Below are 70,712 nucleotides of genomic sequence, written 5' to 3'. Positions count from 1 at the left end.
TGTTAATTAAAGGAGAGGTTTCAAACTAGGTTGTGAATAAACTATGAATGACATGAATACTGTCTAATAATAAAAACAACAACATGTTTACTACACAGTAAACATGAACTAGCATCCCTCACTGCAGGCCTCTGGCCATTGGGCATTGACTTTCAGCTCCTGAATACTGAAAATACTGCCTGACATTTACTGGCCTTTTGGCTCAGAATAAGAAACAAACCAACCAACCAGTAAAATCACTCAGATTTTAAACCACACTAATTAATAAAATTAAACAGTCTCTGTAGTTAAAAAAAATTCCTCTAATACAGTGACTACCAAAAAAAAAGAACTTAAGGTATTAGAGTGAAAGTCCAAATCAAGTTACGCCAAGCTGAATCAACAGTAAAGTCTGTACTCACACTGGGTTGGAAGTCAAACTGCAATGGTCCACCATCATCTCAGGAAGAAAATCCAGCTTAAAGGAAGCCATTTTTACAGCACTTGACCAATCAGTAAGTCTCAAAGGAACACTGACAGAATCCACAAAAAAGCACTTGTTTACACTTAAACAGCCACAGCAACTATCCGTCTATACAACGCCTCTCAAGGTTCAGAAGTCGTGAGAAGTGACATGGGAACAGCTGAGAGAGAAAGGGAAATGTACACCTCATGGAGGCTGATCAGATCCCACAAAACTCAAATCAACATGGAGCAAAGAGAGACAACGTTGAGGCTCGGCACTGGGCAGGATGACAAACACAGGCCGTAGCTCTGGTCACTGGGCTGGGACTGAGGATTAGGACGGGCCCGACGGGCCACTAAAAGCTGCACCCCTGCTTCCACAAAGGAAAGTGCTGATGGAGGGGGACTTTTTTGTGAGTTTTTCTCTTAGCACAGCAGAAAGGAGTGCAGTGTCAGATAAATAAAGCGTCAGATTGATGCTGATAAGCGTGAGTGAGCGGCAGGAATGAATGGGGACGGGCAGCTCTCTGGTAATCCCCGAGCTGAAGCGCCCCTAGGACACAATCGTGTTCCGGCAACGGGCCACGAACGGTGCCCTGTCCCAGCATGGTGGGGGTGGCGGAAGAGAGGGAGGAACGGGCTGCTCGGGGTCATGCAACATGGGTCATGTTACAAGCTCGCAGTCAAAGGTGTCATGCAAAACAAGCCACAGGCAGACTGAGGTATACCATTTAGTCTTGTTTAGCACAAAAACGCCAATGGCCCAATTATAAGTATATAACAAATAAAATAACATTCAAAATTCCTTGATTGCCAAACAAAAAAACAATTACATGTTTGTAAAATGATTCGTTCAGAGAATAATGCATATAAATAATTTATGTAGGAATATATAAAAGAACATCCTTACAAAAATGTTTCAGCAATTAATCAGCATGTTATCATTTTTTTCTTCCTCAACAGTCAGTCTCAAGATATTCAAATAGGCCATGACATCATCGCTAGTCATGCAGTGACATCTGGTGGCCTGCTCACAGCAGATATGCTAACTATTTGGAAAAAAAGGAGAAATGACAAAACGTATTTTTTCTTCTCATTCCAGCTTCAAAGAGAAGCTGCTCAAAAGACTTGTTTGCCACTGAGGGAAAACCTGTAGATGGAGGGTATCCTCACACCCCTGGGGTAAAAGGATGTGGAGTGTATGAGTTCTTACCCGCCAAGGGCAGGTACTTCCACAGCAGGAAGGGAAAGCTCGCATTGAGGTTGCCCGATCTGCGCTGTGGTCAGGTAGAGGGCGTCAGCGTCGATGCTATCCATCCAGTGACTTTGTTAAATGCTACAGAAACACACCAAACATTACAGGACACACACATCAGACACACATACACAGGTAAACATAAACTGGAAAGGAAAAAGAAAAAGAGACGTCTTCTGACAGAATAGACAGCATGCAAACCTCATATCACAAAACTGCATGCACACAGAAAACACATATATAGGAGAGTGAGAAGACACGTCCTGGATGATCTGAACATGATCATGTAAATGACAGACTATAATCTATCTGAGAGGAAGCTGTTGTCACTTTCATTGGCGGTAATCAGTTTGTAGAGGCCCAAACACAAAAGTTGTCACATTAAAAAAAGGGGAAAATAGTCTTCAGGCTCAGACCAAACCAGATGTTCAGTTTAAAGTATATTTTCAATTTACTTTTAACAAAGAGAGTTACTGAAAAAGGAGAGCGTATGAATGCAACAGCACTGTGTAAAATACTACTCTGCTGAGAATCAAAATATAAAGTCTCACATATCCAACCAGTAGCAAAAATCAGATCTGTGGTCAAAGTAAATACAACTGATAAATCAGTAAAATAATATCAGTGTTTGTTTACCATAGAAATGTACAAGTGCATAGGATCACTACTATCATGGCGAAACAACCAGACCACAATAACAGAATTTTAATGTGTATGAACTATCTGAACAAAATAATTCACTAGAATGAATTAATCAGACATTCCAACGCTGCATATGAGCACATACACTACACAACTTTTAAAATATGAACATATTTTAAAACACTAGGCATCATACACTGGCCGACTTTGTATATAGTTACAGAGGAAATTACTGGGCATTGTGGGCAACATACTAAACGACTAAGGACAGAACAAACTTACACAGAAACACATGCCTTGTTTCTAGAAGATGCATGACAAATGAAAAAGCGTTCTAAATTCAGTTCAAAATATTAAACATGTTTGAGGTCCTACCAAAGTTTGAAGCTAAAAATTAAAAATAAAGATTTGGAGTCTGTGACTATCATACACTACACTGTTTTCTGTGAAATCTATCAACTCAAAACTGACAGGCATGTCAATGCCACCTCAGATGCGTGCTAGTCAGAATGGGTAACTCCTGTTAATTAATCGTTAGCATCCCTGAGACTGAATATGAATTTCACAAATAGAATGAACTTTTCCAGACTGTCAATCTGGGGGAAAATCTGGGCAAACGTTGTGGTTGATTCCAGCCTTTAAGAACAGAAAATTAAACATTTAGAGGGAAATAAAAACTTAATTCAAAGCAAAGGCTACAGTACTTCTGAACTACGGTCGGTAAGGCTTCCAAATTACAACTAGTAGCGCTGCAACTTAGGGAAAGCTGCCTGATTCTCAACTGATTCGACACTGACTGGACACATTAACAATTTATCTTCCCTTTGGTAAACTCCTGCCATGCACCTGTGATGTGGCTTCTGACCCTGTGAGCGAAGTGAGAATGCTCTAAGACCACAGGCCATACCATGTATTAATGACTGCCGAGTGACTGTGTGGCTTATTCATGGACTGTCTATGTAAGGCAGTGTTATAGGCCTTTGGGGTGGAGGTCAGAGCATATGGTCTGCCCAGTTCACCTAACAACAAACTCACTCTCGAACACCAGCACAGACAGAGAGCACTGTGGACAAATGGAGTAATACCGAAGCATCTGGAACGACCCAGCAGCTGAGAATACAACACACACACAGCTGACTGATCACAGAAAGTGGTATAAAGGGACAATTAAAAACCTACCATCAGTATAGGACACTACCTCCATCCTGTTACTTTATGTATGACTACAAAAATAACAACTTGTACAGATTACATCCTGATCAGAGCACCCCATTCCACCACATCCCACCACATCCCACCAAAGATACTCTATTGGCTTGAGATCTGGTGACTGTGGGGGCCACAGTGAGTAGAGTGAACTCATTGTCATGTTCAAGAAACCAGTTTGAAATGATTCGAGCTTTGTGACATGGTGCATTATCCTCCTGGAAGTAGCCATCAGAGGATGGGTTCATGGTGGCCATAAAGTGATGGACATGGTCAGAAGCAACGCTCAGGTAGGCCGTGGAATTTAAACAGGAAAACATTTCCCACACCATTACACCACCGCCACCAGCCTGCACAGTGGTAACAAGGCATGATGGATCCACGTTCTCATTCCATTTATGCCAAATTTTGTCTCTACCATCTGAATTTCTCAACAGAAATCGAGACTCAGACCAGGCAACATTTTTTCAGTCTTTAAATGTCCAATTTTGCTGAGCTCTTGCAAATTGTAGTTTCTCTTTCCTATTTGTAGTGGAGATGAGTGGTACCCGGTGGGGTCTTCTGCTGTTGTAGCCCATCCGCCTCAAGGTTGTGTGTGGCTTCAAAAATGCTTTGCTGCATACCTCGGTTGTAATGAGTGGTTATTTCAGTCAAAGTTTAGTCTTCTATCAGCTTGAATCAGTCGGCCCATTCTCCTCTGACCTCTAGCATCAACAAGGCATTTTCGCCCACAGGACTGCCGCATACTGGAAGTTTTTTTTCGCTTTTCACACCAACAACCATGCCACGCTCAGAATTGCTTAAATCACCTTTCTTTCCCATTCTGACATTCAGTTTGGAGTTGAGGAGATTTTCTTGACCAGGACCACACCCCTAAATGCATTGAACCAACTAACATGTGATTGTTTGATTAGATAATTGCATTAATGAGAAATTGAACGGGTGTTCCTAATAAACCTTTAGGTGAGTGTAAGTAACCAACCTGTCTACTTTCTGCTTTGACCTAAAACTTGGACTCTATGTAATCTTTTAGAGTATGAATATCATACAGTTATAACAAGGTGTTGTGATATGTACATTGTGATATTTCGATATCAGGTTTTTAGCAGGGTTGGAGCTGAACTCTGCAGTACAGTGGCCCTCCAGGACCGAAGTTGCCCATTCCTGATCTAGAGGGTCCAACTGGACAGACCAACAAAAACATTAAAACGCAACAACGCCATCATCGCGTCTCGTGTGCCACGACGCAAACCTGAAATTTGAATGCACTGTTTTTGGATTATAAATCAAATTTTTATTTGAAATCGGACAAATATTCACATTTCAATTTGACAGCCCTAGTTTAAATGTATAGGAATAATTATTTAGGTCTTTAAATGGCATTCATTAAGCACATTAGCAGGAGCATAAACAGGAATGTTCCCGACAGGTGCTGCTGACGTTGTCATGATTTAACAGCTGCCATGGTGCAGCAACTGTCAAACACGAATTTACCACAGCGAAATCTGACAGAAGTCAAAGCTAATGAGCTTTTTGCCAGAAAGCATTAGTATGTAAAGTACAAAACTAAACTGAAGACTTTCAGTGGCTCAGTACAAGTATTTTAGTCCCCTCATGAGTCTCTTAAAGGTAACACAGTAGATGATTGATGGCTCCTTTAAAGAGCCTGCACTCTGACACACTTCCCTTCCCCCTGTAATGGAGACATAAACCCCCCTGACTTTGCGCTAAGCACTCAAACTCACGCCTACCATTGCACTCTAGACTCTCCAGATGAACGCTCTTCTGAAAACCCTCGGCATTTATGTAAATACACACTCAAATATGAGCAGAGTCTGATGGAATTGTCAGCCCTCAGTGGAAGATAATGGAGGTGTTGCCATGCAGGACAAAAATCCAACCGCAAAGAACAGCCCACCATAGCAGCATCAACTCACAAGCATCTGTGCGTGTGTGTGTGCACGCACTAATAAATAACCAAGGAAACTGTTTGTCTTCAATTCAGAGCACTAAGCACCAAGGAACAGGGAGTTCATTTCATGCAATTTTGCTTCATGCAGCTCTCTAATAGCGTGACAGAAATTGACAGAAATGGAGGTGCAAAATCCTAAATGACAATGGACCTCCACATGTGTGACTAACACATCATTTAAGCTGGCATAAACGGACAATAATTATCCAAACGCTAGCAGAAAAATTTCCAAAAACAGAGACAGACTGCAGAGTAAGAGTTTACACAAATGACACTGGTGGCTCTCATTAAAGTTCAATACTCAAGGAACTACAAGCACTGAATGTCCAAATAGTCTGAGGAACACAGGCCACAACAGCTCATTTCTATCAGAGACTTGAATAGAAAAAGAAGTTCAAAGATCAGTATAATTCGTTTTGTTTTACACAGTGAAGTTCTCAAAAGGCTTGCGATCAGGCTTGAAAATAATGAGGTTCCATCTTGTGCCAAAAATTAGTTGGCTTCTTTGTGCTTTATATTACACATTGTCTAGTCACTGCCTACTTGTTAAGATAAATTAGTATATGCATGTTCTGTTTATGTCATTGTTCTGTCGTTGTCTTCTGTCGTCCTTACTGTACTCTTGTTCTGTCATCTTTATTGTCTATGGAAGGCGGTTTAAAAAAAGGGTTTTACACTAAATATATATTTTATATATAAACAAAAAACAAAATACAAAGTATTTTCTGCCAGCAAAGTAAAGAATGCAAAATAATTGCATTCATTCATGTGCGTGGAAAAACATAGCACATTAAAATGATTTCATGCATTTAACGCACCCGCCATAGACTTACAGTCATCTTATATTTCATACAGTAGATTGGTGACAAACATGAAGCAAGGCAAAAAATTCAAGATATTGGTGCAAAAATGTCCATGTTGAGTTGTCTTATCATATGATCAAGTTCACAAAAGGGCTGTTTTTGTACAGACAGAAAAAGACTACAGTAACGATATCAGAACAAGACTATATAAACAGAAAACATGTCAAAATACACTAATTGTAATAAATATTGTAGACATGGACACATAGTATACGTACTGTACACTCACCAAATGGATTATTAGGAGCACCAGTTCAATTTCTCATTAATGCAATTATCTAATCAACCAATTACACGGCAGTTGCTTTAATGCATTTAGGGGTGTGGTCCTGGTCAAGACAATCTCCTGAACACCAAACTGAATGCCAGAATAGGAAAGAAAGGTAATTTAAGCAATTTTGAGCGTGGCATGGTTGTTGGTGCCAGACAGGCCGGTCTGAGTATTTCACAATCTGCTCAGTCACTGGGATTTTCACGCACAACCATTACTAGGGTTTACAAAGAATGGTGTGAAAAGGGAAAAACATCCAGTATGCAGAAGTCATGTGGGTGAAAATGCCTTGTTGATGCTAGAGGTCAGAGGAGAATGGGCCGACTGTTTCAAGCTCATAGAAGAGCAACTTAGACTGAAATAACCACTCGTTACAACCGAGGTATGCAGCAAAGCATTTGTGAAGCCACGCACAACCTTGAGGCGGATGGGCTACAACAGCAGAAGACCCCACCGGGTACCACTCACCTCCAATACAAATAGGAAAAAGAGGCTACAATTTGCAAGAGCTCACCAAAATTGGACAGTTTGACAAATTGGATATTGCCTGATCTGATGAGTCTCGATTTCTGCTGAGACATTCAGATGGTAGAATGACAGAATGACAACATGGATCCATCATGCCTTGTTACCGCTGTGCAGGCTGGTTTTGGTGGTGTAATAGTGTAGGCCCCTTGCCATGGCCTACCTGAGCATTGTTTCTGACCACGTCCATCCCTTTTTGGCTACCATGAACCCATCCTCTGATGGCTACTTCCAGCAGGATAAGGCACCAGGTCACAAAGCTCGAATCATTTCAAATTGGTTTCTTGAACATGACAATGAGTTCACTCTACTCACTGTGGCCCCCACAGTCACCAGATCTCAACCCAATAGAGTATCTTTGGGATGTGGTGGAACAGGAGCTTCATGCTCTGGATGTGCATCAAACACAGTGTTGGTAGGGTGTTCCTAATAATCCTTTAAGTGAGTGTATAATGCACAAAGCAGGCTACTCATTTCTGGCACAAATGGAACCTCATAGAAAAACTGAAAATCAACTAATTTGCGACCTCTCAAACTAATCTGTTGGCTGAATATTTGTGTGCGCTGTCTGATGATTCTAGTCAAATCATATTCTTCCAAGCGCCAGTCATTTGGAACATGAATACCTACCTTCCCCAGATTCACACATGACATTGTGAAGTCTCACTTAACAAATAGACCATTGTAATACATCCTAACACAAAAGTGAGAACCACTTACCCTCTCTGTGGCCTTGCTTTTCTTAAACGTTGCTCCCGTCAACCTGCAAAAAGAACATTGTATGGTTAGACAGGCATTTTATTAGTGAACATTGGTGATGATTCCCAGGATTTGCGGACTTGTTGTCCTTTACCTCCATTACCATGCTTATTTACGGTCTTTGTATATCATAAATACTTCCTCTATTAGAGTTGGGTTTTCCCCTTAATAATTCTGTGAGAAAGACAGATCTTTCAAGAGAGGCAATGCTGCACAATTTGCCAATGCCAGAATAAAGACTAACCAGGTCGGTTACAACTGGCCTTATGGAAAGAAGCCAAATGAAATGGAAAGGCAGAATACAAGTACAGCCTATTGCCCCTCTACATTAAGATAATAATAATACACATTTTAGTGCAACATTTTTACTTTATTCTCACAATGCTAGCTGTGTATTTTTTCTGACGGGTTATGTGCTGCCTATGAGGGTGTATTATATACACTAACTGTATATTACAATGTATTAGTTGGAGGAAGATTCATATTCATTACAACATTATGGCTAAATTATCCCGTTAACAATCTCAGCCAGGTTAAAGAAATCAAGTTCATTATCAAACAGCAGAATTAGATAAACACACCAAAGTTCCCATTACAAGAAATCACATCAAGCAGAATGGACCTCCTTGCTCTTTAGGCGGTCACGTGTATTCAATAGCATGTTATAAGCCTATGTTGTCCTTTCCCTGGAAAGCTTCCACCTACAAGGCTCCTGTTCTAGACATAACTCATTTCTATACCAAACTTCAACTGAAGGTCACAACACTGTTAACATAATAAAGCATTCCCAAAAGAACACAGTCCAGTCCACATTAGATTACCACTGCATTAAACACAGACTAGTTCTGACATAGGACTATTCAGATTCCTTAACTCATGTTCCAAAAGCTTTAAGGTCTCTTCTAAGATATTATTGTTTTAAAAAATATAATGGCAAGCGTCCCACCTGTGGGACGGTGACAGTTAAGTGGTTTAAATGCATTATTCCTATATAATGGGTTGGCTTGGAAGTAAAAGGACAATAGTCCATTGTGAAGCTCTTATCAAATGATAGTGATAGTTCACGTGACAGTCCTGAACAGCAGCAGCTTTCTGTTCAGTGGGCCTATGTGCTCAAAACCAGCAGGCCACAAATGAATGCTTCTCACTGCATTTAACTCCACACATTGTGTTGACCTACTTTGTGGACATAAGCAGCAACATGAGCAAGATTCAAATTAAATTAGATACATAGACACTGGATGTGATGATCTCAGAAGTACTTCTGCATGTTGTATTTATATTTTATTAGCACGTTAGCTATGAAACAAGCCCCTAAAAGGACTATACTATCAGGTAGAGTAATTCGCAGCAAGTACTAGGAGGGTCGCTAGCTTAACTTGCTGTGATCGATACTACAAGCGATTAAACCACACAGATGCATGTTATTTGCAAAATGAGCTTTTTGCAAATGGAGAATATGACAGACTGTGATAAAACTTAACACTGCAACTATTTGCTACGTTCATTTGAATTTAGCCGCGGAGTGACCATGCGTTTTCCAACAGAATCTCTAACGTTAGTTAATTTCCAGACCGATCGCAGTGAAAAAATACGTCCGATGTTAAGACCGCGTGTACAACATAGGGGACGAGCTCTGTGAGAGTTCTGCTCATCACCTGCATCGTTTTAATTGCGTTGCATCATTGTTACACTTCTCAGAGATGCAGAAGAGCTCGGACAGCGCGCCGAAGTTACACATGTTTAGATAACTCTTGACGCAACCGTGCATGTACTACTGACCAAAGCAGCAACTTTAACCGAAATGAGCCCTATAGTATGGGCGCGCGGTGGTCGATCTGCTCTTACATAATGACGCATGTTAACGCGTGCTAGCGACCGTAAACAACCACCAGTTAGCTCGCGCAGCTACAAGCGTGAACAATCAACACTTACCCTCGATGCCCCCTTTCTCAAACTGAGGGAACTGAGTAGGTATGGTGTGCTGACAAAGGTGAATGCTTGTTTAGTGGGATTTGGGAATTAGTTCGTTTTCTCAGATTACGTCTTCCCACGACAACCTACTTTCTGGGTGAAACAGGGACGGTGCAAAATGGCTGTCTTTCCTGCATGCACCATCACATTTATTAAAAGGGGATTGGGGTGGAGCCTCTGTCAAAATATAGAGGGCAAATATGTACTTTTGGAGACAAAACGTTGATAGACGTGAGTATAACAACAATTTATGTTAGTCTTTAAAGACATATTACCATATAAATACTTAAAACAGAAGTAAGAAGGAATTGTTTGAAATACGCCCCCCTTCTTAAAGAGACAGATACACGTTGCTCTCACGTGGTCGCTGAAGTCAATAAAAACCCAAAAGGCCTGCGCATGTGATATGGAGATAAACATGCATGTAACTGTAACTGGTTAACGTTGTCCTTTCAATATCTGTGCAGTCTGGTATTATTATTATTTTATTATAGAATGCGTAATATAATCGATTCACAATGCCAAATAAGCACAAATACATTGTATCCTCAATGTAAATGTACATTAACCACGTCTGCAGGCACATATCCATGTCCGCCTTCTTTATCCATGCAATTTGCATGCTAGTGGACTTTTAACCAGAAATTCTGTTGTAGCATTTTTTAAACGAATCGATTAATCAACATGATAAACTATACATGTATCAATATATTGTTTAATTATTATTATTATTATTATTATTATTAATGTGTTATTGGTCCGGTTATCAGTTTCTAGCAGTCGATAGAAAACACTATCAAATCCCGTCTGCTGACTGTATCCAGCCAATTAAACTCCAAAACAGTAGAGGGCGATGTCGAGAATGTGTGACAGGCGTCGAAGAAAAAAACTTCAAATGCGTCTCAGTAGCAGTAGGCGTGCAGTAGGAGTAGTTGATCTAGAATGACATTTCTGTGACTCGTTTTGTTCGTTCGTTCGTTTACACTCGGAACGATGTCCAGTGTTTTAGCAAGGATTTTATTTTATCCCACACTCGCTTACAATGTCGTCATGGAAAAGGTCACCTCCAGACAATGGTTTAATCGCGTAGATCAGACTGTCATTCTTGGTGCTCTCCCATTCAGGTCAATGACAGAAGAGGTAAGATTAGACTTTTACTGTATTTTTGAATTACAGATATAACGTTAATTGTAATGTTCATTGCACATTTATAATTTGCCTCATATCGTAGTCCTTTTTAAGGCTTCAACTTATCCATCTTGTCTAATTTGGCTTTAGCTGGTCCAAAAAGAGAAAATCAGAGGAGTCATTACCATGAATGAACAATATGAAACAAAATATTTCTGCAATTCAGCTGAGGTAAGTGTCTCTCCTAACTCTTTTACTCATTCCCAACTATAATCACAGATGGCAATGTGCATGCTTAATATTAAAAACAGGAGTGGCGAGCTGTTGGTGTTGAGCAGATCAGACTGGACACAGTGGACCTGACAGGTGTCCCCAGCCTAGAGCACATCCACAAGGGTGTGGACTTCACTTTGAGACATCGACAGCAAGGCAGTAGTGTCTATATTCACTGCAAGGCCGGCCGTTCACGCAGTGCAACTATTGCAGCTGCATACCTCATCAGGGTGGGTATCAGTCTGTCTGCCTGTCCTACATCGTGAACAATAGTAAAACCAGCAGCATCAATACAAACAGCTCTGTGTCATAGGTCACCACTGTAAAAAATATTTGTCATTGTGTGGTTGCACATTTCTTTAGCACATATAATCTGCATTTGATGTTAGTTCAGTTCAGTTTAGTTCAGTTCAGATACCTTTATTAGTCCCCAAGGGGGCAATTCAGTTTTACAGCCAACCCATCCATAATAGTTAAAATACATTAACACACAATGAATAAAAGGAAAAGAAGAAATAAATATTCACATCCACATATTTACTCACTAGTATACCAACCAGTGTCACACACACACACACACACACACATTCACCTTCCATTGACTAAACAGAGCAGTGGAAAGCAAGAACCAATTTCCGTTTAGCAGTCTTATGGCAGAAGGAATGATTGAGTTGGCATAGTTAGTTTTCCGTTTTGGCACATAATACCGCCGACCTGACTGCATAATAACAAATTCTTCATTGAGTGCATGATCTGGTCTCTAATATGTAAAAAAATTGCTCCATTACTGTCCTTTGTCTCATCAGTTATAAATTAGCCTACATTATTCACAGTTGAGTTGTTTGCCTCAATGTCTATGGTAATTATGGCCCTGTGTTTAACCTTTATTCTCCTTTCACAGCTACACCGTTGGAGTCCAGAGGAGGCCTGTAAGATGCTGGCCTCAGTCCGGCCTCATGTGCTGATCCGCTCAGCCCAGCTGGAGGTGCTGCAGGAGTACTATAAGCAAGTCTGTGCTTCTGAGTCCAGCTAGAAGATACAGTGTACAAATGCCAACATTTATGCTGATTCTCAGTTGTTTTGTCCTTGCTGGAGTGCATACTTTTATATATATTTGTATAAGATTTTGTGTACTATACATAAAAAAGACTTTAAGCCATGATGTCATGTCAATCTGGATCAGCTATATTGTGAATATATTTTGTTTATAATTCTGTCACCTCAGGGGCCTGTACCATGATGGTAGTTGAACAAAACTCTGGGTTGCATGATTAGTTTCGAGTTGACAAAACCAAACCAATCCAACCAGGCTTTGTTGGTTGGTACCATGATGCTGATCATCAACTTTCTTTGTCAATTCAGGCTTTGATCTTGAGTTTAGGAGTTTATGTGTGACATAAGTAGCGAACAGCCAAACACATGCTGAGAAAGAGTGAAACTCATTCAAAACTCATTGAAATTAATTTCTCGCGAGAGAAGTAGCGCAATTCACTTATTAAATAAAAGTGTTAAAATATTAAGAATTTAAACAGATTTACACAGCAAGAAGAAAATAGCTGTCTATGAAAGAGGACAACTAAAAGAAAATCTTACTATTGTATATCAATTCAAGTAAAAGCTGTGAAGTTAGTTTAAACAGTTGATAAAGAGATAGATAAAATCGAACATTTAAGCTCACATGTCATTTTATAGCTTCATTTATTGATTCTAAAGGGTATTTATATTACCTTTATATACGTATTCATTTAAAATCTGAGTAAACATAATTGATTAACTGAAATTGTACATGTGAGATTGTATAATAATTACAGAAATAATTTCTAAATCATACAAATTTATTTACTAAAAGCCATGATTTTGTCTTTTAAAATAATTTGCTGTGTAGTGACCTTTAATTTGGAGTGAAAACAGGTGGAGTGACTTTATCACGTCAGACATGTGTCACTTTGCTCATAGCTGATTGGTCCAAGTTCGGTTTGCAACCTCTTACCTGGAACATAACCTGTCCCAGACCAGGTTAGCCGTGGAGTTTAAGTTGCTATGGCGATGAACACTGCTAAAAGCCAAACCACTTTCATGGTACCTAAAACTCAGGGTTGGCACAAACTGAATTGAAACATAGCTGGCTAGCCACCTAAACTGGCTTCATGGTATAGGGCCCAGATGTTTAGACAGTAAATTTCCAAATTGCATTTATTTTTGTTTGAGTTTGTGATTTAATTTTTTTGATAATATTAGAACCTTGCAAACCTCCAACTACAAGGGGATCACACTTCTCAGCTTCCCTGGGAAAGTCAATGCCAGGGTACTGGAGAGGAGAATACGGCCGATAGTGGAACCTCAGATTGAGGAGGAGCAGTGCGGTTTTAGTCCGGGCCGTGGAACACTGGACCAGCTCTATACCCTCTGGGGTGCTGGAGGGTTCATGGGAGTTTGCCCAACCAATCCACATGTGTTTTGTGGATTTGGAGAAGGCATTCGACTGTGTCCCTCCCGGTGGCCTGTGGAGTGTGCTCCGGGAGTATGGGGTCCAGGGTCCTTTACTGAGGGCTGTCTTGTCCCTGTATGACCGAAGCAGGAGCTTGGTTGGCATTGCCGGCAGTAAGTCAGACTTCTTCCCGGTGCATATTGGACTCCGGCAGGGCTGCCCTTTGTCGCCGGTTCTGTTCATAATTTTTATGGACAGAATTTCTAGGCACACCCAGGTGCCGGAGGGTGTCTGGTTTGGGGATTACGCGATTTCGTCTCTGCTCTTTGCGGATGATGTTGTCCTACTGGCCCCTTCACACCAGGACCTTCAGCATGCACTGAGACGGTTTGCAACCGAGTGTGAAGCGGCTGGGATGAAAATCAGCACTTCCAAATCCGAGGCCATGGTCCTCAGTCGGAAAAGGGTGGCAGGCCCAATTCAGTTTGGAGGAGAGATTCTTCCTCAAGTGGAGAAGTTTAAATATCTTGGGGTTTTGTTCACGAGTGAGGGAAGGATGGAACGGGAGATGGCTCGGGCTTCGGGTTCCTGGACGCCTTCCCGGGGAGGTGTTCCGGGCATGTCCCACTGGGAGGAGACCCCGGGGAAGACCTAGGACACGCTGGAGAGACTATGTCTCCCGGCTGGCCTGGGAACGCCTCGGTGTCCCCCCCCAGAAGAGCTGCAGGAAGTGTCTAGGGAGAAGGAAGTCTGGGCATCTCTGCTTAGACTGCTGCCCCCGCGATCCCGCCCCGGATAAGCGGAAGAAGATGGATGGATTAATGGATGGATAACAGATTTATTTTTATTTTTTATCCCACCTACCCTCTTTTTGTTGGAAGGTGTTCAGAAATCTGTTTCTTTGTGATTATGTTTTAGATCATGATTTTTTAATCGTTAATATTTTTTAATCGTCAAATGTAAACATAATCTTGAATACCTTTCTTGGCAGTTTAACTATGTATTTAATTGTTTATTGTTATACACTATAATGAAATAGAGAGGTGTACAACTGGTGTACTGACTTTTTTAAAACCATTTCAAATACATTTTAATTAATATAAAAAAGGTATGATGTGGTCTGTTTAGTATGTGAACAGTGTTTGTAACCCTATAAGATCTAATTTGATACATAAGTTTCTAATGCTTCTAAACTATTCACATGATCAAAACATTGCTCAAAAACTTGTTGCACACAATATTGGTTAGATTATTAATCCCCCATTTGTTGTAAACAAACGGTTATATCAAATGAATATATTGAAAAAAATTAAGGCCTAATTAAAAATGCAATACAAAATAGAACACAATCAATCAATACAGTAATTACATTTAAAAACCGAACTGCAGACGTGAAAAAATACCTATTAAATCGCCCATTGGAACACAGGCATCGGTAATCTCTTAATAAAAAAACTTTAGCTAAAAAATACTAAATACTAGTGGATTCTTCGCTACAAAATTTTTAATTTTGATCATGTTCTCTTTTCAGCAGCGACCTCAAGTGAATCGATTAAGGCCAATAAAACTTTTTTATTTACTGTAGTAAAAGTACAGAAGTACTTGTTTTTAAAAATACTTGCCATAAAACCTGATGTAGCCTATTAAACATTACATAAAACATACACACACACACACACACACACACACATATGTATATTTTGTCTAAAGGTTCAATTATTGAACACAAAACAAGATATTTAAAGAAGATAACAAGACAGTTGACTGCACCCATTGACATAGGAAAAAAATGGTAACACTTTACAGTAAGGTTATAGTTAACATTATTTAACTACATTAGTTAATATGAACTGCACATATACAGCATTTATTGATCTTTGTTAATGTTCATTTCAACATTTACTAGTATTTTATTTAAATCTTGTTAACATTAGTTAATGCACCGTGAACTAATAGGAACAAACAATGAACAGCTGTATTTTTATTAACTAACATTACCAAAGATGAACAAATACTGTAACAAATGTATTACCCATTATTACTTCATGTTAGTTAACAAAGATGAACAAATACTGTAAAAAATGAATTACTCATTATTAGTCCATGTTAGTTAATACATTAACTAATGTTAACTAATGAACCTTATTGAAAAGTGACCAAAAAATACTATCGAAGTCAAGGGTGCCGTCAGCTGTCGTTACCAACATTCTTCATAAGTTCATTCATCATAATATTTTCTTTTGTAGAAGAAAGAAACAAATGCAGGTTTGGGACAACTTGAGGGAGAGTAAGTAATGACAACATTTTAATTTTGGGGCGAACTATCGCTTTAATGCCTCGATTGTAGCGCCTGAAGGTGGCAACAGCGCACTGCAGAACGCACCCGTAACTCCAGCATCAGCAAATCCCGCGAGGAGGAAGGACAGTGAGGGAGTAAAGATGGCGGCCTCCTTGGTTAGATTTGTCCGCAGCGGTTTTGGAAAAAGTCTGAACGGTAAGAAATTAACAAGAACATCACAGACGTGTTTAAGTTGAATTATTTTCTCATTTAACCATTATTGTCACTGTGCAGGACCCAAAAAAGCTCTCCTGTGTTTGAGGCATTTCTTCGCTTTTGACCTTTAGAAACACACAGAACGTTGATGACAGTGTCGACTGATTTACAGTTATACTCTGAATTATGCAATACAGATTGTTTTATTCTCATATCACGCTTCCAGGGAGAAGAATGTTTGAGTTATTTGGAAATATAAGGGATGTATTTAATCTGTTTTGAATTTCATCAGACACCGATCCGTCTGTCAAAAACTAACGTTACCAATTTGGTTTATTTTAAAGTCTTGACCTGACCTTGCGCGAAATGGCTCTATATTGTAATGCATTGATTTCTCTCAATTCTCTCGTAGTTGCTAGACAGAGCGCTGCAATTGTCCAGACAAGAACAACGACAACTGAAACCAGACGTGAGTAACGTTAGGTTTTTGGAAGTCTGTTTTTAACGTTGCGTCTTGCTGTATATTAGATGTCTTTAACTACTTACGTTACTTAAAAATGTGTAAAAAAAATGTGTTGGTACATAATATGGTGTTCATTTTGTATTGCAAAACACTTGAGGTGAGATAGGGTTAAAGGGTTAGTTCACCCAAAAATGAAAATTAAGTCATTAATTACTCACCCCCATGCTGTACCAACCCCGTAAGATCTTCGTTCATCTTCGGAACACAAATAAAGATATTTTTGATTGAATCTGAGGGCTGGATCACTCTTCCATAGACAGCCTGAGGGACTGCCTCTTGACGGCCCAGAAAGTCATTAAAAGAAAAGGTTTAAATATTCCATGTGCCTACAGTGGCTCAACTATAACTTTATCAAGCGACGAGACTACTTTTGTGCGAAAAAAAAAACGTAAATAACGACTTTATTCGACTTTACATTACTTCCTTATGGGCGCATGCGCGAGAACTGAGACGAGACCGTTCTTCTTCGACTACTTTTTGTTACCGGCTGCTCACCGCTTAGGAGTTTTACCGCCCCCTACCGTATAAGATGACGTACTGCTTGTAAACAGAACGTTTTGCGCCTCCGGCTATATCAGTACGTCATCTTATACGGATAAACCTTTTCTTTTAATGACTTTCTGGGCCGTCAAGAGGCAGTCCCTCAGGCTGTCTATGGAAGAGTGATCCAGCCCTCAGATTCAATCAAAAATATCTTTATTTGTGTTCCGAAGATGAACGAAGGTCTTACGGGGTTGGTACAGCATGGGGGTGAGTAATTAATGACTTAATTTTCATTTTTGGGTGAACTAACCCTTTAAGGTCAGGGACAGGTGTAAAGGAGGGTCAACAGTGTAATTATACAGCAATTATTTTAAGATGGTATATATATATATATATATATATATTTTTAGATATTAGTAAAGTGTGAAAAATGTATCTACACAATAAGTGCATTGTGTCAAATGAATTATTTAAACCTTAGTACATAAAGACATTTATAAAAGTAAGACCAAATGTCTTTGTTTTGTTTTGCATTAGCTACCGTAAGGCCCAAGGATCCAGTCACCCACACTCAGCTTTCAGAGTTTGGCGAATACATTGCAGAGATTCTCCCCAAATATGTGCAACAAGTTCAGGTAAGACCGATTAGTGATTAGTTGCACTCTGCAATTCCTCAAAAATTGCTCTATCTACAGCCTTTTGTTTGAATCCTAGGTGACCTGCTTTAATGAGCTGGAGGTAATGGTTCATCCAGAAGGGATCATACCTGTTCTCACCTTCTTGAAAGATCACACAAATGCTCAGTTCAACAACATGACTGACCTGACAGCTGTGGATGTCCCTACAAGGCACTTTCGCTTTGAGGTGAGCATGCTTCGTCTCATCTATGAAATGTCTATAAAATATTATCTTGATTTTGTGTTTTTAACTAGTTAGATTATTTTAATAGACTTGATTTTTTTTAAATACACAAAGGACTGCACATAATATGCATACTTTGGGAGCCTGGATGGTGAAAGTTATTGGCATTTGAAATACAAATCCTTTTTCTGAAACCGTTCTGCGAATGATTGAGCTACATTTTTCCTTTTCAGATTGTGTATAATCTGCTGTCCCTGCGATATAACTCTCGAATCCGAGTGAAGACTTACACTGACGAGCTGAGTCCTCTTGACTCCTCTGTGTCTGTACACCAGGCTGCTAACTGGTATGAGAGAGAGGTATGTGTGAGACTCTGTCATCAGCTGACGTTTCATGAACAAGTTTTGACACTTGTATATTTCACTTTTCAAAATAGATTGTAGCATATGCTCAGACACACCAATCTGCAGTGTTCATGCAGTGGAGCCCCTGAGCTGCTTCCCTCATGCTATGACACTGCAGACTCTGACTGAGGGAGGGTTGAGGGTTGTCTAATGGTCCATTAGATCATGTATCATAGCTGTATTTGCATGCACATGTTAAGTATGTTTTTTTTTTTTTACTTTAGAGACAGTTTGGCTTCACTCTGAAATGAATGTTTCATTACAGATTTGGGACATGTATGGAGTTTTCTTCGCAAACCATCCAGATCTGAGACGTATCTTGACAGATTATGGATTTGAAGGTCATCCGTTCAGGAAAGACTTTCCTTTGTCTGGATATGTGGAGGTAAATGTACAATTCATTGTTAAACAACCTTTTAATAGGTTGGTGTCTGACAGAGTTTTTTTTTTTTCAAAGAAAATCATTAAGCAGGGATGCAAAAGTGACAGTAAGAACATGTATAATGGTACAAAATATTTCTGTGTCAAATAAATGATGTTCTTTTGAACTTTCTATTCACCAAATAATCATTTCAAATCACGAATTCCACAAAAATATTAAGCATCAAAACATTGATTTTTCATTCATTATTAATAATAATAATAAGAATAAATGTTTTTTGAGCAGCAAATCTACATATTAGAATGATTTCTAAAGGATCATGTGACACTGAAGACTGGAGTAATGACGCTGAAAATTCAGCGTTGCATCGCAGAAGCAAATTACATTTTTAAAGTACAATAAAATACAAAACATATTTAAAATCATCATGTTTCACAATATTAAAGTTTTGAATGTATTTCTGATCAAATGAATGGAGCCTTGGTGAGCATAAGTGACAAAAAAGAGTAACCTCAAACTTTGAAACCATGTATGTAGAGCAATTATGTAATTTTAATTTATTTTAAACATTCCTGTAAAGTGGTGTGGCTTCATTTATGTTGAGTTGTTTTCTTCTATTTTCTCCAGGTGCGTTATGACGATGAGGTGAAGCGGGTTGTGGCTGAACCTGTGGAGCTCGCTCAGGAGTTCCGTAAGTTTGACTTGAACAGTCCATGGGAAGCGTTCCCCGCATACAGGGAGCCCAAAGATGCACCCAAGCTGGAGTCTGGGGACAAACCTGCAAAGTAACCCTGTAGAGCTGTAATGATCAGAACATATTTATGTAAATAAGACCCTGTGCTACATCTAAATAAAACTATGAAATGACTCCTGTTTCTGCATGTCATTTTATATTTATAAATGATGATTTTTGTAAAAACACTGGATAAATTTCAGATTGTTGTATCTGTGTGTTTTTACACAACAGACTTACACGCATGAAAATAAGCTCTTTTCAGATCTCTGAATTATCAGGATTATGTGATTTATATTCTACAATTTTAAGAGTTTTGTTAAGTCATGCTATGTGATAACATTCTTTAGTTGTTAAATTGAAAGAAGTGACAAAGATAATGCAGGGAAAAAAATGCCACTGATATGTTTTGCTAGACAATTTCTCTCAGGTATTCTACTCAAAACTTTAGTGTGTATATGAATAATGCTTGAATGCTAATTCTGAAGTTCAATGACGTCTGATAAACGTTCTCTTATTTTTATAATTCAGTAGTTAAATGTGTGCATAGCCAAATGCCTTCAAGGTTTAATATACCTCAGTTACCTTTACAAAAAATAACAATAAGTCATACTGACAGGTTATTTCCAAAAAGATTTTTATCTGCAACATTATGAGTTTTAGCCACAAAATTGTTTAATTGCCGTTCAGGAATGTCATAGAACGGTGCAAAATTATAGGTATAAAAATCTCTCCTCCATAATTATCTGTGGCTTTTATTTACCAATCTCATTACAATTTGTGGCACGTCAGCTATTCGGCTGCTAGTGTGTTCTCTCATTCCCTCATGAGTGGGGTTTGCTTTGTGTAATTTCTGTAATATAATTTACTTTGTAATACTGATGATTACTGTTATGTGTTTTACTGTTTAGTGGCATGTGGAAATATTCAAACTCCTTTGATTTAATTTTTTTTTTTTTAATAATTTACTAGTTCACACTTGCAAAAAAGTTAGAGAGAATAAAAGGTAAGCATATTTGTCATGCTGTCTGGGGAGAGGGCTCCGAGCTCGGATATTGGGCTGGAACCCAGAGTACTCCCCCCTTATTGCTGCGGTTAGGAAGTAACCAGGCGAGTGTGCGGAGACGGGAAGCTGATGATGGTCACTCTGGTTGAGCTCCATGATAATATAAAGAAATGGGAGAACTTTACAAAAGGACAAACATCATGCCAACACCACCAATGAAAAAGTGAGATATTTCAAGTCTTTATTTGTTATAATTTTGATGATCATGGCTTACAGCTTATGAAAACTTTCCACAATATTCTAATTTTTAATTTGTGCAGGGTTTTCATAAGCTGTAAGCCATAATTATCAAAATTATAACAAATAAAGGCTTGAAATATCTCACTTTGCATGTAATTAGTCTCTATAATATATTAGTTTCACCTTTTAAGTTGAATTACTGAAATAAATGAACTTTTGCACGATATTCTAATTTTTCGAGTTTCACCTGTTCTTCAGTCAGGATGAAAGACTTATTTCCAATTACAGCAATTCCAGTCTAGTGTTTCTTTTGGAGCATTGTACACTTTTGCTAAATACATTTTTGCTAAGTTTCGCCAAATTAGAGAGGAAAATGACAATTTTTATTCCGTCAAATCTGACAGGGTCATTCTATAATACTCCTCTTTTCACCCAAGCCATTCCTTCATTGTTTTTTCTGTATGTTATTCCAACACCATAATGAAACAAAAGGTATTATCTGGGTGTTGCTATATATGGCTTTGCACCAAACGCAATGCTTTACTTTCAGAATTTTTATCTCTTTAATCAGACAAATTCATCTTAAACTTCCCCAGGCATCTCTTTGATCCTCTTGATCCTAATCTGATCTGCTATTTTAGTTCTGAGACCTCACAAAGGCTGTGACATTCATGGTGAAATCAAACTCAAGTGCATTGGAAAAGTGCACTTTGTTATTTGCTTAAGATAATGAAATATCTCAACTGGTATACATTGTTGAAATATAATATGTGATTTCAGATGGGATTTTAAAATATCTATTTGATTCAAATTTGACAAATTTTCAGGATATTTGAATATCAAACACTTTATTTAATCATCATTGAAAAGTCCTTGTACTGAGTAAGATATAATTGGTAGGAGTGACAACACTGTAGATGTTAAACATTGACACTACTAAAAAATGCAAGACAAAAGAGTTTACATTCAGAGTTTTTATTTGGCTTGCTTCTGAGGACTGGCTTCTTCCACAATAAACCACCGTTACAGTACTTAACAAAGTAGCCCATACTGCACAAACACTGAAAAGCTTATCCAGCATTCTTTCAGAGTTTATTTGCTGGATTAAACCCATACAGAAAAGTACATAAGACCAGGCACAGAATTAGAAATGCAAACATTCACTTATATAGAAATGGATAAAAAACACAAAAGTATTTACATTTTGGAATTGTGCACTTCGTACATATACTTTGTAACCTAAATAAATCTTTATGGCTGTACACACACAACAGAAACAAGAAGAATTATATAAACTGATTAGTATCTTTGATAAAAAAAAAGTTTCCCCAAAATATAAACAGCAAAATTTGTTGAACAATTTTCCAAAATCATTAGCATCAGTTTGTTGTACAGTAAATGTATTTGGCAGTGAATAAAATTCTTTATACTTTTAGACGCTGTGAACCTGCATTCAGCAGTTTCTGGCCATATGCAGTGAATTTACAGACGCGATACTCAGTTTAAATGTGTAGTGAAGTGCTGTTCCAAAACCGGACCTATTATTGACTGAATAAATTAATTATGATTTCCTGCAAGGCAAAAGTCATCATTACTGTTTTTATGTGTTTGTTTGTGTGTCATGAACACTGATTTTACACTGGAAATAGTTAATGAAAAAGCAGAAGATAGAGCTCTCGTGCAAATCTTTCGTGCAAAAGCTTCAAAGACAACACTATATTATTTGAAAAATACATGCATTTAATAATTGTTCAGTTTTAGAGAGTATGAAACACAGTTTTGAGTTGGAGATAATGAATCGCCTCTGCAGAGATAGGTGCTTGAATTGCAGATTGTTTTATATTTATTTTTATTCGAATGTTTGTTTGTTTTTTTTCAAATTTTTAATAGGCCTACTTTTTTTAATTTGACAAATTGATATTAATTTAAAGGGATACTCCACTTTTTTTGGAAATAGGCTTATTTTACAACTCCCCTGGAGTTAAACAGTCGAGTTTTACCGTTTTCTAATTTTTTTATATTTTGAAGAATATCAGTAACCAGACAGTTTCTGGTCTCATTGACTTCCATAGTATATTTTTTTCCTATGGAAGTCAATGAGACCAGAAACTGTCTGGTTATTGATATTCTTATTAAACATCAGAAAATCGGATGGATGAATTCGAAAACGGTAAAACTCCACTGTTTAACTGGGGGAGTTGTAAAATGAGCCTATTTCCAAAAAAAGTGGAGTATCCCTTTAAGTGACATGTTCGATTTTTTATCATATTGTTGTAAGAACTCTGCATTCAAGGCCTTAAAGTCACCATGAAATCAAAATTGACAATTTTTTTTTTCTTGGAATGCTGCAGTCTTTATCATGTGATTTCTCTGAGCTAATATTTTTTTTTTCTTAAAATGTACGTGTCCTAATAATAATTCACCAAGAACATTAACACCCCCTCCCAATAACATCTCTGATAATGTACGCTCCAGCGCTCCGGCAGGGAAATAATCCAGCAACCTGTCACTCACATGAGATTTGCAAAAAACAATCCAACGTTCCAATCAATTCCGATCAACAATAGAGAACAATAGAAGATCACAATTTCCGTTTCATGCTAACTTTAGGGATGCCGAGTAGAGGCCTTGTTTAAACAATGTGTAATAGGTGTAATCTTCATAAAGTAGATAAACAGAATAAAAACAAGAGCTTGACAGATTTTGTAATAAGGAAACTGAATAAGCAAACCACAAGAGTGATGACAGACGCTCCTCCAAAATCGTACCCATCCTAAAGACCCGCCGATAGACTGGCTCCTTGACTGGCCTACAATGCCTTCTCCTGTTTCTGCTGCTGCGGAGGAGACCTTTGGTGGAGCTCGGGATACACCAGGAAGCCAGTGAAAGTGATATACTTGGCGTGATTGCTGTAAGCACCAAATCCATCCCTCTGGTGGCTGTAGAGCCAGACAGTGTCTCCATCCTGCAGTGACAACATCAGACTCTGGCTCTGCAGGGCCTTCTCAGTGTCGCTGTCATCGTAGATCATGGTCTGTACCTCCAAATGGTTCTTCATCAGCTTCACTGACAGGGTCTTATGGGGCAGCTTGCCAGCATTGAAGGAGAAGTAATAGGCTCCTGGTACACTGCATTTGAATACACCAGAGCTTAAGTTGAAGTCATTGCCGATGTTGACAAACTCAGTGTCAAAGATGATGGGCTGGTGCTCAGGGTGTCCTTGATCCACTCCCACAATACTCTGAGTGCGGCCCACCGAGAATGCAGACCTCTGGTCGTCGTCTTCCTCCTCTCCAATTCTACCATCCTCCTCTTTTATCTCGCCATCCCTTCTCTCTTCTTTCATACTCACACCAGTGTCTTTGGTAATTGTATTTTCATGCTCAGACAGTGAGTAATCACTGATTTTCGGTGGTTGACGGTCACTGTCATGGACTTTGTGAGTGGGCTCTTGGTAGCCATACACATCAGGGTAGATCAGGTAACCGTTGAAGGTGGTGTAATGACCAGTGTTGCTGTAGATAGCGTAGCGAGGGTCTCCGTGAAGGCGAAGCCAGACAGTGTCTCCGAAATCAAGCTGCAGCATGGCGCTCTGGCTCTGCACTTTCCGCTCTTCTCCGGCGTTCTCGTCGTACACGATCGCCTGGACCTCATTGCGGTTCTTCATCAGCATGACCGACAGGTCTCGCCGTGGGAACTTCCCCACTGTGAAAGAAAAATAGTATGCGCCCGGAATCCTGCAGCGGAACAAGCCGGCCTTTGGATCGAAATCGCCACCAATGTTGACGTACACCTTGTCAAAGGTGATGACCATCTTCGGCCCTCCCTCCATGCTGCTGGTACGTGCCACAGAGAAGGCGGACCGCAGCTCCACGGCGTCAGACATGCGGGCGAATGCCCATGTGGTGGTCACATGACACAGCACACACAGCAGCAGGGGCCTGGTACCAGGCAGCATTGTAACTGCAGAGGGAGCAAAGAATAATAAAAAGCTCTGTTAATTATCCGTTAGTAAGCCGTTTACATGAACAAAAACTGTTGAACACTCATTTAAATGATCACATTCAGTTAAGCTTCTAAATGATAGCTGCTTCTCGTTACCAACACACCAGCTCAAAAAAAAAAAAAAGATCAATCATTGTGCATACAAGTGCCAGTGGGGAGGTGGGATCAAAATAAAGAGATCAGTGCCTTCCTTCAGTAGATACAGCAGGAGGAGAGCTGTATTATCAGACCCTCTCTGTTTTCCCATGAGGCAAGCAGTAATAAGACACATGGATCAGAAGAACACTGGAGGTGACAGAACATTTCAGATCATTTCTGGACAGCTTTTAGGGGTCCCATCCCCAAATCCCATTGCAAATTTTCACCTCATCTTATAGTGTGTCTCATATCATGGCGAACATTACAAGATGACTACAAACACATCAAAATGGATTTCTGAAGAATTTTTATTAAATTAACACCATTTATTGTGATTTATCAAATGATTCATATTAAATGCCAAGAAGGGGTAGTTGTTATAGATATGCACATAATCTGCAAAAAAAAGAGGAGTTTAGGCTGCATTAAGCACCTCATTTTGTGACGCAGATACCGCCAGCCCTCCGTTCGCTAAACTATATGGCCCAAAGGAGCGTGTGCCTGAGAGGAGAGCAGTGTATGGGACATTGCCTATTGGGTCTAAACGCTACAGTTAAATAGCCTTCATAACGTTTCTCCCTCTGTGAAACAAGTTCAACAGTGTCCCAGAGATCCATTAGCAACACAGCCAGACTGCCTGTTCCCATGTTTTACCAGAACAACCATCCCACACAATCTCCGATGCTATATCTCCACATTTCGTTCTTTTTAATAGGATTTAACAAGACACAGATTATACTGTTGGTGGAGCCTTCTGCATGAATTAAGACATGAAACCTTAAAGCAGCTGTTTCTGTTTGATTTGATGATGGATTGAGCTCATCATAACATTGCAAAGAGGTTTTTGATCTTAATGAGATCTCCTGAGATGCATGAGAAGTTGGACTTCTGTTTCACAGATGGACCACTGAGGTGAGCCATGATTCACAGAGTGCCCGATATTTGAACAGTTTAATAACATTCAAATGAAACGCATGAGTAAATCAGCATATGTATGTGGTTATGTTAAGATTTTCCAAAAATAGTATCGTCTTAGCAGCCCTAAAAACAATGATCTAGCCCATAAGCAGCATGTTTTAAGAAAACTTTAATTTTATCTGTTTCAAACTAAATGGCTTATATGTAAATCATTCTCACAACATTTACTAGTGATTCCATACTTGTTTAACATTTCTAAAGTTAGTTACAGGATATCAAATTTGCTGGCAGGTTAAGTAACAAGAAAATAATGTTTTCCTCCTGTTGTTTGATCTCTATTTTTAGTTGAGTTGTGCTTTCATGCCCTAACAATCTGAACACAGGGGAGGGAAACGTCAATATTTGTCAATGCCTTTCTTATGTTTTCAGCTACACCTTTTTTTCTCACCGAAAGCTGAACTGCAGTGTCCTTTGAGAACACATGAAGTAAACCCTTCAGCTCAGTGAAGCAAAAACACAAAATGTCTATATGCAACATTTGAGAACCAAAATCCCTAAAAATTAATTTTAATTGCATGTCAAGATTCCCCTGTATTTTTGCTTATGTAAAAATACTATTTGAAAGATTTTGTTTGGCTTATATGAAACATGGCCACTTTCAGGTCCAAACCCGTTTTCAGATATGGTTTGTGAACTTGAATTTACTTGAGTACTTCTCAAAATTACAATAATAACGTAAAACAACCTACACAGGTCAACTACTTACAGGCTTATTAATTAACATTTGGGTCTTGATAAGAAAATAATTACACCTAATTGTAATTATTTACAATGTAATTATCAAAAGTGTAATTAGATTACTATACCAATTTTCTCTAAAAAGTATTGCATTACTTTTTCCTTTGGAAATCCCATATCAACCCCAGTTAAACAGTACAATAATAGACATGAAACTGTTCTTGTAATCATTTCAAATAAATCAAATAAAATTGCATAAATTATATTCAAAGGGAGAAGATTGCATTAAAAACAGACATTTTAACGTTATTACTTGGGAGTACTCTGGGTTCGGGCAAAATTCCAAATTCCCTCCAGACAGCAACTGCGTCATAATGTGGACTGAAAAATACCAAATAAAGAAGTGTGAAGTCCACACAGTGAAAATTACTGCTCCAATGGATTTATTAAAAGGGCAACATTTCGACCCTCAGGTCTTCATCGGGCACAATGCCAATGTAGAGTGAAGTCAACTTGGTGATCACCTCAATTGGGAACACACACAGAAAAAAAAGAAAAAAATCTGGCATTTTGATTTACAATTCATGCTAACTTTAGGGATAACTTTATATTTTTCAAAATGCCTGAATTGCATTTCGTATATATCCAAATGCTTTCTTTCTAGGCTTGCTATTTTAATGATCAGACATCTTTCTTTAGCTGTTTTGTTCAGTCACCATGCATAGAAACTGACTTTTTTTATATAAATGATGTGAAGAGTTCAGATGCAAAAGCCATTTGAAATTTTCTTCTAGAACGATAATTTTTATCAAGCTTGTATATTTAAGTTCAGTAATTTCACTTAAATGGCAATTCATAGGTAATCTTCATTGTCATTTAAGTGAAATTACTGAACTTAAATATATAAGCTTGATAAAAATGATCATTTTAGAAGAAAATTTCAAATGGCACTTAGAGGCTTTTGCATCTGAACTCTTCATACATGCACATAATTTTTTAATGAACGTGACTTTGAATTGAATTGAATTGAATTGAATTGATGACGTGAGCACTGGCGTAAAATCCTTCCCCTCCAGTAACCCATTACTCAAATGAGATTGCAATAATTAGCTTATGACAATGATCCAATTAATGACTGATGGACAATCAATCCCTTAATTCTCATTCAAGAATCCATTTTTACAGATATATGCCACAATAGAGAAAAAAAAAAAACTAGCAAATTCTGCAGCTTAAAACACATGCAGGGACCAAGTGTAAATACCCACCTTACGTCACAGAGATTGCACTACAGCACTAATTTGTAAATATACACACAGACATCAATGGATGTTTCTCTATGCACTGATACAGTAGCCTGTAGCATTCACAAAGCTTTTGCTGAGAGATTGACAATCCAGCCAGTGGATACAGTCGCTCTTTTCACATGAAACACAAACATCCATGAACAGGAGCACTAAAGTGATTCAGAGCAAAATGTGATTGGAGGTAAAGAGAAGTGGACACATTTGGCCTCAGTTTGCTTGTGAAACTCCACTCAGCAAGTGAAGGGCTGTGTGTGTGGCACACGACTGTGGTGTTTAATGAAGGTCTGTGGAGTATCGGCATACACTGAAGAGCACAGCACCTGTGAGCATGTGCTCCAGGGCCCAGTTATCTCCTCTCTCTTTCTCTCTCCCTTTACTTAACAGCCTTTGGTACCATACTCTGATACTGCCACTTCCACTGAACCATTCAGCCAAAGCCGCACACACACACACCCTCTATTCTGACAGCACACTCTAAATCTCAAACACACGCAGACAAAATACAGCAGTCTTTACCGGCGTGTTGGATATAGGTGCCGGAAATGAGAGGGAAAAAGAAAAGGACACGGTTTTATGAGTCAACAACAGAAAGAGAACGGACAGAGATAAAAGACAAGCGAGCAACCATTTAATGGCACACTATGCAAGAATTGTACCTTAATATAACAGCATCAAAGTAATTTCGGTGGTAAACAAACTTATAGTGGGTTGAATCATAATGGTAGTAAAGGGTCCTAAATTAATTCTCGCCAAGCGCCAATTGTGGGTAGATTTTCCGTTTGGCGAGTAAATCTCAAAAGGCGCCCCACTGGCAGGTGAATGTTCATAACAAAATAGTAATGTAATAAAATATTTATTACAACTACATTTTGTAATGTTATCAAATATCTTGCATGATGGCTATGGACATGATAGAGTTGTTGTGTTTGCGGTTTGCGGGAGGGGAATTGAAAGTGACAGGGCGCAACTACGAGCAGAGAGAGCCCCGGTCGCGCGCGCACTCACTCTTTCTCTTCGGAGCCAGGTGAAAGTATTGCTCTCTCTCCCTGGCATATATTAATAAAAATAAATTGACACGATGGTAAAAGGTCAGACCATAGTTTCATGTGGAGCATTTGGATATATTTTTTTCTGGGGTGTAATTGTGCTAAAATACCTTATCTTCTCTGAAAAGCGTTCTGCACATTCAGCAGACATAAGTTAAACCACACTTTAAATAAATAACGAAAAAACCTATCCAGTGATGAAATGTTTTCTGTGTTGACACAAATCTTGTGGGATGTCAGCTGCCTGCCGGGATAATAACACAATGCGTACACATCCAATAATGACACGTCCAATTCACGAAATTATGACTCCTTTGAACAAATTCATTTTAATGAATGATTAAAACAACTGATATTTCCTTTTACTGTCTATAGATATTTCCAGTCCTTCAGTTACTATTCGGATCAGGGTAAATGGAGTAAAAAAATAGGCAGAGTAAAACTAAATACTTTAAAAAAAAAAAAATTAGTATATTATTATTGCATACATTTGATTATTTATTTACGTTTTATTTATTTAATATACAATTAATACATTTAATTTGTACAGAACTATTTTCATAGGCACCAACACAAAAATATTATTTTAATGTGTGTAAATTGTGTAATATGTTTGTAAATAAAAGTAAGAATGGAAAATATTAGACCAGAATTACAATGACAAAAATGTTTAATTATATAGCCTATATATAAATGAATGTATATATATGTGACACAAAAAGGCTGTTAATTATTTTGGCCGGTAAAAAATATGCTTGGCTGGTGGATATTTTCATTTAGCAGTGCTTGTGGCAGGTGAGCCAAAAGTTAAAGGGGTGATGAACTGAGAAATTAAATTTTCCTTGAGCTTTTGACATCTATAGGTCATCATATTATAAGAATATCCTGTAACTGAAAACGTCCTTGTTAGTCCAATAAAAGCTTTCATTGACACCAGCCCCAGAAAACGACTCCTTTTTAAAAGTGGGGAACTATGACGTCAAGAGGATAAAACCCCACCCCCGCAGAAGAAGATCAACTCCAACTTCAACACGGCCGGTTTAGCCCCGCCCACCGATTCGCGCATTACACATAGCCAAATAACACAGATGCCTACTTCGTGATGACAAACCGGATCGAGCTACTGTGTAATACAAAATTGTGCAGCGCCTGGTTGTGAAAGATGACAGTCGCTGCATAAGCTTCCTCTGGATTCCTATAGGACTGCATGCATAAACTTTATTTTTAATGACGTTCCACTCCAGCTGATGAGGGTAAAACTGCCTCTTTGCTTCATTTCGAGGATTGTTTTGTAAACAAGACTGGATTTGCAGACCGATTAAGAGTAAAGAATGGTGCTGTGCCGTCTATATGGATCTGACAGGAATAGTGCAACACATGGACTCTGGGTCAAACATGTATGGGCGAATCATTCCGGTTGCCATTTTACAACATTGGATGTTTTCAAAACAATTTTCCCCACGTACACCCACGAGGTGAGTTGAAAAACTCATTATAATGCAAAACTGTTATCCACTCACAGCAGTGGGCGTTTACTTCCATGTCTTCAGTGCGAAACGCCCATAAAAACCATACTTTCTGAGCTGGTCTCAAATGCTTTACGGCAACGACATCAGACATATCAAGCGTCAAACAAATGAGGCATTAAGACACTTGCACGCATTTCAGGCGTGATACTCGACGATGGAAAAAGCAAATAAAACGCGGTTGGAAAAGACTAGGAAAAGATAATCTGACCGCATGAGTAACCAGATAAGAGTCCCACTCGGTCAGGCTTTTCCATAGATATGGGCTTTTCACTCGTTGGCGCACCCCTGGGGTTGTGTGTACCACACTTTGGGAATCCCTGCATTAGACAAATAAGTGGTAAATTAAACTATATCAATTTGAATATTTTTCATGCTTCAATATTTCACGCTGTAATCTGCAGCAGTCAAGATGAATAAAGTTGGGTAATGGTGCAGCTCCCCTGCTGCTCTGTAATCTGTTATCTGTGACACGGGTAATGGCCCAGCATACAAACAACCTGCTGCCAAACACAACACCTCTTCTGTAAGACTAGGATGAAATACATCATGCACACCGTCTCATTAAAAAAAAACAAGTAGTCTAATAATGGCCTCACTAAGACTATGATATTTTAATTCATTTCAATTTCCACAAGCAAATAATAATAATAATTTGCTCATTCTCCCTAACACCACCTCAAATCAATACAGTACACTTGAACACTTGAGAAGGTTGAAAATATTCACAGTAATTTTATATAGCTAAGAAAGTCAAATACATATGCAGTGTACATCATGTATCGTTGTAAGCACAATAATGTTTACATACTGTGTGCTTTGACTCCGCACATTCAATAACCATGCTGTGGATATTATTTAAAGCGGATTAGTGTTTTCATTTACAGTCGTTCTTGCACAATAAAACAGTAACATGATGGTGTGAATACAAGCGCATTTGTGCTCCAGTTTAAATTCTGCCATGGAAACGTGCAGTTCCCTTCCTCTGTTATAACCTAAGATCTATAAATAGGTAAAACGACATTTATTGGGAAGTCAGATAATTTCATACAATTTTAATGAGTTTGTCTGTGTAAATATTCACTTTGACCGGACAGCAGGCAGTTCCTGATTCAGCACACACACATATATGCGCAAGCTGAATGGGTTTTTAGTGTCTTCGGGGATATCTCCCTGGCAGTGCAGATCCGTATCAGATCACTATCAGCAACAAAGAGCTTCTCTCTGTCTCCCTCGCTCACGCTGTCCCGAGGTGATGTGCATATGAGCGTATGTGACCTGGCTTTGTTAGTACCAACCCCACGCGTGCTGTTTTCAAAGCGTTCAGCCAAAGGTTTACCTCTGTTACGGCTCTGCTCTCTGCTATGTTAAACAATAGCAATGTCAGCATTAGATAGAACCAGAGAGCATCATCACAGTAAATCAATTCCCCTTCTCTCATATGGGTATATAAAATGACATGGACAAACCAGGACAACTGCAGCATAGAGAGGTCCAAGATCGATCGTATAAGTTTCCACCTCTGATTGAGAGTTTTACTCAGATAAAAGACGAATACAAAACGGGGGGGTGCGATTAGCACTGCATCACAAGATAGAGAGATAGAGAGATAAAGGGAGACCATGCTGTTGTCCTTACCTGTGCGTTTGGATCTGCAGTAAGCGGTCTTGAAGTTCTCTCGGAGGAATGAATGAAAGAGTGTCTCTTTCTCTTTTTCTTTCTCTCCCTTTATTCTTTTCTTCTCTCTCTTGCTTCCTGTGTGTCGGCTCTCAACCTGCTGCTGATGTCTGGTGCAGCACACACCCACACATTCATACACTCACACTCACACACACTCTCCAATACACTCATTGGAGGATTTAAGAGCAATCGGGGTGCTGCAAGCTGATTGGGGGCTCTGGAGCAGACGAATGAACGGCCATTCTGGAAGGACTATCAATAGGGAGACTCCAGGGGGTGTTGTCTCTGTGTACATGAGCAAACATCTGTCTAAGAGCAAGCCTAACTAGACATGATGATCTCTTAGGATCTAATTTTGTGAATATGCATGTATTTACATGCACTCACTCAATATGGGTTCCATAATCCTACAAATGTGCATTTTCTCAGACCCAAGTTGGCAGACTGTTATATAGGCTTTAGTTTTGACATAACAATTGTGGTAATTTCACACCTCTGCACTTAATCATACTTATCACTCAGAGTCCCTTTTGCACTGCGTGAGAGACTTATGTTGTTAGCTATTCCACTTTTATTTATTGTTTGCAATCTTAAAAGGTTTTTTTACTTTAAACACAAATGACCAATCTGTTTTGGTCTCTGTGTTTGTATCTCTCTCTCTCTCTTTCTCTCTCTCTGCAGGCACCATATGGACTGGTCTCTGTTCCTGTTCCCAGCAGTCCTCCCCCTCCCCATCATGATCATCCTGGCACTGAGCAGATTAATCTGTTTCCATAACATTCATTCTGGCCCTCTCTCATTATTGCCATGATGAATGCTTGTATCATGTTTCTGGAAGATGAGCATTTGGGACAATAATAGCTATATTTAGTTATTATACAGTAAGGTCTTCTCACGTAATTGATTTGAAGGTGTTCATTCAGATGTGAAATTGAATCATCTCCTTGTAAAGTGCAAAAGCCGTTCAAGTTTGGAGGATTTCTTTGACTTTCACATGGGTCATGTGGAGAGATGAGCTACTCTCTCTCTCTCTCTCTTTCCTCCTGTGACTCAGTGCTGCTTGAAATGAGCATCTGAAGAAAACAGGTTGCTCAAACCCCTTCACAAGCGGACCCATCCGTGAAGACTAAACTGAAATGCTATTATGATGAAAGACTCCTTTATAAACTTCAGTCGCAGGCACTTTAAAGCTCCTTGACCATCATGGCTGCCTGGTCTGAGCTCTTAATTGAACTATTTCACTGCAACAGGTGTTTATACAGAGATAAAATTCTAGCTGTCAAATGCAGTTCATTCACCCTGATCCAGTTTTATCTGTGAGCTACACTGACAACGATGCAAAACTGCCATAATGATTTGTTTTAATTAAATCAGTAAATAATCTCTTGGTCAAACACATGGTCCTCACTGCAGAACGCAAAATCCAGGGGGAGGAGTTGGATCTAGATCCAACTCCTCCCACCTTATGTATGCCTAAACATACCCATCTCCACCCCCTGATCCCTAACCCCACCCCCATCCTACCCATCTCTGCCCCCTGATCCCTAACCCCACCCCAATCCTACCCATCTCCACCCACTGATCCCTAGCTCCACTCCTAATCCTACCCATCTCCACCCCCTGATCCCTAACCCCACCCCCACCCTACCCATCTCCGCCCCTGATCCCTAACTCCACCCCTAATCCTACCCATCTCCACCCACTGATCCCTAACTCCACCCCTAATCCTACCCATCTCCGCCCCTGATCCCTAACTCCACCCCTAATCCTACCCATCTCCACCTACTGATCCCTAACTCCACCCCTAATCCTACCCATCTCCACCCCCTGTTCCGTAATACTACCCATCTCCGCCCCCTGTTCCGTAATGCTACCCATCTCCAACCCCTGATCCCTAACCCCACCCCCATCCTACCCATCTCCGCCCCTGATCCCTAACTCCACCCCTAATCCTACCCATCTCCACCCACTGATCCCTAACTCCACCCCTAATCCTACCCATCTCCGCCCCTGATCCCTAACTCCACCCCTAATCCTACCCATCTCCACCCACTGATCCCTAACTCCACCCCTAATCCTACCCATCTCCACCCCCTGTTCCGTAATACTACCCATCTCCGCCCCCTGATCCCGAATACTACCCATCTCCGCCCCCTGATCCCTAACCCCACCCCTAATCCTACCCATCGCCGCTCCCTGTGCACTAATCCTACCCATGTACGCCCCCTGATCCCTAACCCCACCCCTAATCCTACCCATTTCCGCCCCTGATCCCTAACCCCAACCCTAATCCTACCCATCTCCACCCCTTAGATCTAGATCCAACTCCGCCCCCTGGATCTCATGTACTGCAATGAGGTGCTACTGCAAATCCAAGCAAAGCTCTTTATACTCAACAGGACGTCTTAATTGCCTGATGTCTTTGATGCCCTGCTTTGAGGAATGGTGGTTATTTTTAGATCAGACACTCCCTCTAAAGACAAACTAACATTTTCGAATACAGGCCATGAAAGATTAAGAGTAAACGTATTCGGCTGCAAAGGAAGGGCTCAAGCAAAAGACTCAAGTTGAGCTCTGAGTTCCCCCCTGGACTACTTAAGCTAGTGAATCCTAGAGCAAGTTGTAATGGTTTAATCAAGAGGAAAACACAAACTGTTATTTTGCTTATTAGCATAGCTAGCAGTGCTACAAGAGCATAGCAGGGGAAGTTAACTGAGCAACATGAAATCAGTAATACATCCCTTCAATTTCACGCTCAGACCATGACAAGCTGCTCTGGAAGGAGAGGTGCCAAACCTCATGCCTCAAGGCAGCAATCCGTGGCAAAGAAAATGTGCATTTGTGTTTGTGTATCATGTAGGGAGTGAGTGACAGAGAGGGAATTTTCCTTGACAGATCTCTCCAGTTACGGGGATTAGATGGAACAAATTTCCTGAGCTCCAGTTTCCCACCATCCTCTCACTGACTGCTCATTTTTCTCGATCTCCTTAAAATAACCCATTCAAAGAGAGAGGGAATGACAGAGATAGCGAGAAAGAAAGAAATAGAATAAATAGATGTCCTCAAGCTTAATCTACAGTCTACCAAAAAATCTTAATCTACTTACTCACCCCATCAGTTTATCACTTCAAGCAGGGTGACTGTGTGTCTTATTTAATGTTTTTGCCTCGTCGGATGGTTTATGTTAAGATGTGTGGAATTTTCTTTGTCTGTCAGGGGAATGTTATTTATTTTATTTATGGCTATTTATACATCTTTATCTGAAGGAATTGTGAACAAACTTTTCAGGTTGCAGAATCTGGAAAAAAAAAACCCTAGAACCTAATTTGAAGACGCCTATAGAGCAGCTGAATATGAGTTCATTTTGTGAAGGCACATTCTCACATTCTCTAAATCCAACCACACTTGAAAATTCATGAAAAGGGTTAGGGTTAGACCATGATTTTAGTGTTGTCTGGTACTGTTTATATTAAATATGGATCAAGGTGAATTAGAGATGGTTGCACACAATTTGAGATGGTTTACATGCTCCATCTGTCCAGAAACAAGTTGTCTAAAATGTATACAGGGTCAGACTCAACAAAGTGTCTCAGATGTAGTCTGGAACTAGCAGACCTGAGTCATAACATTCTGGACAGACATTTCCAGAACATTATGATTTATATGCAACAAAGATATTGATCCAAATACATCTTCGGTGTAGTGCCAGAAGAAATGCAACAACCAATCCGATAGAGCTCATAGCCTTCTCCACATTATTGGCTAGAGGCCTGATTCTTCTCAGTTAGAAAAAGGCAATGCCACCATCTTACAAATACACCCCCCCCCCCCTCCGATTAGTTTAATAAACAGAAACTCAAAATATTACTGTCATTTGACAAAAGATAACAAGTTGTGATTAAAAAACAGGATAATTTTTACACTGTGTTCAATATGATTTGGATTGTTCACAGAAATGTCTATCTTCACTTCTCACGATCAGAGCTACTGATGCTAAAGATCAGAGCAAAGACACCTCCCACTAGGCCAGGGAATCGTATTGATGTGTTCATGGGGAGTATAAAAACAAGTGCCCTCCAAAAAAATCAAATCAACGGCTTCCAAGCCAAAGAGAAATGAATAGAGGAGGAGACTTAGGGGACTCACGATTGTTTTGAGCATTTGTTTGAGTCTTGATCTGGTGTTCTCACTGATAAACCACCATCTGCTACAAAGTGAGAGACCGAGGGAGAGCGAGCAAGAGAGCGCAAAAGATCAGAGAGAGAGGGAGGTAGCTTATCCAGTCCACAGGAGGACTTCTCAAACCCATTCTCACCTCCTGAGGAGCAGATGGGGGAGGATGAGGGACAGTATTGGATGAACTGGAACACACTGTTGTCTAGGAGGAGCTGCTAAAGACACGGCAGAGGATAATTGAGAACCATGCGATGATATTCTGTGATATTTGCTCTATTTAAGGAGAAGCAAATCAAAAATTGAATGTGCTCTTTTTATATAAAAATCTGTGGTGCATGTGTGTTCATTCATTTTCTGGTAGATGAGAGTAAATAGGTCATGAGATTTTGTGTGCACATTTCATCGTCTGACCCATTTTTGTCCATAAATTGTTCATTACTCTAAAACATTTGCAAATCAAAGCATTAAATCAAAAGTATCCTGCTTCTCAGTTTCTTTCCACACTTATTAACAGGAAGAATAATTATTCCATCATTATAAAATTAAATTTTTACAATTATTCAGCCTATAGTGGATAATACCATAACAAAGAGTCCCTATTACCAGCACTCTCATTAAAAACTTAAAGGAATAGTACACCCAAAAATGAAAATCCTGACACAATTTACTGTCGTTTTAAACCTGTATTCATTTATTTCTTTTGTGAAACATAAAAGACAATATTTTGAGAAATGTTTAAAAATTGTTTTTATGTCCATACATGTTTGTTTTTTCCCCCAAAATATCTTCTGTTCTGCAGATGAAAGAAAGTCATAAACGTTTGCAATGACTTGAAGGTGATTAAATGACATTTTTTGTGTGTACTCCCCCTTTCACAACATCATTACACAGGGATCACTCAAACGTGGAGGATATATTTTGTTTTTGATAAAAATTTCCCCAGATGCTGTTCATAATATTGGGCTTAGGTTAGGTCAGTTATTTAGCATTTTGAGTGATGTGAGTTTAGACAAGGAAATCCCTCTTTTACTACCCACATTATATCGCAATCTAAGATGATATCATCCCATCTGTAAATGTATATAACACTTTGAAGGGAGAATTCATCTCTCATCGCTCCTGTACGTGTGCTGTTGCTAAGAGACCAGCAGTCTGCCACATACCACCTCATGCATCCCCCGCGTGCATTTGTTTCACACCCTCTGCCAGGAGAGGGAACTGTACCTTTCTTTCGCACAACACACACAATCTCATTTTATGGTCTAATCATACCATTTAATTCTCACACACACAAAAAAAAACATTCTCTGACTTGCATGCGTTCTAAAACCGTGAAGTAATTTTTTGAAATTCAAAAAATGAATAAAAATACATCACTACGCTCAAACAAAAAGAAAAGTAGTCTTTCAATATTTGCATAATTGTCACTTTACAGGCTCATATTTACTGTCAGAGCTTTTGGAGTATTTGACTTACCAGTCTGAATGTGAGTAATGCCAGAACATCACATATGGAAAAGAACAAAAGTCATAATTTTATATTCTTTATTATTACAATAATTCGTATCAGTGAGAGAGATGCAGGAATAATGCATAATGCAATACGTGTGTGTGTATGTGTGTGTCTTACCCTCTCGTCATTTCTAACAGAGAAGACAAGAAGCAGGGCCAACAGGCCAAAAGTCACCTTGGCCACAAACATTGTGTCGAAAGACCTGTGGAAATAAACAGAGCACACATCTTTACAGGCAGAATGCACCTGAATGAGCTAACTTTTATTTGAAGGTCAGTTTAGTTCTTATATTTATCAACATATTATAATGTTTATCCATTTTGTATACCTATTTATAGGATCACTGGGCAAAGACATTTTAACATCCTAAAGTGCCGGCCTCATCGACACGATAGCCATCGGCACTGACCCTCAAAAACTTGTCCCCAAACTGGTGTGATTACTCCGACTTCCAAACAGATGGAAATGGACAAATACTCTTAATGTTTCGATCCAATTTGTCTTGTCACACACTGTTCGCTCATTGGCCAGAGGAGAACTGGTCCCCGACTGAGCCTGATTTCCGAGAAGGTTTTTTTCCTCCATTCTGTCACCTGAAGGAGTTTTGGTTCCTTGCCACTGTTGCCTTGGCTTTTGGCTTGCTTAGTTGGGGACATTTAATATTCAACAATATTATTGATCTATGTTGTATTATTTTCATGTTATCACTGTGAAGCTGCGTTGATATGATATGTATTGTAAAAAGCACTATATAAATTAAGGTGACTTGACTTGACCCAATCACAGGGTTCATATAATTATATTTCAGAGCAAAAGATTTACTTTGGATTTTAAACAGGACATGCAAGCACTGTTTAGAAAAAAAAAAATTAACAGCATAACACTGATATTCAACATAACTTCTGATCACTTGTGTAGTACTGTAATACTTTAGACCCACAAGGAAGATGCAACAAGAATATCTGATAAAATGGGCCACTGTAAAAAATTTACTGTAAAATTTACAGTAACTTACTGGCAACGATTAGCCAGTAAGTTACTGTGAATACTCTTTACAGTAAGGGTACTGTACTTCCATTTACAGTATTTTATGTTTATACTGTGAATTCAAAACCAATTAAATACTGTGATTTTAGTTGTATTTACAGTAACTTACTGGCTAATCGTTGCCAGTAAGTTACTGTGAATACGTTTTACAGTAAGGGTAGAGTACTTTTCACAGTATTTTATGTAAACACTGTGAAATCAAAAATGAAATATTGTGATTTTAGTTGTATTTACAGCATTGATTGTTTTACTGTAGAAGAAAATTTCAATTTAATTTACATACAAAAAACGTTAAGCACTGTTTTTTATGTATTGTTTGCAACACAGTACTATAAACAGTAGATAACGGTTAAGCACTGTAAATTCAGTTTCTCATTGTACAATTTAAATACTATATCACTATCATTTAATATTAGCCATCATTAAAAGAAACACCCATTTTTCTAAAACATTGCAATCAACTGCAGACAATCAGAAAATTGTTAACAGTTATTTATTTAAAAAGATTTGGTGAACAGAAATGACAAAACAGGTACAACAAAGGGATAATGGACATTGGACAACATTCCATTATACCATCCAAAGTTAATGCACGTTCTATGCAAGTAATGTGGCCACAACACCCAGCGGAGTGTTAACTTTAGATATTCTAATAGCGTGAAGTCTATTATCATGCTTATTCTACTGTTGCTAAATTCAAAGGAACACTCCGACTTTTTGGGACTTTAGCTTTTTCACCGTATCCCCCAGAGTTAGATAAATCCTTACATACCTTTTTCATCTCCATGCGTGCTGTAACTCTGTCTGACACACCCACCACTAGCCTATAGCTTAGCACAAAGACTGGATGTAAATGGCTCCAGCTAGCACACTAATCCCAATAAGTAACAAAATAACGCAAACATTTTCCTATTTATGTTGTGATTTGTATAAATCAGAGTGTACAAATAACAAGGTCATATGAGACACAGCCATTATTTAAACGCATATTGGGAACTATATTCTAAGAAGGCGATGCACTGCTAGTGATAACCGCAGCACCTGAGACGCGCCGTGGAGAGGAGCAGAGAGTTCGTTCAGAGTTGGATTAATAGAGTCAGCAATTACTAGATAGTGAAAGCATAGTTTACAATCATGGGTGTTCGCTGTATTGTAAAGAGCTGCGACAATAAATGGGAGATCAGGTAATGCCATGATGTTTCAAAGAATTCCAAACAAAAATGCATCCTGACTAATAAATATCACAGGTCAGCATTTTTGTTTGGAATTCTATGAAACATCATGACATTACCTGGTCTCCCATTTATTGTCGCAGCAAAGGTCATTCCTAATTTATTTTTATTTTTTAAATACATTTTTATCATTAACTTTAAAAGCATACTATTTTTTTTACAACTAAAATAACAGTCAAGGGTAAAAAAAAAAAACCTAATTCCCTAAAATTAAAACGGAAAAAACGAAATTTGTGAAAAAATAAAACAGCATTTGGGAAAAAATAAAATGGATTTCATAGGGCCCTACCTATTACATAACATTTTAAAGGGAGAAGATGATTTTGAACAGCTTTTCAATTGCCAATGTGCTTTTACATTGCAGTCAAATTATTTAATATAAAAATACCTCTGATCAAACTCCAGTGTTGTGCTGGCTTCCATCTAATACTGTATGTTGAATACGTAACAGGCGAATAGAGCGGCCAAGGCAGTGGTGAAGTCCACCATGTGAGCACCAGGTGGGGTTACGACCCTCCCCTTGATCGACAGCATCCATTTTTTTGCAGTCTCTCCTTAGTAAAGACAAGAGTCATCACAAAAATTGTATTTCATAGCGATACATTCAATAAAAGATTTTTTCCACATAAATTATTGTAAAAACAGGGCAGGGAGCATACATATCTTCGAAGCAGTGGATTAAAGGATTGATTAGTTCACCTCAAAATGAAAATATCCTAATAATTTACTCACCCTAATGCCATCCAAGATATCCATGTCTTTCTTTCCTCAGTGGAAGAGAAATTAAGTTTGAGGAAAACATTTCTTGATTTTTCTTTGGATAATGGGCTTCAATTATAAACAACGTTTTAAAGTCCAAATGAATGCAGTTTCAAAGGTCTTTGAAGTACTTCAACGAACTATACAGGTTCCCAGCTGAGGATTAGGGTCTTATCTAGCGAAATGATCAGTCATTTTCTGAAAAAAAAAATTATAATTTATATACTTTTTATCTACAGTTGTTGGACTACTGGAGCCCATTATTCAAAGAAAAATCTAGAAATGTTTTCCTACAAAAATGTCATTTCTCTTTCATTGAGGAAGGAAAGAAAGACATGGATATCTTGTAAATTATTCGGAAACTTTCATTTTGAGGTGAACTAATCCTTTAAATAGCAGTTACTGGTTTGGTGATAGAAAAACAATGAGTGATACAGGCATAGCAAGCAATCTGAAATAGTAATCATGACATTATAGGTGGCTACTAAAAATAAGAGAGTGACTTACTCCACATAACTTAAGTTTTTGAAGTGACTGCTGACTAGTGCAGAGAATGGCACGACACAAACTCTGCATTCACTAGTGTTTTCCAGAAACGTTGCTTTGCTTGTGCATAAAGTTATACATTAAGGATTTGTTAACAGTGAATGTGAAACTTACCAAGCATGATAATCCTTGGAGTGATAGGGAGGAGACAGCTGGGCCTCTACATCTGAGGGAGTGGTACCGTTAGTCTCCTATGCCAGCAAAGATAAAGAGTCACTCGAAAGAAGGTAACTAACTAGGATAGAAAAAGCTTTATAAAAATTGTTGATAAGAAAGCAATGAGCCTTTTTTTCTCTTTAGGTTTGTGCATGTTTACTCATAAAAAACTAAGTGACTTACCACAATAACTTTATCAATTTACCACTCTAAGTTACATCAATTTTCTCTTAATTAAAATATTGTTCACACAGTGGACAACAGTGACTTTAACTGTTAAGTTACCCAATGGCGCCACCAGGGGGTGGCCAGGGGTGGCCATGGCCACCCCTGGCCGACTCCTGGCCACCCCCTTGGCCACCCCAATGGCCAGTATTAATTTTTGTAGCAAAAATAAGTCAAAAATATTCCTAAGTAAAAGAAGACGGGGAATTATGTGTCGTGACGTGCTTTTTAAGTGCCAAATGGTATACTGTTACAGCAGCTTTTAGGTGTGTTTTTGCCACGTTTGGACAGGCAGGGATGCAAACAGCGCGCTTTTCGGCGCCTCCCGCTTTTTTCACGTCAGTTTGGGTGACAAAGTCATCTGAAGTCATTCCATAGCTTAATGTGAGGGACAGAAGTATATTTAAAGTATAAACTCGTTTTCCCTCCTCTGCGGCTGTCATCATTCTCTATTCATATTCAAACAGCACGCGCGCCTCTTGGATGCACGGTAAAACTCTCTCCAATATGATATATTGACATTATAAATGCATGATCTGTAGATAAAAGTCTGTATATTCGCATAAAATTACTTTATTTTCTTGGAGTTTGTTGCTGTTTTTAAACGACTCACTACCGTGTTCTGTTAGATCACACCAGTGTTGGGAGTAACGCATTACAAAAGTAATACATTACAGTAACATATTACTTTTTGCTGTAACGCAGTAGTGTAAGGCATTACTAATCAATTTTCAGTAATATTTTACATGTTCAGTGAGGCTTGTATTACAGTTGTATTACAGTGTATTGTCTGCTTTTACTTCTTAAAGGCAACAGACTATGTGAAAGTTTTAAAGCAGTCTTTTAGTGCCAGTTTAGAGTGGTCACATCTATAAAATTGTTTTTTCCTCATAAATGCGAACACGAAAACTAAAATAAAATGAATATTTTAAGTTCTATGGAGACTGGAGAGCCAACCCTTCCTCATCCGATTTGCGCAGTGTAATTAACAGAATTACAAAAAATATATTTTGCCTCCTATTTTTTTGTCACGCATGAATGTGTGTCTTTTCCCTAATATTAAAAATAAAACATAGACTGATATTTGTCTAATGTCTGGAGTCCTTTAAGGAAGTAGCCTATATACGTTTCAATACATGTATTTTCTTAGAATTTTTATTTCAAGTTTTGACTGCAAATGTCATCATGTCCCTAATGTTTCATATTGCAAATCGTTACAGCCCAAAAGTTAAGTTTTACTTAGTTATTTTGGTGAAAGTAACTAAAAAGTAATACATGAGTAATGTAACGCATTACAATTCTGGGACAGTAATATTGTAAGGTAATGAATTACTTTTAAATAACAGTAACAAGTAATACCTAATGTATTACAGTTTGGAAGTAACTTGCACAACACTGGATCACACATACATATGACAAGGATTATGAATCGGCATCAAACGCACAATAACTGTGAAACAAAGGAACAAATCGCACTTGGATTTGTGCGCTCAACATTTCTTCGATTTGTGACATGAGCTTTTAAATGCACACTTATGAAGCGCAGTGCTGCTGCACACTGTGAGTCTGTGACTCCATGTTGCTTTGAGCACATCATTCTGCACCCGCGATGCGCATACACGCTGTGTGCTCTCTGTTTTTCATGTAATCATGGGTTTGCGCACTGAAATATTATTAAAAGCCAATATATTTTGTTATACCTAGCCTGCTCAATACATTTTAAATAACCATAATTTAATTGTATATAATTTATTTGTAGTTTAGGCTATGCACTTCTGAATTCTTGACATTATATAAAATTGTGACATGATTGCCTGATTGAATTTTAAAAGAGAACTAATAGTAATTTGTTTTTATTAACATATTTAGATTTTATAAAATTACTGTGCAGATTTTTTCAAGAATTACTTTTTGCTGCTGATGTATACACTCATTAAGTGTATTAAAAATTCATAATACATTTATGTAATATTTAAAGGTGTTAACTGTAATCTTACACTGCAAACTAATAACTTAAAAATGATTAAATTCATCACAATTATGTAAGTATCTGGAAATTTGCTGTGGGGCAAGGACCCTTATATATCATATAATATATATCATTATATACAATGTAATATATATTAGTTGGGCCCTACTAATATCATTAGTAACATTAAATATTACACAATAAACCAAAGTATATCAGTAGGAGTTTCCTTAAGTCTTTCTGATAGTTTTCTACAGGCTGGTTTATTACAACAGTAGAAAACAATTATGAAATTATGGTTTATACTGTAGTTTTGGTGTGCCACCCCAAGATTTTAACTGGCCCCATCTGGCCACCCCTACGAAAAATTTCTGGAGGCGCCACTGAAGTTACCCAGCATTTAACCAATAATTGAGATAGACGTTAGCACCATGTTAGTTAACTTAACGTTATTATTGTGAGGTGAGGTCTATTAAAGAAAAAATGCTCAACCACCAATAACATAAACCTGACACAAACAAACCTGTATTTACTTGAACAATTGGAGGCTTGTCAACCTGCATTATGTTGGGGGGTGTAAAATGGTACGTAAAGTTAACGTTACTTAACTTACTGATTTTCTGGAAGTCACGAATCCCCATTAGCAGTTGGTGAAGGATCCGCGATCCCAAGATGGAAACTCCGGCTGAGGCAACGGGTGGGGGAAAAATATTCTCCTGGCTAACTAGCTACCGATAACTAGGTAAACTGTTGGCTAACTAATACTAATAACGTTTAAAGGCTGTAAAAACGTCTCCGTCGGCGCTCTCACGGAAACTTTTTCGCTGAATTCCTCTCAGGCAAAAAGTGAAAGATATATCAACACAAAGAAAGACGAAAACAAAATAAATAACGTTACAACCACAAGACAAAGCCGTGTATAAAGAAACGCACATTTGAATAATACTAGACTTATTAACAGAGCTTAACGTTAAAGGCTGTTACGAAAACGTAAATTCGACTATTAACTTAGCTTTTCTGTCACTGACGACGAAACAGAAATTCAAATGCTTTTTCGCGCTTTTTTCTATCAGACAGTGCCTAAACCCCGCCCACTCTGACGGCGTTCGGCTTTCGCCTTGCAGCTCAGAAACAGCTCTGGAAACTTGCACATTTATCTCTCCTGCTTTCGGGAAAAAAAAAATATATATAACACTGATTTTTGTAAAATAAAAATCCCATGTTACGTATTTATGAGTTAACCAGGCAGCCCCAATTTTGGAAAGTAATGCACATGACATGACATAACCCACACATAATAAAAATAAAAATAATCATTCTGAATAGATACATTAATCAAAACATACTTAGAAAGCTTGAGAGTTTTGGCTCAAATTCAAAACTCATGATTAATCAAATGTTATTAATATTGAAGTATATAACGTTAAGCTAAAAGATAAAAACAACCAACATTAAGAATATATTAAATGTATATGTTAATATTAATAGAAAAGTGTGAATACTATTGCAACTTATAACCAATGGTCGTGCTTCATTTCAAATCAGAGGATGAAATGATATCTCAAAAAATGATGCATTTATGAAGCCTATATTGTTAGGGGAGACTTTGGAGAAGTTTAAGATAAGGATTAAATATGTTTATGCCCTGTTAACACCCATTTACAGTCACAAATACAAACAAACAAAAGATATTTAAATTCTTTATATATATATATATATATATATATATAATGGAATAGAAAGCTCATGCAGCAGGTGCATCAGAGTTACAACACAAGGGTTACAAAGAAAGATATGATAAAAAAAGGAAAATTACAGTAGTTTACTTTACTATTTCCAGTACTTTAGTGGCTGTATTGTGATTTTTTACAGTAATGCTTTGACTACTGTGATTTCCACTGTAATGCTTGAACTACTGTGATTTTTAAGGTCTTACTGTAAACTTTACAATATTCTACTGTAAAAATCTTTTACAGTATTGTTACTGTGACATCTACAGTAAATAACTGTAGATTTCACAGGCATTTTTTACAGTGGGTCACCAAACATTTTCATCTTAATTTTTTAATGATCATTATAAACCTGTGCTTTTTTGTGCTCAAATAATGTGATAATTTGCTAACATTTAAATTACTTTGAATAGAGATAGGAAACCTACCAGTTCTCTTATGTTAGATTTCCAAAGCCAGTGCGACACTATGGCCATAAGTGGGGTTTATACCTAGACGGAATCTATACAATCGTTACAGATATGGCCAATAGTACAGTAAACATGCTGACACGTTGTTTGAAAAAGAACAGGTGTGAAATTCCCTCATTTGTTGCTTCATAGGAACACACGTCAGACACAAACCTGATGATCTCTCGTTGTGCTATATTATCACAAAATCTTGAATTTAATCTTTTTGACAACTTGTTTTCTTTCCATTAGTACAGGTTTTGTGTTTTTATTTTTTAAACTGACTGATTGTAGGCCTCATTGATCTGAGCCTCAATTAAGCATTTGCACAGAATGCGTTCGGCTCTGGAAGGAGCTTAATGCTTTCTTTGTGATGCATTTATTTTCCGATCCAAAATGAACAACTTCCACTCTCTCATTTGTCATCTTTCCCAAACTGTCATAGTGAAGCAAGGCTACTTGAAGGTCAGAGTGGGCTTTGCAGAATGGTTTGTATCCCGTTTAGCGACCCATTCTCTCCGGCTCATTTAGTCTGGATATTCTTGCAAGCTGAAAAATTCTTCCTCCCTTTGGTTTGCTGCTCCCTTAGGCTTGTGTTCAGGTCTGGTTGGGTTACATTTGGAGTTGCCTTAAAGCTATTTCCATGTTTGGCTGCTAGATGTAATGCTATGACTTTAGCTGAGGCTATGTATATAGTCTCCCCTGGTTGCTCTGCTCTTAGGGGCTCTGGGCAGTCTGAGCCACCACTAGAGACAGAGTCCTCGCAACAGAGTCCCTGTTTCAGAAATGGTTGAGCATGGAAGCTTTGAGGCTTTTTTCCTATTGCCTATAGGTGAACATTAACAAAGTACATTCACTTGAGTACTGTACTTAAATACACTTTTGAGTATCTGTACTTTTTTGGAAACTTTTCACTTTAGCTTCACTACATTTGAAAGATAAATATCATACTTTTTACTCCACTGTCAAGGTCCTTGAGTAGAAAGCAGTGATATCAGCCAGGGGATGATTTTGGTTGCAGGGGTTGCATTTTAATGAAAGTCGGGTTGATGTCAGAATCCAACGCCAGATTGACATTAATCTCCAACGTAGGACAGACTTTGGATTTTGGTTGGAAATGAAAGTTGGGTTGACGTTAGAACCGGACTGATGTTGGTTTCTGGCGTCAACACGATTTTCATTTTCAACCACAAAACAACGTTGGAGATTAATGTCAATCTGGCGTTGCATTCTGACATCAACCTGATTTTAATTTGCAACATTGGGTTTGGTCTTCTGAATGCAAATTTTGTCATTGTTTTCTTTTGGAGCACACTAGATTTTATACAGTATAACAGTAAGGCTAACACATTCATACTAAAAGCCAAGAAAGCCTTTAAATAGGGCACTATTTGAGGGAACAGCTAATTGGGTGTCCGAAACCATTGTGGACGTTATTGAGTGCACATATTCAATCTCACATTCAATCCCACTACTGGAACTGTGTTCTAGAAATAAATTTGACAGTGATATGAGCGTAGACACGCAGGCATAAGGTATTACATACAACAATGCATCAATAATAAAATAATGCATTGACATTTACTTTTTACTTTTGATACTTAAGTAATCAAAAGTAATAAGTAAATGTCTTCTGTACTTTTACTTGAGTAAAAATCTGTCCTTACAACTTTTACTTGTAACAGATTTGACAAGTAGCATCTGTACTTTCACTCAAGTAAGGAATTTGGGTAACACTTTAAAATAATGGTCAGTAGTTAACAAGTAGCTATGCAGGAAGTAATAGGTAGTACTGCATTAACACCGAAGTTAATACTATTAACTAATATGGAAGCAATATTAACTAATCATTAAGTAATAGGTAATTTAGTACAGAGGTAGTTCCTTGGTAGGTATTTGATTGTTACTAAAGAAATATATCCTCATTGAGAACTACTTATGAACTAAGAAATAATAACCAATTAATTACTAATCACAAAAGTAACATGTCTAAAAAGTGAACAATTGTGGGGGTTTTACTCTTAACATGGTCATAACATTTCAGAAGCATATGCCTCAAATGGGTTCTTTGTGGAAACCAGTTATACATCCCCCCAAATACATTAGCTAGGTTGAGATTGTGACCACTACTCTTGCCAGGATGGACGCATGTTCTCTGTTTATTTAAAACTTAAACATAAAATAATCCTAATAAAGACAGTTTTAAAAATAAATCTTAAATAATTAGGAAGTGATGCTGACACTCTCATGATTGGATTAGTTCACTATTGTGAGCTCTATTGAATGTCAGTCACATATATCTCAGACTCCAAAGACCTATAACTTTATGTTACAGTAGCTGCCTGAGGAGGACTTCTCTTTAGCACATGAATATAAACATTGATGTTAACTTGTCAAAAACAATTTGCATCTTTAATGAAGAAATTGGCTGCATTTATGTTACGGTAAGCGCAAAAACACATCTTCCAGATTACAGTGTTTGTTAGAATATTAGTGCCTCACAGAACCTGTACAGTATGTGTCAAATATAAAATTAAATTACTTGTATCATTTGTGAAAAACACGCTTACACGCTTGTAGTTAGTTAGGAGTTAACATGTTTTTCACTTTAAAATAATGGGCCACATCACTAGTAGTTCCTGCGGGATGACAAGGTAACGCTTAAGTAGTTATTGAGGAGTTAACATGTTTTTCACAAATGATACAAGTAATTTAATTTTATATTTGACACATACTGTACAGGTTCTGTGAGGCACTAATATTCTAACAAACACTGTAATCTGGTAGATGTGGTTTTGCGCTTATCGTAACATAAATGCAGCCAATTTCTTCATTAAAGATGCAAATTGTTTTTGACAAGTTAACATCAATGTTTATATTCATGTGCTAAAGAGAAGTCCTCCTCAGGCAGCTACTGTAACATAAAGTTATAGGTTTTTGGAGTCTGAGATATATGTGACTGACATTCAATAGAGCTCATAATTGTCAACTAATCCAATCATGAGAGTGTCAGCATCACTTCCTAATTATTTAAGATTTATTTTTAAAAACTGTCTTTATTAGGATTATTTTATGTTTAAGTTTTAAATAAACATGCGTCCATCCTGGCAAGAGTAGTGGTCACAATCTCAACCTAGCTAATGTATTTGGGGGGATGTATAAACTTCATAAACTGGTTTCCACAAAGAACCCATTTGAGGCATATGCTTCTGAAATGTTAGGACCATGTTAAGAGTAAAACCTCCACAATTGTTCACTTTTTAGACATGTTACTTTTGTGATTAGTAATTAATTGGTTATTATTTCTTAGTTCATAAGCAGTTCTCAATGAGGATATATTTCTTTAGTAACAATCAAATACCTACCAAAGAACTACCTTTGTACTAAATTACCTATTACTTAATGATTAGTTAATATTGCTTCCATATTAGTTAATAGTATTAACTTCAGTGTTAATGCAGTACTACCTATTACTTCCTGCATAGCTACTTGTTAACTACTGACCATTATTTTAAAGTGTTACCGGAATTTGTGTACTTTGATCAACTCTGCATCTATAACACTTAGCTTTCAAGGGAGCAAGGCTGTGCTGTTACAGGATGTGTCCTAATTGGCTACTGATGCATTTAGGTTACTCTGGGTCAAGCCCCATTGAGTCCATATGTGCTTAAGCAAGACAAGATTGTGCTTGGTGACCTTCACGGTGCTCAGGCAGGCATTGGTCAGCATGGCGTAGTTGGTATTAACAACCCCATAGTGACAGAGACTGACTCAGCGCAGACTTCCCTCGAAAAGGCACATCTTAGGGTTATTTATGTAACCCTGGTTCCCTAAGAAGGGACCGAGATGCTCCCTCGTTTGAGCGTGTCTTCCTTTAGACAATTCAAATCTACTGTAGTGTAATGCAGGCACATGCTCAGAGGCTCCACGTGACATCATTGGATGAATCTTAACAGAAAACATAAGGTTCTGCTCTCTTCTCTCAAGCTAGAGGGCAGTTTGGCCTATTCTCTTTGTTGTGAGCTGAATGAGAACATACATCAGTGACATACTCTAGTGTGTCTGAAATCTCAATGATCTCTACCTTTAGCCTTTAAAGAAGAGTCAAATCTCAAGTGATGAGGTAAAGACTTCAGTCATGTCCGACATTACAGAGTTTGTTGTGATCAACATCATTCAACCTCTTACCTCTAACATGTTAGTCTCCTGGTTTATGAATTTTCAAACTGAATAAAAAATAATAAAACCATGTACAGTAGATTATGTTTGTGTCATGTTTATATTAAACCACAACAGTCAAAATCTGTTCACTGAGTAAAATAAGGAATTTACATCCCTCATGATAAACTGATACATTAATGAATGCTGTTGTGTACATCATAAGATCAAATGACTGTGATAGATTTCTGACAGATAGTCAAATCTGTAGCTCTCAACTACAGAAATTGTGATATTTATGAGGCCAGAATCCATATCTCTGGTTACAACTACTTTTGATGTTTTTTTAAAGTGGTTGTAAAAGTGGGTGGGAATCATTTATTCAATAAATGATTTATTGTTTATTGATGTAAAATGTTATACTGTTGTATAAAAACAAAACACACTCTTAATTATGCTTTTGGTATGAATATGACAAGCAAGTTAATCAGTGCAACAGCATTGAAGTTTCTTTATTTTGACAATGGGTGATTCCACAGACAGTAAAAGGGTTGGAAAGGCGTTTACGGACGTAAGCATGAAAGTTTTAGCCAAATATGACCCATCAGCTTCAAATTTAGGAATATGGTATGACCTACTGAACTTCTGGAAACTCTAAAATGTTCCCACGTCAATTAAATAAAATATAATGTTGTTTTCTTTACATTGTCATTTTTAAAATAGCAAACTATAGAAGACATCAGAAAATGGAACATTAACACTGTTTTATAATTATTAAATTAGTGTGAATTATCCCTTTTGTCACACAGTCAGTCAGGCCAGAGTCCTCAGAAATCAAGTGGGTTTGATATTCTCTTGAAAATTTATTGGTGATTTATTGGTGAAGTAAGAGCAGAAGTCAACACCATCCATGATACTTGAGTGAAGTTTTGTTGTTGTTGTTTGGGCTGCAGATCTGGGTGCTGAAGGCAAGTACTGTTGCTCCTATGAATGAGAAAAAAAACGATTTAATTACAAATTTCATTTAATTAAGCTTTATTTAAATATGTTAATAAAAAAACGGAACATTTTCATGTGAAATAAAGAAATTTTGGTCATGTTTTAAAACGTCCAAATTTCCACCAAATATAATGTGTAATTTTTATGTTCTTTTGCATGAGTTCCAGAATGAGAGAAATCACTCACAGCACTGGTAGAGCCTATTGATTCTGATGATGTCATTCTGGCTCATCTCAGTAGATGTGCCCAGCGCAACATTATTGTCGGGAATGGGAATCATGGTGGGAAGGCCATTCTTGGAGAAAGCATATCTGATAGAGCAAGTGGTATAGATGCCGTTAGATTATAATCTGGAACACTGAGAGAAACCTCTTCTCCTCTTGAGCTCACTCACCTCTCGTACTGCATCACAGAGCTGTAGTCGTAGGGAGTTCCTTGGTTCAGGGTGTTGATTTTGTCGAAGTTGTACTTCATGTCTGATGAGCAAACACAACTTTTGCACGTGGACCTAGAAATCTATTGTATTAAATAAACTAACCTAACAACACTATATACATGTATTCTTCTTTCAACAAAAACAATACCATCACTGATGTTCTCCCAGACGACTTGGATGTGATTGTCACGGTCACTGCGGGTCTGTTCGTGGTTGAAGCCAAGAGCGTGGAGCAGCTCATGTTGCACAGTGCTGTGGTAAAGGCAGCCATAACGGGCCAGAGACACAGTCTGGGCATAACCCTGACGACCAACGTATGAGTAGCATCTGTGAGACAGAGATCCATAAATTGTAAGACTTTTTGCCTAACTTACACTCTATAAAATGCTGGGTTGTTTCAACCCAAATTTGGGTAAAATATGGACAGAAATGCAATTAAAAATGTACAGTTGAAAGTGAAAGTTGAAGTTGGGTTAAAATTTGTTTAAAGGAGCAATGTGTGACTTCTAGCGACATCTAGTGGTTCGGTTGCGAGTTTGCACCAGGTTTGCACTAAGGGCTCAGCCCACTGCTCACCCCTCCCTTTGGAAGAAGCTACGGTTGCTAAAACGGGACAAACATCTCGTCGGCTGAGACAGCAGAGAATAGCCAGAGTAAGCCAAGAGTGTGTAACATTGTCACTGTTTCTGTACCACAGTCCATTATAAACCACATCATGAATACTGTCTGTTTACAAAGCCATAGTCAGGTGAGGATCAAGGGTTTTAATATATAATTTAATAAAATAATAATCAGCTGATTGTCTCACAAACGTAACCAGCAGCACATTTCTCCCCACATACTGTAGCAAACCCATAATACAGCGAGGGAGCAGCTATATATTTTTTCTAACAGGGTAGTTTAGCTGGCTAATATGAGCTGTTACTGTGGCTGAGCTGGGACGCGTCTGCATCGCATGAGTCCAAAGGTCGGAAGTGCGCGCGCTGTTACAATCATGTCATCTCCGCATCCCATAGATACTATTTACTACACACAATAGGCTTTTTTTCTCTGATTTTTAAAATTCTTCGCGATCGACTTTAGTGATAAAAGACTTTAGTAAAAGTCTCTATCGACGGGTTAGTGATTCCTGTAACGTACTGTTTTACGGTCAATGACATGAATACTAATCATCAGCTGTCTCACGAACGTAACAGCACATCTATCCCCAACATAACAAACCCATAACACAGCGAGGGAGAACTAAGTTACATGAAACAATCCCAACTACATATTTTACACCACTCACAAGGGAAAAGTCACTACTCACGGAGTGTAAGGCTAGCTTCCAGCTTTCCGCTACTTCTCTTTCAAGGTAGTGATGAAACGCGTTCTGTAGCGCTGTTTGTTCGCGTTCGGCTACGGTAGGAATATGACGTCACAACATGGCGACCTTCATAGAAGGGGATTCCCTCGGTTATGGAGCTATTAATGTCTCATTCTGAGGTAATAAAAACATTACGGCTAATTAAGTAAGTTCTTTATACACCACTGAAAACATAGTTATGGATGTCATATTGCATTTCTGTTAATAGATACTCAACTTTGTTGCACATTGCACCTTTAACCCAACATTTGGGTTTGTCCATATTTTATCCAAATTTGGGTTCAAACAACCCAGCATTGTTTAGAGTGTAGATATTATCTTCATCTGTTCATCATCTTCATTTACTTTTCAACACAAGAAATTACATGTTGATGGTAATTCATTTTGAGTTTTGTATAGCCTTCGCCTTGTCTCTGCCTTATCTTGAAACTTTTTCTGTGTTCTGTTGTGGTTTTGGTTGTGTTATGTACCCACTGCGAGACTCAATGCTAATATAGTCTCTCTCATTGCTGCGGGGGAAGAAGCGGATACAAGTGCTGTAGGAGAAAGAGTCCAGACCACGCTGGATGATCTGCAGCTCTTGGGAAGCTGAAAGGGCAAAGAGGTCAGAGTTTGTTACTGTGGAGAGTTACATCATTTCATTAAATCTCAGCAGCATGCAAAGGGTACTTTTATGAATTTGGCCTACAAAAACATAAATCATAATATTAGTGACCTACAGTAGTGGTTGGCGATGACGTAAGGTACATAAATCTTGCCGTCGCTGTATTTGGGCCAGAGGCAGCCGTAGGAGGTGCAGGGATCAGCATTTTTCTCATTCACAGCAATGTCATCCATTAGCTTGGGCTCATCAGGTTCAGGAACTAACACATAAACAGTTAATTTGGGACTTTTTAATGAAGGACAATTGCAACATATTGATGTCTATTGGTGAGTAAGTGGTGAGTGAGTATATACCAATGCCTCTGTTGGCTCTGTGCAGCAGTTCAGACACAGACAGCTCAGCAGACTTGTCCTTGACTATTATAAAAACACATCAACACATTTACTATTACTTCAGTTAATTCATCATAAAACTGTGTATTTTGCTGAATTATTTAATGTTTCAAGTTTTTTTTTTACAATCTCATATTTACAATATTTGGCTTACCAGGCTGAATGTGAGTTAAGCCAGAACACCAAACACAACACGAGCATGGAAAATAAATATTAAACATTAAGGGAAGTCAAAAGAATATTACATTCTTCAATATTACATGAATTAGTATATAAAGAAATTGCATGCATCATTTTCAGAGTACTACATGTGTGCACGTATAGTTCTGTCTTTTACCTTCCCCTCGGTGGAGAAGACCAGCAGGGCCAACAGGCCAAAAGTAACCCTTGTCACAAACATGGCAGTCAAAGACCTATAACGAGAGAGATAAAAGACCTGTAGAAAGAACCAGGGCACAGGAGTTTGGTTAGACAGAATTTACATGTACACTATTGGTCATGTGAAACCTGAAATCTCAAATAAAATATAAAGCCATGATAGGTGTAATTTTTAAATTAAATAAAAAGTTCCGGTGGACACCATAACCTTATCAAATGGTACAAAACCTATTTATGTTTTCAATAAATATGTTGCCTTCCTCATTTCCTATTCTGCTCAAAACATCCATCAACTTCATAAATGGGAAAATGTTTGAACAGACACCTCAAACATACCACTATTCTCACCTCAGTCCCTCAAGCTTCATAGAGCAACACATTTTATACCCTGGTTCGAGTCCGTATCAAAATGATCTTGACAAATACGGGCAGTTCAGGTTTGTTTAACCTTGTTTGAAAAAGAACAGGTGTGAAATTCCCTTCACAGGAGCATGTGTCATAAACAACACTTATGCATGCATCAGAACGTATAGGATCTCTTCTTAAAAAACGTTATTTTCATAAATTATTTTTTATATTGTACCTTAAATAATACATATTTTTTATTTATCACCTTATATAATGCCTAATATAACCTTGATCTCGAGCATTTAAAATGGCAGATGAGATGACAGAACTGCAGCGTGCACTTATAATAAACACAATATTATTGTGCATTGGAGTGGACACTATTATATATATATATATAATATAGTTATAATTCTTGGTGTGAATGGGCCTTAAAGAGTTTAAATAAAAGAGTTTTAATTTTCCGTTGAACTATTTTATAAATTTTGTCTGTTGTCAACTAACATATAGTTAAATCTATAGTTATCAGCTCAAAATCTGAATCATATTTTATGCAAATTTAATAATATAAAAGCATTTAAATTTTCTTGAAATTGTGACCGCAGCAATTTATGAGTCCTGAATTCATATCTCCCGTCAAAAGTTCAGACGTGGAGAATGCTCAAAACTGTATACATGCTGGTATGAATAGAAACATTATCGTTGAAATGTTCAAAGAAAACATGATAAACATGCAAGTCTTTTTTTTTCCTTACTCAGTGAGTTCAGTCTTGTGTAACCTTCAATCTTCACTGAAGAACAGGTGTGGATTTCCCTGTCACAGTATGGTGCCATCTCATGCTGACAAACTAGAAACAGTTAGAGTCTTTACTTCATTTAGTATCCAGTCATCCTATTAAGTTTCCTATTAATTGTCTTTCTTGAATGTAATTATCCATTCATTTAGAGTTCAGTTATCAAGAGAATCCTTGCTACATTTAAACCCCTGTGTATAGATGTCACTACAGAGACAAACTATTTGCAAATAACCATTGCTCATATAATAATCAAATAAACAAATAATCATTGCTCATTTCTAAAATGTCCTTTAATTACTTGATTATAATGTTATGTTACATGATGTTATGTTGAATTGTTATATAATGTTTAAATGCAGCAAAAAGTACTGTAGATACACATTTTATTTGTGAGTAATAGTTTTAATAATAATAGTTACCTGCAGTTGGTTAAAGCTGCAGTCTGGTGTTTTTCCGCTTTGTCGCCATCTCTGTCCGAAATTTACAATTGCAGTCATTCGCGGAATTATCAACTTTACGTGAGTTGTACTTCGACACCCTCGACATGGCACACTGTGGATGAACACAATGTTTGAGGAGACTGTGAGGCTGTCAATCACCGTGTCGATACTGACATTCAGATTAACAGATTATTCTTTTTGGAAATGTGACCAACATAATAATTTTCACCGGAAAAATGTCATCTGAACTAGTAAGAAACAACCACTTCTGTTCTGGTTCTGACATTGCAGTAAACCGCGCTGATTAAATTTAACAATCGCTTATAAGTTATCATGTCAAGCAAAACCGTGCAAACTATACTTTGTTCTCAAATTGTTCATGTAGTAAGCAAGCATTGTGTGACTACATGTAATTGTCCTTCCGATATGTGTCCTTGTTTTTTGCACCGGTTGCAGTCTCTTTTTTTCTGTAGCCACTCCGAAGTCCGAACCAAGTATTTTGCATTTTACAGCGGGGTGAATCTGTTGTCACCGGTGATTGTCGTTTCAACCTTTCTGGATCTGCCATCAAACTGATAAGTTTAATTATATCAAGTGCTGTGAGAAAAGGCTTTAAATCTCCACCTCCAACATCCTCACAGGCAATATAGCTTATACTAGCCGAAACTCTTCTTTATGTGTACAGATGACGTAATGACGCAAAGACATGCTCGAATTTCCCGCGGAAATCCACCAGTACCACTGGAATGAAAAACATCATTACAAGCTTACTTTGAATCGAGTTAAGGCGAGCATATAGCATTGAACACTGGCTGGTTATGTATTTTCTCAAATATGTATTTTGGATCATTTTTAACCCAAACAAGCTACGGACTGCATCTTGAAGGCCTGTTCACACCAAGAACGATAATAATAGTGATTTGCGTAGTAAAGCATCAGGCGGGCCAGAAAATCAGATGTGGGCAAAAGATTGGATTTGTGCATAAAGATTTATTCTTCTTTGTGAGCTTTATCCCAATTATACAACGTCTGACATAACTAAAACAGTTGCCAAAATCATGGGTTTGATTCCCAGGGATGAGCTGATCCAAAATACTCTTGTAAATCACTTTGGATGAATGGTGTCTGCATGCATAAATGTAATGTTGATCATGTTGGAGATTGTTGCATATTGATTGGTTTTGTGGGTAATTGAAAAAAATGGCAATACTGTAATATAGGCTACATATTTATATCGCACCTTTTATAATCCTGAATGTTTCAAAGCAGCTTTATAAGACTCATAGTCACATGTGACCTTGCCTTTTATCCTGATGTCGATAGCCATCAACCACTCAACTGTGTTCCTTCTCTCCATTTGCATGTTACTTGTTACATTCAAAGCATATGTTTTAAAAACATACATTCACAAACATATGTTTTAAAGAGGCATGCTGAGGTTTTACTTTATAAATCACAAACTCATAATTTACTCATATTTGATGACTAGAGTGAGGTGGTCACATCTGTTTCCAAAGGGATATGTCATAGCCACTATTCAAACTATATTTGTGCCTGTAGCCAATTCACTATCATTTCATTTCTCAACATTGTTCTGTCATTTACACACCTACATCTGTCATCCTCAAAATCCTTTTCCTCTCATTGTGTGTGCTAAGCAATGCTTCCAACCAGTCAAACATATGCAATGTTGAGAAGAAGGGCCATCATTGAGTTCTTTTATGTGACGTGACCAGCTGCAGAAGGTTTGGAAATGGCTAAACATGACGTTGTGTGGTTAATTGTGTAACTGTAACGTACTCAAGATTAAGAACATTGCTGTTATCGCATTATCAGTAATTTACTAATACCCGTCAAAAGTTTGGAATAATCACATTTTATTGATTATAGAAGTCTCTTCTGCTCACCAAGGCAGCACATTATTTATTATTGATCAAAAATACAGTAGAAAAGGGATCAGGGGTGGAGATGGGTGGGTTTAGATATACGTAAGGTGGATTTTGTGTTCTGCAGTGAGGACCATCTCGAAAAAAAGACCCAGAAGTCACCAATTATAGGGGTGTTTAATTTTTTTTTTCACTTGTTTTAAAGAACATTTTGAGTTTACATGATTTGCTCCTTTGTTGATTTGTCGCAAGCATCTGATACTAGAACATCATTATGTTTTATATCATTGATTATTCTCATTATCTTATCTTATGTACTAATGATTTCTGACTTTAGGATGTTAATGAGATAAGTAAAATCATTTGACACTATGATGTGCAAAAAGGAAAGCTTAAAAAATAATGCTATAGGAAACAAAAATTTGATGAACATTTCCATCAGACATGTTCTTCATACAGCCCGGCAGCAGGTTCTCAACCTGAGAAATAAAAACCAATGAATATGAAATGAAAGACACGATTAAGAGTTTGTTGTGATTAAGAGTTAAAAATAAATCCCACTATAAAGACCATAGTATACTTTTTTAGCATAGTGGTCTAAGGTGGAGTTATCATCAGTACTGAATAAAAAATGATGTTTTTCATTCAAATAAAAAGCTGAACATACTGCAGTAGAGTCTGTTAATGCGTAGGATGTCATTGGAGTTCATTTGTTTAGCTTCACCAATCACAACGTTCGCATTCGGAATGGGAATCATGGTCGGCTCATTATTCATAGAGAAAGCGTACCTAAACAGCACACATAAAGAAACAACAGTGAAAACTGTTTACTATGTTTTTAGCATATCCAAAAAAAAAAACAAAAAAAAAATCCTAAATATTTCACTGAACTACAAGAACGCTTACCTTGAATAGTGCATCACAGAGTTGTAGTCATAGGAGGTAGCCAGATTGTTGGTGTCTACTTTACGGAAATTGTGCTGCTGTTCTGTTACACAGTGCATAGGAAAGTATTAACAACTGTAAATGTAAACCTGGTAAAAACACAGTGAGGTTTAATTGAGTCTAGACAATGTAATAATTGTGACTAAATGTAACATGCAACATGCATTATTATTTTTTTTTTTGCTCTAATTTACCTTAATGACTTCTTAATATTAATTTACTTACTTTCCATTCTATATACAGTACTATTATTTATACAATATATTCATATTTCTATATAATATATTTTAAATACATATTATGTGTATGGAATGCTCTGTAATTTCAAACATTTCTCCAAATAATATTTAAAAAAAAAATATTACGAGGAATGATGTTCTGATAAAGGATTCGGATGTGTTTGTCACGGTCACTGCGGTTCTGTTCATGGTGGAACCCGAGAGCATGAAGGAGTTCGTGCTGCACAGTTCCGTGATAGACACACCCAAAACGCTGGAGAGAAACAACCTGCCCTGCATTTTGGCGCCCCAAATATGAATAGCATCTGTGGACCACATAACACATCAGGTTGTATATTTATCTGAAGGGAAAGCACATTTTCTATAAACACAGAAATTGAATAGAAAGGAGCTCTGAATCCAGAGATTTACCCAGAATTAGACTTTATGTGAAGATAGTTCCTCTGTCCTTGATGAGGTACGAATCGGATGCAGGAAACCTCTGCAAAGGACTGCATAGCTCTTTTAATCACATTTATGTCCTGTGGAGCTGTGAAAGGAATAGACTGTTAACATAACATGTGGTACAGTTAGATGATATCTAATTTATTTAACATTGCCACTTACAATACTGGTTGGCAATGACGTAGGGCACATAGACTAATCCATCTCTGCTTCTGTCCCATCTGCACCCACGAGCGGTACATTGATCTGCATTCTGGAGCCCTCTTGGTACGGCGATGTCTCCAAACATGATCAAAGGCTTATCCAATCCCAGTCCTGCGTGGTATAGAATAATGCACAATAATTCAGTATGTTGATTCTGGTGATATAATGTTTTAAAGGATGAGGTGAGCCAAGGAACCTGCCAAGAACTGCAACACAAAAGATGTGCCTATATAGCCTTCAAAGTCATACCTGCATGCTTGTTGGTTTCAGTTATAGTTGACACTGGTATATCATCTTTCTCTGTGATGTTACCTTAGATCGAATCAGTAAATCATTAATAAAACACTATAAAATTACAAGTTAGTTTTTTTCATTCTGTGCATCTTACCTGTCTTCCCAGGGATCTTTTCAATTAAATCCTGTTTTAGAATTTCAAACAAATGTGTATTAGAAACCAGTGGTTAGAAATGAAAAGCTGATCCCATTGGGATGACGCTGATGTTATCATTTTACATTTCAGATATTGATGATATATTTTTGTCTGTTCTCACCTGAATAGTACGACTCTGAGCAGGAGCAGAGCTCAGGAGTAGAGAGATGACCACTACCAAATACATGATGACAGCTTTCTGAGAAAATGTTCTGGCTCAAACAGGGGGGGCTGACAGTTATATACTCTTCTGAGAGCCTTAACTTCCTTTTATGTGCAATAACCCACCCTTCGTGAATCCAGTGCCAAAATACCATGGTTTAAAAGCAGAAATGTGCTTATTTGTACAAACGCTTAAATGAGTCATTGAGTTTAAAATTAATGCTGTAATGTTGTAAATAAATCTTTTAGGGTTGATGTCTGCCAATCCACTAGAGGAGGTATCCTTTCCTGTTATGTCTCCTAAATGTTTTGATTTCTTTCTTGACATTTTGCATTTCATCAAAGAATTTGGTCCATGTTTATATGAAAGCATCACGCAGTTCCTGCGCAGATTGGTCAGCTGCAGATCTATGATGCAAATCTACCATTCCAGCATATCCCAAATGGGCTCTATTGGATTGAGATTTGGTGACTTTGGAGGCCATGGGTATAGTGAACTATTATGTTTAACATATCAATTTGAGATTATTTGAGCTTTGTGACGTGTCACATTATCCTGCTGGAAGTAATCATCAGAAGATGGGTCATGGTGGTCATAAAGGAATGGACAGTCACACTACTCTTCATCACTACTCATGCTCACTTTTTGCTGGCTCTGATGTTAAATGATGCTCAATTGGTGCTGTGGGCTCAAAGTGTAGCAATTAAATATCCCTCATACCATTTCATCATCACCATCAACTTGAGCCATTGATTCAAGGAAGGATGGATCCATGCATTCATGTTGTTTAAGCCAAATTCTGAACCTATTTGAATGTCGCAGCAGAAATAGAGACTCTTCAGACTAGGCAATGTTTTTCCAATTGTTGGCTCAGTTTCCTGTTCTTAGCTGACAGAAGCAACTCCAGTGTGGTCCTCGCTGCTGTAGTCCATTTGTTTCAAGGTTGAGCGTGTTGTGCATTCAGAGATGTTCTTCTGCAGACATTGGTTGTAATGTTATTTGAGTTATTGTTGCCTTTCTGTCAGCTTGAACCAGTCTGGTCATTTTCCTCATGCATCAACAAAGCATTTTTACCCAGTGAACTGCCGCTCACTGTATATTTTCTCTTTTTTTGACCATTCTCTGTAAACCCAAGATCAGCACTAAAATCACCTTTCTTTCTGATGCACAGTTTGAACTTTAGCAGATCATATTGTTTCAAAGCAGCTTTACAGAAAGTGCATTACAGAAAAGTACATGGAAAAATATATTGAGTTAATCATGTAATATTTAGGGCATAACATATCGCCGGCATTGAGTCGTTTCTTCACAGGCATTTAGTCGTCTCATCACAGGTGTTGGGGCACGTGAAGTCTCCGTGTGAGGCTGGATACAAACTGGAGCTGACGAACCCATTTTTCTGAGATAACAGCAGAAAGGCAGATGGGAAATAATTAGCATAGCTGATGTTCATAATGATTTCTATTACACGGGAGTAGATGTTAAAAACCACAACCTCACAAACTCTCCACAACCCAAACTCTCCGCAACTCAACCATACGCGCCAACCTGTTTGACTAAGGTTGTCGAGCCCCACTGTCGCGGTAATGCAGGGTCAGTGGCAACGGTTCCGATTGTGTTTTGCGGTATAGGTGATATGCCATTGCATATCACCTACCGCAAAACACACTATCTGCCCAACCACCCACCCATTCATGCAATACACACAGGAACGTAATGACTGTAAGTATGCAACAAATAAACTAAAGACTCTTCAAGTTTTATAGTATTAAATGCATTCAATCTGATTCAAGAGAGGAATAGAAGTTAAGCATTATGTGAATGCTTGGCTAAAGAGATGCGTCTTTATTCTAGTTTTAAACTGTGACAGCGAGCCAGAGCCTCGAACCATATCGGGAAGGCTAATCCAGAGTTTTGGAGCTAAATGCGAGAACGCCCTCCCTCCTTTAGTGGACTTAGATATCCTAGGAATGACCAGAAGCCTCGAATTTAGTGATCTTAAAGTATTTTATGATCTATAATGTCGAACGCAGCGCTAAGATCAAGTAGAACTAGTATTGAGATACAGCCTTGGTCAGAAACTAAAAGTAAATCATTTGTAATTTTAACTAGCACAGTTTCTGTGCTATGATGCGGCCTAAATCCTGACTGAAATTTTTCATAAATATTATTTTCTTTCAAAAAAGAGCACAACTGAGTGGAGACAAGTAATATTTTAGACATAAATGGAAGATTTGAAATGGGTCTGTAATTTTAAAGTCTGCAAAGTTATTTGGATCTAATTGTGGTTTCTTAATGATTGGTTTTATTACTGCCAGCTTGAATATTCTTGGAACGTGACCTAAAAATAAAGATGAGTTGATAATATTGAGAAGAGGCTTTTCCACTACAGGTAATAGTTATTTCAGAAGTTTAGTGGGTATTGGATTTAATAAACATGTTGTTGGTTTAGATGCAATGATAAGTTTATTTAGCTCTTCCTGTCCTATAGTTGTAAAGCGGTGTAGTTGTTCTGAGGGGCCATAATTGAGGCTGAAACATAAGACACCATATAGAGGATTGTACATTTATAATTGTGTTTCGGATGCTTTCTATTTTCTCATCGAAATAATTCATAAAATAATTACTACTAAATTGTAACGTAATATTTTGGTCTAGTGATGTCTGTTTATTTGTTAGTCTAGCCACAGTGTTAAATAAAAACCTTGGATTATTTTGGCTATTTTCTATTAGTTTGCAGAGAAGCCCTGGCTGCTGTTTTAGAGCCTTTTTATAACGTGACATCTTTCCACGCGATTCTAAAGACCTCTAAATTACTTTGTTTCCATTCACGCTCTAAGTCACGAGTTTCTCTCTTGATAGCATGCGTAGCACTGTTGTACCAGGGTGCTTTAGTTTTCTCTCTAACCTTTTTTAATCTAATTGGTGCAACAATATCTAACATACTAGTGAAAATGGTGCTCAAACTGCTAGTTATTTCCTCTAATTCATCTGTTTGTTTGAGTTCACTTAGCAGCTTAGATAGATCAGGTAAGCTATTTGAGAATCTATCTATAGTGGTTGGAAGGATTGTTCTGCCTGGTCTATAAAGTGGCGTAACATGACAAATTTCAGCAGTAGGTATTATGCAAGTTACCATGTATGATCAGTGACATCATCGCGGTATAATATCTATGTCAGTTGGATTGGTTCCATATTATATAATTAAATCTAGTGTATGATTTAGACGATGAGTGGGACCACTGACGTTTTGCTTGACCCCAAAGGAATTTTAATAAATCTGTAAACGCAGCCCCTAACACATCATTCGTATTGTCTACGTGAATGTTAAAATCTCCAACAATTATTGCTCTATATTATTATATAATTTATTATTATTAATAATACATAATTTTGCACATTTTATTTTAAAAATGTACACAAATAAAATAAATAATAAAAATTAAATAAATATACACATTCCTTGTCTGTTTTTATACAGAAATTATACATAGTGGTCTTTGTAATTAAGTGAAATAATATTTAATTATATTTTTAAATAAAGATCCACTCAAACACTCAGATCCATTTACAAACTAATTATTTCCATAGGTAAATGCTTGTAGACTTTTATTATTAAAACAGAAACACAATCAAAAAATTTTTTCATATCTTTATGGTGTAAGCTGTTGGAAAACATTTTCAAACCAAATTAGCATTTTCAAACTGCAATCCCTCCCTAGTCCCCTCAGAAGACCACAAACCTGGTTTACAAAGAGGAAGCTTTTATTTCTATGGTCTACAGTTAACCACCTTTTCTTCCTAAAGAGGATGTGGAAATATTTCAAAAGATGCCTTGCACAAACATGGTTTTACATATTAATCTGAAACATTTGCTCCATCTCATTTCACCATTTAACAGACCCTCATTTCAATAAAGAGGACCTTGCGCAAACCTTTCAATGTAGGCGACACTATATATGGCTTACAAACAGAAGGCTGGTCACCAGCTCACACACAAACCGGATAGTACGATAGACAAATATTTATTTTATTCAGCTGAATGTTATAGAACATTCAATCTCGTCAACATGCCAAATTATGAACCTCCATGAAGAGTGAAATGTCATTTTTTAAGTTTTCCAATCAATAACACAAATAAATGCATGCATACAAAATATAAATGCATTTCCTAATCAATGCAATTCAAAGAAGACAGCATTTTTCCCCTATGCTGACAAAGCTTTCAAAATTCCCTTTAAATGAATTGATAAGAGAAGGAATGTCTTAAGACATACTGCAGTATAGTTTGTTAATACGCAGAATATCATTTGAACTCATTTTCACAGCTCGGCCAATAGACACGTTATTGTCAGGAATAGGGATGATGGTTGGCTCTCTGTTCTTGGAGAAGGCAAACCTGAAAGCACACAAACACTTCAGCATCAAACACAAGATGCACACTTTAGTAGTTAACCCTACCAGAAGATAGACATATATATAAAATGGGAAGAACAAGTATTTGATACACTGCGGATTTTGCAGGTTTTCCCACTTAAAAAATATGTAGAATATAAAAATATAGTTTTTGTGAGACTAAACTACAGCAAAACTTGCCTTCCATAGTGCATCACAGAGCTGTAGTCATAGGCAGTCTCCAGGTTCTTACTCTTGATTTTGTCAAAGTTGTACTCCTGCCCTATTACAGTGAAGAGCAATCAAAGGAGAACAATAAAAATAAATAAATTCTCTAATTCCCTATTTCTGCTTAAAAAACTCAAAAACAAGCTTTAGAGACTTTTCGCTGCATTTAACAGCAAAATGTTCTCTACCCTAATTGAGAAGATCTGCAACTACAGTGTACAAAAAAAACCTGCTGAAGAAATGTGTACCAATCAGATGTACCAGGAATGATGTTTTTAAAAATGATTTGGACGTGATTGTCGCGGTCACTGCGGTTGTGTTCGTGGTGAAAGCCCAGCGTGTGAAGCAGCTCATGCTGCACTATATTCAGGGAGATGCATCCATCACGGTCCAAAGACACAGTCTGACCTCCTGTGCGACGGCCCACAAAAGAGTAGCACCTATAGATCAGATCAAGCATAATGGAAGGATTCAAACAACACATGTAGAATTCAGTACACACACTAGAAGTATAATTCTCCTGGACAAACCTGTATTTACAGTATGTGGCTTGCTCATGCCAGTATCAACCAGCAGGAAACAATAGAGTGTCACCCACTTCCCCTTGCAGGCATAACATTTACAGTACTACATAAAATCATACCATGTAAAGCCTTTATTCGACTAAATGTAGTTGAGTTTAACTGATTTAATACAAAACTAAATGTAAATTTAAACAGATTCAATCTGAAAGTGTACTAAGCAAGTGTCCATTGTTCCTGTGATAGATAGTTGTAGGCTAGCATAATAATTTGATTTCATGGAACATTTGCATTTTACTAAACAATATTGGATTGAGTCTGCAGTAAATAAATCTGTAAATATTAAAAATCATGATTAATACAAAGCTTTACAGTAAATTTTTAAGCACAAATATAGAGCAACAGCAATTGTTTTATAAATGAAAAAATCTGATTTTTACCCTGAATTAGACTCTATGTTTATATAGTCCCTCTGATTTGCGCGAGGCGTGAAGCGAATGCAGGTCGATTCCTCAAAAGATCTCAAGCCTTGAAAAATGACATCCTTCTCCTGGGAGGCTGTTGGAGAGTTCAGATATGAAAAAATGGCCAAAACAGTTATATTACGGTACAAGGTTGAGCGAGCTAAGAGCTGTCACTCACAGTATTCATCAGAGATGACATAGGGCACAAGGACTTTTCCACTTTTGCTTCTCTCCCATTTGCACCCACGAGCTGTGCATGGATCATCGGCTCTTTCTGTTGCTACAGCTATGTCTCCAAACATGATCGAGGGCTCATTCAGTCCCTGTCCTGTATATGAAGCAGAGAAATTGACTCAACATGAGCTTTTACAGAGAAGGAACAGCCCTGGACTGCTGACAAAATTACAAAAAGTACTAAGATACAAAAAGTAAGATGTTACGTTCCTCATCAAGGACAGTTCCTTTCCTCTCTTTATTAATGATCAATGTCCTCTCTTTATTGAGCTGCTGACATTCAACAAAAAGCATGTCCGCTTACCTGCATGTTTGTTGGCCCTTTCGATTATAGCTGACACAGATTTATCATCTCGTTCAGTGCTGTTATCTGAGAACCATTGTCAGTTTATTAAAATATAAAGATTTTAATTATACTGCTCATGGCCAAAGTCATATTAATGAAAATAATTTCTTACCAATCTCCTCAGAGCTCTTTCCAGAGATTTCCTGTTTACGCATAATGAAACAAAATTGAAAGCGTTCACGGGAGGCTGCTGCTGATATAGTTTTCCATTTCACCAATTACCTATGCCCGTTCTTACCTCAATAGCACGACTCTGAGCTTGAAAAGAGCCCAGCAGAAGACAGATGACCACCATAAAATGCAAGAACATCATGAGAGCTGTTCTGAAACCTTTACAGGAACATGAAGGGCAAGGAAATTTGTTATTTATAATGGAAAAGTAAATGAGTATATCAGACTTAGATTTTGGTGTTTGCTTTCATTCTTTCTTTATTTTATTTTTTGGTAAGTAGAGATTTGCCCTGAAAAACAAAACAAAACTGGATTCTCCTTTTCAAACTGAATATGTTTTGAACATATTACTTCCATAATACATAATACTTCCATGAAACAACATCCTCAGATTAATCAAAAGTAACTCATATGAAATATTTTACTACACTGAGGATATGTAGGTGCCTATAAGTGCATTATGATAGTTTAAATCATCTATGTTAGATCTTGATCAGTCACATTTGCATTCTGAAATGTAAACTGAAACATCCTCTGATCACTATAATAAACATTTCTGTATCACCCTCGTTGTATAAGAGATAAACAGAAAAGACACTCACCTCACATTGGTGTAAATGTTCAGAATGACTCCAACTCCCTGCTTAGTCTCTTAAATGCTCTCCATTCAAATTTAATTCCACCACCTGTCAAATTACAATGTACAGACAATCTCAGACGATTTATGAAACCACTTAATTATCCAGAGATGTACAGATAAACAGTTCTGTCTGATGAAAGAGTATCTTGAGAGTATCAGCTTCCAGGCTTATAACACATATGCATTAACTCATTCAGTCCAATTCCAATACTAGATCAAAATGATAAACTTTATAATGAGAAATCAGCTAAGATTTCACTGGTCTTTATTCCTTGTTTTTCTTTTCTACAGTTTAATCACAGACAAGTATATGCTGCAAAAAAAAAAAAAAGCAAGGCATTGTAATAGTTGTTCAGAGTGCATAAAACAAATAATAACAACGACAACTAAAATATAAAATGAACATGTATGTAAAAATTAAATTAAATGCAAATAAATAAAAAAAATTACTGGGATAAAAAATGATATATAATATTAGGGCAGTTACATGAATTTGAAAAGCTTAAATTATTGTTTTTATAAGATTTTTGTTTTGTGATCTCACTTTTGAAAAAGTTTCAAAGTATAGTGTGAGATTGGTGTTATAAAAGGTAATATATATATATATGTATATATATATATATATATATATATATATATATATATATATATATATATATAGTTAGTTAGGTCAGTTTTGTAGTATGAATATTCAACTTTGCGAAATAAATTAAAATTTAATAATATAAAAAAACAAAGTAAATTGTCATGAGGTTCCAAATTAAGAATTCTTTTTTGTAGTGTCTATTTTAAAGTCAGTCAGTTGAAAAAAAAAAAATGAAAAAGGGAAACACAAAAATAAATGTTCCAGATCTTCAAATGATGTTACAAAAAATAAATGTACCACAAACAGCATGAATATATATCTACCAATGGCTGCATTTACAGGATAACATCTATGAATAATTGTATAAATTATTTTTTACTTTATTAGAAACAACATGTTGATATGGTAATGTCCAAATGCTGTGCAAGAATATGCAATGATTTTGATTTTGGAGTACTGGATCCAACATTCAAGGAATTTCTTATAATATTGTTATTAAAACCTTTATTAAAAAAAGGAGAGACCATTTACAAAAAGTTAAGGATTTTGGGTAACACTTTATTTGAAGGGGTGTGCATAAGACTGTCATGACACATAAACATGCCATAAACATGACATTTTTGTCTTGGTCATGACAAAGACATTTTAAACAATGTCAACTTTGCATTTAAAGTGTCATAATTTACCGAATGACACTTAATGACAACAGTCATAAACATTCTTAAAGACCCCTTCATGTTCATGACAGGTGTTATGTCATGTTTATGACAGTGTCGTCAGTCTTATGCACACCCCTTCAAATAAAGTGTTACCGGATTTTGTAAGGTTGTTGTAGAATCTGGTTAAGATTATTATGCCTGGGGATGGCCTTTGTTAAATTCTTTTTCATACTTCGCTGGTGTCTTTGTTTTCATAAATTATGTGAAGAGGTTTTAGGCCTTAAATATAAAAGTATTATAACACAGAAACATTAAATTCAAATATTTAAAATGTATGTCATGAAAATTGCTATGTTTAAAGCTACTTAGAGCTGGTCTAGTGAGTCAGTCACGGGGCAATATCCAAAATAAATTGAACTGGCCCCCCTAACCCCGCTCTCCAAGTACGTTCACTGTTAGTAGCGCATCACAAATACCACACAGAACACAAACACACACACTCACATTCTACCCAAGAACATTTCATAACCGGAACGGAACTAAAAAAAAATGTTTAAAATAACCAAATAACCAATGTCAATAATAGATCAGGCCAAGGCGACTGCATGCAAACATAACTGATCTTGACACAGCAGCCAAACATGTAAAAACACAAGTTGCATAGGCCTTTATTTTGGCAAATTCATCCACGATGTCCTTCCTTTTTTGGTGTTTATAATTCAGGGCTTCATGGCATGCATTCTCAATGAAAATATCGTCTGTTATGCGACATGCAGCCTAAGCCTTAATTTATTAAGGCCTATTTTTTTTTTTTTTAGCTTCTTCAGTTTTGTTAGCGCTCCGCTGAAGCAACAGTAGCCAAACCTATCACACTGTATCTTTTTAATTACAGGGAAACAAGAAATTACTGCATCCATACAATAAATATATTTATTGAGGCCGGTCCACTAATTAAAAATTAATTCCATTGATCTAATTGGGCGGTGAGTCCCCAATCGGTCCCGGCCCATTTGCACCTGCCCTACATCCCCACTGCGCCGCCACTGCACTGGCTGTCTGGGCCATACATTTTAGTGCAGCATTTATAAAGCCTATTTATGCAAACTTTGAAGCAGGCTTTGAAGCAGGCACAGAACTACATAGGGCAGCTCAGCTCTGGGGCAGCTTACCTCTACTATGTAAACGAAAATAACACTCATTGCGTTGTTCTGTTCATAAAATACTGTAAATACAATTTAAATATCATTTTACTTCAATGAACATTCAGCAACGTAGCAGTAGCCAGACAACTCATAACTATATTAGGCTCATATAACTTAACCCAATTTCTCTAGCATACAGCTGTGCATGTAATGTGATGTAAGAGTGCGCCACCTGCCGGCCCGAATAACGAAGAAAAAGCTTCCAGTCAGGTGATCAATGTCAACGAGGAACGTCATCGCTTGTTGCCATGTCCGCTTTTTTATAAGCGACTCTTTAGAAGTCATTTAAAATATAGGAAATGTGTTGCGGTTTTTAGCATTACATTTTATTTGTATTGTTCGTGCCCGAAAAGGGTATCACTTGGGTACAGCACGAAAGTATGACCGACCACTGTCGTCATTTGCGTAGCTTTCTACATAATTTCATGATTATTCTCCTGAATTTGTTTTAGTTTCTCCTGCCCTTCACTCACTTACCCCCATTATATGTCTATCTAACTTTACAGGTTTGGTGCACGCGCGCGAGAGACAAAAAACATTAATTTCATTAGATGGAGGCTGAATGTGAAACATTTGTAAATTTTGGTAAAGTATTAAAGGAAATCTGGCAGTCATCGTCTGTGCAAAAAACGGAGATAGACTATTTAGGCCTATGTTCGTGAGGAAAATGCTTATTTTAGGCTTAGACTGTAATACTTTTTTTGTGAGATCTGGCAACACTGTTTTGTGCGTATTACCAACGGACCTTCTCTGTCAAGGAGGGGGACGTTTCGGATTGTCTTAGTAATGGCGGACACATGTGGCCAAGTCCTCCTTGGGTCTGGACTGACAGTCCTTTCCCACCCTCTTATGTACATCAAGGTTTTAGTTCAGGTAAGATTTAAACATTACACGCAAAAATGACACCAGCAGCAAGTCCTCGACTGCACATGCGCTGCTGTCGAGCAGTTTCGATAGCATGTTGATACATGTTAGCCAGTTGGTTTGTTAACAGTTAGTTACCTGTTTATAT

At 37.6% G+C, this 70,712-nt stretch overlaps 8 protein-coding genes and 1 long non-coding RNA gene across 20 annotated transcripts in view; 3 read left to right on the top strand and 6 right to left on the bottom strand.

The window, feature by feature from the left end:
• Positions 1-10,190, bottom strand: part of celf1 (cugbp, Elav-like family member 1) — a 26,495-nt gene extending 16,305 nt beyond the window's left edge. For 3 of the 10 annotated variants that reach the window (XM_039686054.2, XM_089129464.1, XM_089129468.1), the window contains exons 1-3: positions 9,873-10,053; positions 7,899-7,941; positions 1,658-1,780 (exon numbers count right to left, since the gene is read on the bottom strand). In XM_039686054.2, coding sequence (XP_039541988.1) covers positions 1,658-1,761 — 104 coding nt within the window. In that variant the 5' untranslated portion in view covers positions 1,762-1,780; positions 7,899-7,941; positions 9,873-10,053. Of the gene's footprint in view, positions 1-1,657; positions 1,781-7,898; positions 7,942-9,872 lie in introns of all 10 variants that reach the window. The other 7 variants (XM_089129466.1, XM_089129472.1, XM_089129463.1 and 4 more) reach the window with 4 other exon arrangements.
• Positions 10,191-10,762: 572 nt separating this feature from the next.
• On the top strand, positions 10,763-12,472 carry ptpmt1 (protein tyrosine phosphatase mitochondrial 1). Its single transcript, XM_039686736.2, has 4 exons — positions 10,763-11,051; positions 11,190-11,270; positions 11,351-11,542; positions 12,214-12,472. The coding sequence occupies exons 1-4, from the start codon at positions 10,905-10,907 to the stop codon at positions 12,343-12,345; spliced, it is 552 nt and encodes a 183-aa protein (XP_039542670.1). The 5' UTR covers positions 10,763-10,904; the 3' UTR covers positions 12,346-12,472.
• A 3,612-nt stretch (positions 12,473-16,084) lies between these two features.
• Positions 16,085-19,755, top strand: ndufs3 (NADH:ubiquinone oxidoreductase core subunit S3). Its single transcript, XM_089129462.1, has 7 exons — positions 16,085-16,234; positions 16,647-16,703; positions 17,778-17,875; positions 17,955-18,104; positions 18,335-18,460; positions 18,771-18,890; positions 19,515-19,755. Exons 1-7 carry the CDS (start codon positions 16,180-16,182, stop codon positions 19,674-19,676), a joined length of 768 nt encoding a protein of 255 aa, XP_088985588.1. The 5' UTR covers positions 16,085-16,179; the 3' UTR covers positions 19,677-19,755.
• Positions 19,756-21,825: 2,070 nt separating this feature from the next.
• Positions 21,826-32,386, bottom strand: c1qtnf4 (C1q and TNF related 4). The gene is made up of 2 exons (XM_039691862.2): positions 32,183-32,386; positions 21,826-24,829 (listed from the first exon to the last, which is right to left on the bottom strand). The coding sequence occupies exon 2, from the start codon at positions 24,822-24,824 to the stop codon at positions 23,676-23,678; it is 1,149 nt and encodes a 382-aa protein (XP_039547796.2). The 5' UTR covers positions 24,825-24,829; positions 32,183-32,386; the 3' UTR covers positions 21,826-23,675.
• An 8,263-nt stretch (positions 32,387-40,649) lies between these two features.
• Positions 40,650-44,657, bottom strand: LOC148998450 (uncharacterized). The gene is made up of 3 exons (XR_016158865.1): positions 44,460-44,657; positions 41,611-41,687; positions 40,650-40,745 (listed from the first exon to the last, which is right to left on the bottom strand). It is a non-coding gene; the product is annotated as an uncharacterized LOC148998450 (long non-coding RNA).
• A 6,013-nt stretch (positions 44,658-50,670) lies between these two features.
• On the bottom strand, positions 50,671-54,416 carry LOC120492893 (low choriolytic enzyme). Of its 3 annotated transcripts, none has more exons than XM_039691536.2 (7): positions 53,942-54,000; positions 53,704-53,847; positions 53,455-53,572; positions 51,767-51,945; positions 51,577-51,658; positions 51,369-51,493; positions 50,671-51,167 (listed from the first exon to the last, which is right to left on the bottom strand). In XM_039691536.2, coding segments are annotated over exons 2-7 (624 nt in total). In that variant the 5' UTR covers positions 53,822-53,847; positions 53,942-54,000; the 3' UTR covers positions 50,671-51,165. The 3 variants fall into 3 exon arrangements, with proteins under 3 accessions (XP_039547470.2, XP_088985587.1, XP_039547387.2); XM_089129461.1 differs by lacking the exon at positions 50,671-51,167 and adding an exon at positions 54,299-54,416 and having other exon boundaries at positions 51,361-51,493; positions 53,942-54,004; XM_039691453.2 differs by lacking the exon at positions 50,671-51,167 and having other exon boundaries at positions 51,361-51,493.
• Positions 54,417-57,987: 3,571 nt separating this feature from the next.
• On the bottom strand, positions 57,988-60,317 carry npsn (nephrosin). The gene is made up of 9 exons (XM_039691744.2): positions 60,213-60,317; positions 60,050-60,080; positions 59,911-59,973; positions 59,620-59,772; positions 59,425-59,542; positions 59,140-59,318; positions 58,736-58,817; positions 58,497-58,618; positions 57,988-58,308 (listed from the first exon to the last, which is right to left on the bottom strand). The coding sequence occupies exons 1-9, from the start codon at positions 60,276-60,278 to the stop codon at positions 58,304-58,306; spliced, it is 819 nt and encodes a 272-aa protein (XP_039547678.2). The 5' UTR covers positions 60,279-60,317; the 3' UTR covers positions 57,988-58,303.
• Positions 60,318-64,427: 4,110 nt separating this feature from the next.
• On the bottom strand, positions 64,428-66,766 carry c6ast1 (six-cysteine containing astacin protease 1). The gene is made up of 8 exons (XM_039691660.2): positions 66,681-66,766; positions 66,555-66,585; positions 66,401-66,466; positions 66,041-66,190; positions 65,839-65,956; positions 65,139-65,317; positions 64,851-64,932; positions 64,428-64,653 (listed from the first exon to the last, which is right to left on the bottom strand). The coding sequence occupies exons 1-8, from the start codon at positions 66,753-66,755 to the stop codon at positions 64,521-64,523; spliced, it is 834 nt and encodes a 277-aa protein (XP_039547594.2). The 5' UTR covers positions 66,756-66,766; the 3' UTR covers positions 64,428-64,520.
• A 3,187-nt stretch (positions 66,767-69,953) lies between these two features.
• The window catches only part of mtch2 (mitochondrial carrier homolog 2), a 6,506-nt gene continuing 5,747 nt past the window's right edge, over positions 69,954-70,712 (top strand). The window contains exon 1 of the mRNA XM_039691126.2: positions 69,954-70,573. Within this exon, the coding sequence (XP_039547060.1) occupies positions 70,487-70,573 (87 nt within the window). The 5' untranslated portion in view covers positions 69,954-70,486. The remainder of the gene's footprint in view (positions 70,574-70,712) is intronic.

This window comes from Pimephales promelas, chromosome 1 (genome assembly GCF_988280905.1).
Source record: "Pimephales promelas chromosome 1, fPimPro1.hap1.1, whole genome shotgun sequence".
Classification (NCBI taxonomy): Eukaryota; Metazoa; Chordata; class Actinopteri; order Cypriniformes; family Leuciscidae; genus Pimephales; species Pimephales promelas.
The sequence above is the reverse complement of the archived record's forward strand: the minus strand, read 5'-3'. Positions and strand labels throughout refer to the sequence as shown.

Coding starts and splice junctions, on each gene's coding strand:
- ptpmt1 (XM_039686736.2), top strand. CDS start 10,905: ATGTCCAGTGTTTTAGCAAGGATTTTATTTTATCCCACACTCGCTTAC. Junction 11,052..11,189: donor TCAGGTCAATGACAGAAGAG/GTAAGATTAGAC, acceptor ATTTGGCTTTAG/CTGGTCCAAAAAGAGAAAAT. Junction 11,271..11,350: donor ATTTCTGCAATTCAGCTGAG/GTAAGTGTCTCT, acceptor TATTAAAAACAG/GAGTGGCGAGCTGTTGGTGT.
- ndufs3 (XM_089129462.1), top strand. CDS start 16,180: ATGGCGGCCTCCTTGGTTAGATTTGTCCGCAGCGGTTTTGGAAAAAGT. Junction 18,461..18,770: donor CTAACTGGTATGAGAGAGAG/GTATGTGTGAGA, acceptor GTTTCATTACAG/ATTTGGGACATGTATGGAGT. Junction 18,891..19,514: donor CTTTGTCTGGATATGTGGAG/GTAAATGTACAA, acceptor TATTTTCTCCAG/GTGCGTTATGACGATGAGGT.
- c1qtnf4 (XM_039691862.2), bottom strand. CDS start 24,824: ATGCTGCCTGGTACCAGGCCCCTGCTGCTGTGTGTGCTGTGTCATGTG.
- LOC120492893 (XM_089129461.1), bottom strand. CDS start 54,380: ATGTTTGTGACAAGGGTTACTTTTGGCCTGTTGGCCCTGCTGGTCTTC. Junction 51,946..53,454: donor AGCATTGAGTCTCGCAGTGG/GTACATAACACA, acceptor TCTGTCTCACAG/ATGCTACTCATACGTTGGTC. Junction 51,659..51,766: donor CTGGGAGAACATCAGTGATG/GTATTGTTTTTG, acceptor TTTGCTCATCAG/ACATGAAGTACAACTTCGAC.
- npsn (XM_039691744.2), bottom strand. CDS start 60,278: ATGTATTTGGTAGTGGTCATCTCTCTACTCCTGAGCTCTGCTCCTGCT. Junction 59,974..60,049: donor AAAGATCCCTGGGAAGACAG/GTAAGATGCACA, acceptor ATTCGATCTAAG/GTAACATCACAGAGAAAGAT. Junction 59,543..59,619: donor CGTCATTGCCAACCAGTATT/GTAAGTGGCAAT, acceptor TTCCTTTCACAG/CTCCACAGGACATAAATGTG.
- c6ast1 (XM_039691660.2), bottom strand. CDS start 66,755: ATGATGTTCTTGCATTTTATGGTGGTCATCTGTCTTCTGCTGGGCTCT. Junction 66,586..66,680: donor CTCAGAGTCGTGCTATTGAG/GTAAGAACGGGC, acceptor ATGCGTAAACAG/GAAATCTCTGGAAAGAGCTC. Junction 65,318..65,838: donor AACATAGAGTCTAATTCAGG/GTAAAAATCAGA, acceptor TCTGATCTATAG/GTGCTACTCTTTTGTGGGCC.